Genomic DNA, 72,089 nt, shown 5'->3' with positions numbered 1-72,089 from the left:
GGTCATCATTACCATCTTTCTAAATTCCATATATATGTGTTAGGTGGCTCAGAGGTTAAAGCGTCTGCCTCCAATGTGGGAGACACGGGTTTGATCCCTGGCTCGGGAAGATCCCCTGGAAAAGGAAATGGCAATCAACTCCAGTATTCTTGCCTAGAGAATCCTATGGACAGAGAAGCCTAGTAGGTTACAGTCCATGGGGTCGCAAAGAGTCGGACATGACTGAGCGACTTCACCTTCACCTTTACCCATATGGTATTGGTGTTTTTCTTTCTGGCTTACTTCACTCTGTATAATCAGCTCCAGTTTCATCCATCTCATTAGAACTGATTCAAATGTATTATTATTTTTCTTTCAAATGTATTATTTTTAATAGCTAATACTCCATTGTGTATATGTACCACAGCTTTCTTATCCATTCATCTGCTGATGGACATCTAGGTTGTTTCCATGTCCTGGCTATTATAAACAGTGCTGCGATGAACATTGGGGTACATGTGTCTCTTTCTATTCTGGTTTCCTCAGTGTGTATGCACAGCAGTGGGATTGCTGGGTCATAAGGCAGATCTATCTGCAATTTTTTAAGGAATCTCCACACTGTTCTCCATAGTGGCTATACTAGTCTGCATTCCCACCAGCAGTGCAAGAGGACATGTATTTTGAATTAGACGTTTTACCTTCTGATCCATTTCATTCATAGTCCTTAAAAGTGCATACCTTTAGAGGAGGGAGGAGCAGAAAGGTGAGAGTCCTGTTCAGCAAAAGGATTGTGACCATAATCAGAACCATTGCTAACCTACCCCTTTCTGGTTACCATGAGCTAAGCACTGCTTTGAGCAATTGTGTTTATCTTCTCTTCTTAAATCCACAGGAGGTTCTAGAAAACAAAACAACTAAAGTCTTGAGAGTCACAAAGGCTTTATGGAAGATCAAATATAGTCAATTTCAATTGTGATTTAAGCAATTTTAAATGAGTCCCCTTCTCTCATAATTGGCATTGTTTGTTTACTCAGTGAATATGATTATCATCTGTCTCATAGTAACACTGAATTCACTGCCTGAGCCTCAGAGCCATAACCCGGCAAGTGTGTGGAAAAGTAATCTGAAGAATGAGTAAGATTATATGGCTCTAGCTTCAGGATCATGGTAGGTAAACAGAATTAGATGCTTTCATTTATCTAGCACCTACATTTTATACTAAAATATCTCTCTGAGTTTTGTAACAAAGTATAAACAAGTGAGCCACCCTTATGTCATTCCATGGCAAAACAGATATGCAAAGAAAGAAACAAAAACCAAAGTCACTCTGAAATATAAAAAAAGGATTTCTACACCATTTTTAGGACAAGATGGAGACTATTTTATGAGTTTAGGCTATGGAATGAGAGCTTCTTAGAAAATTATTCCTCCATTTCAATGGACCATTTCAATGGTTTCCAAATCAATGACTTCTTTTTTTTTTCCTGCATTTTGACAAAGGCAATTTCTGTAAAACAAACTCTTTTAAAAACAACATACAACAGCATTATAATTATAATTAGCTATTTCACTTTACTAAAAATTGTCAATTTAACTGTTTATCAAACAGTTTGTATGTTTAATTTCAGTGATTTAAATATAATTTAAAAAGGAGGTAAGCAAGAACATTGAATTGGAAGAAATGAATGGCAATTTTAACTCCAACAAGTCCCCAAGGAATCAGTTTTCACAGTGTTATTTTTTGACCTATATGGTGGTTTTAGATTTTTGTTTTTCTATTGTTATATGTACAGGTTTTCAAAGTAGTCTTCCACACTGAATAGTATAATTACCCCTATCTGGGTAAATGTGATTCATTATTTACCATGAATTTTTGCAGAGTAACAGATTTTATCCCTAAATATCCCTGAGGACTCTGCTGATAAGCACTGGGCTCATTTATTAAAAATATGGCAGGAAACTGGCAGGTAAGTTCTTAAAATTGTTATGACAATGCCTGTCCTCAGTCTCTCTGGGTTCATATTTTGCAAATAAAGCCAATACCAAGAGTGAGAGGAATGTGGCTTTCCAATCGCTGGACTTAGCATTTGTGAAGAAGAAGACTGATTTACATTATTTGGGCAGTTCTTTCTTATTTTCACCATAACAAGCTCTTGAAAAGTGGGATAGGTATTTTGCAACACCATCCAACCACGTCTGAATGACTGGCTTCCTTCCATGTATTTACTGCCGAAGCAGACACATTCACTATACAGGGTGCTTTCAGAATCCTCTCTGCTCCACTCTGTAGGAGAGTAAGAAGCCCAATTCTAGTCACTGCCCTGGGATCCATGTGCTTTAGTTTCTCATTAGTAAAAGCGGTAAGGAAGATATCTCTAAGTCATAACTCATTTTGAGATTTTTAACTAGAGAGGTTTGAAAATCAGAAACGTCTCTTTTATCTTGGGCTTTCCAGGTGGCTCAGTGGTAAAGAATCTGCTTGCCAATGCAGGATACCCAGGTTCAATCCCTGGGTCAGGAAGGTTCCCCTGGAGGAGGAAATGGCAACCCATGCCAGTATTCTTGCCTGGGAAATCCCATGGACAGAGGAGTCTGGGGGTCTATAGTCCATGGGGTTGCAAGAATCGGGTACAAGTTAGCAACTAAACAACAACAGCAACTATTTTATCTTATTCACAACTTTGTGTTGACTTGAATAGGATAAAGAAAACCATGAAAGACTGATGTTAAAGAGGGCTTCAGTGGCCATCTCCTTTGCTTTGATTTGTTGGTTGCTACTAAGGGAAGCAATAGCATTCAAGGTTTGCAGCCACCAATGGATTAAAATCAGTTCCTTGATTCCTCCTTCACTATCTCCAAGAGTCACTGTCCAGATTAGAGTACAGTTAGTCACTGTACAGCACTGAGAGGCTAATATAGATGTAAGAAGCCATAAATATACAAAGCACTGATAGAGAAATATATATATATATATACATACATACACACACAACATACTGTATTTCCTTTATACATTTAAGTTAATTGATTGAGAGCAGTTGAAAGACATGAAAAAAAGAAGGATATAGGCCTGGGGTAAAAATGTATATCATTTTACAATAACTCTCCAAATTCTAGATGAACCCCTTATATAATTATTCACGTATTTCAGCAATCAACTGAATAAAAGTCTTGGTAATTTCTAAAGTTCATTTTGCCAGTCTAAACTCGCCCTGTGAATAGTGTGTCTACATTTTAAAGGTGAAGTATAGGAACGGGGAAGAGGCAAGACACTACCTGTACTAGAAGACAGAGTGGAGGACAGAAAGATGGAGGTGACTCTATAGGCAAGAGTGAGAGCAACACGGATGTGTTTAGATACTTTCACTGTTAAGAGAGTGAAAGCAATGAGACAGAGAAAAAGGTGGCAGAGACAAGAGGGCGAGAAGTAATGAATCTTAGTAAATTATCAAAAGTGCTAAAGGCAAAGTAAATAAGCTTGAGCTCTGACTCACAAGAACCTGTTATTTAAGTATTTCCTTCTATTTGAAAGTGAATTTTCCCACAAGGTCAATTTATTAGATATTTTATCTTAGTTTTGAATCTAGTCATTTAGTTATTCTAATTATGCTAGTCCTCTAATTATGATGACTAATAATGATCATCTAATTATGATGCTCATAATTTAGTTATTCTAATCCAGGATGCTGCTTATGTCTTTCCTTATTCTCCAAAGAGAGTTGGACCATGAGGAAAGCTGACTGCCAAAGAATTGATGTTTTTGAATTGTCGTGTTGGAAAAGACTCTTGAGAGTCCCTTGGGCTGCAATGAGTTCCAACCAGTCCATCCTAAAGGAAATTAACCTTGAATATTCATTGGAAGGACTGATGCTAAAGCTGAAGTTCCAATACTTTGGCCACCTGATTCGAACAGCTGACTCACTGGAAAAGTCCCTGACAGTGGAAAAGGTTGAGGGAGGGAGAAGGGGGTGGCAAAGGATCAGATGTTTACATAGTGTCACTAACCCAGTGGCCATGAATTTGAGCAAACTCTGGGAGCTAGTGAAGGACAGGGAAGCCTGGCATGCTGCAGTCCATGGGACCACAAAGAATCAGGCACAACTGAACAACAACTTTTCCAATAAATATTCAGAGATAAAGGTATTACATTCTTAACCAAGTGTTGTTCAGTCATTTTCTTGATTAATCTAAGTACAAATTTAGAACATATATAATGGTTGTCAATTTTACATTATACAAAAACAAAGAGGTAGCAGACTCAGTAGGTACAAGAATAAATATTTGAACAAGTCATCTGGTAAATAAAGAACATCTACATGTTGTCAGTAAATACAGCAAAAACAAACAATAAGAATCTTTAGATTAACTGTTCACCCTTTACTGTGACTTTGCACAAACATTTTATTAAAGAATTATGGAATAAAATACCAGCATTTATCACCTGTCTGTGATTTGCTAGTCTCACTCAGAGTTTGGCAAACAGCCACTGGCTGAATCTATCCTACTGTCTGATTTTATAAATAAAGTTTTATTGGTATATAGCCAGGCTTATTTGCTTACTCATTGTTTGCAGATCCTTGTATGCTAATGTAGCAGAATTAAGTGGTTGAGACTACTTTCACAGCCTGCAGACCCTAAAGGATTTAGAGACAAGATTTTCTGGGTCTGGTTCCAGACCACTGCAATAAAGGCAGTTGTACAAACTTTTTGGTTTCCAAGAGCATGTAAAAGTTATGTTTATACTGTATTGCAGTCTATAAAGTACACAACAGCATTATGTCTAAAAAACCAATGCTCGTATCTTATGTCTGAAAAATACATTTTTTTGGTAAAAAATGTTAACATCATCGGAGCCTTCAGAGAGTCACGGTAGTAACATCAAAAGATCACGAATCACAGATCACCAGAACCAGTATAACAACAACAAAGAAAGTTTGACATATTGTGAAAATTACCAAAATGTGACACAGGAGTATGACGTGAGCAAATACAGTTGGAGAAATAAGAGCCAATAGACCTGCTTGATAATAGGGTTGCCACAAAGCTGCAAATTGAAAACACGAGCAGTCTGAGAAGTGTAGTGAAGACAATAAAACGAGGTATGCCTGCAGCCCCTGTCCCTTTGCAGAAAAGGTTTGTTGACTTCTGACAGCTTCTGAGCATGGGAGTGGCCTCTTCATCCTCGATGCTGCTCTGACTGATCTGGGCCAAAAAAATATCCCAAGGGGTTTGGTGGTGGCATTTTAACCATATAACAACAACATTTACTGAAAACTTTCCTGCATGCCTGCTAAGTCGCTTCGGTTGTGTCCAACTCTTTGGAGACACTGTGAACTGTAGCCTGCCAAGCTCCTCTGTCCATGGGATTTTTCAGGCAAGAATACTGGATCGAGTTGCCATGCCTTGCTCCAGGGGATCTTCCTGACCCAGGAATCAAACCCGCATCTCTTGTGGCTCCTGCACTGCAGGTGATTCTTTACCACTGAGACGCCAAGGAAGCCCTTGCTGACAGCTTAACTATGAGCCAAAGTGGTCTAACATAAATAATAACACCTAAATCTTGTAATAATGAGACTATTATTGCTACAATAACTATTGTAGAGATGAAGCAACTGGAGAGAATTTGTGGCTCAACTCTGATTTCATCAATGTGTTGAAGCCAGGAATGAACCCTAAGCAATTTAATGCTTACCTGCCTCCTGAGAAATCTGTATGCAGGTCAAGAATTAACAGTTAGAACTGGACATGGAACAACAGACTGGTTCCAAATCAGGAAAGGAGTACATCAAGGCTGTATATTGTCACCCTGCTTATTTAACATATGCAGAGTACATCATGAGAAATGCTGGGCTGGATGAGACACAACCTGGAATCAAGAATGCTGGGAGAAATATCAATAACTTCAGATATGCAAATGACACCACTCTTATGGCAGAAAGTGAAGAGAACTAAAGAGTCTCTTGACAAAAGTGAAAGAGCAGAATGAAAAAGTTGGCTTAAAACTCAGCATTCAGAAAACTTAAGATCCTGGTATCCCATCCCATTACTTCATGGCAAACACGGGAAACAATGAAAACAATGAGAGGCTTTATTTTGGGGGGCTCCAAAATCACTGCAGATGGTGACTGCAGCCATGAAATTAAAAGACACTTGCTCCTTGGAAGAAAAGCTGTGTCCAATCTAGACAACATATTAAAAAGCAGAGACATTACCTTGCCAACAAAGGTCCATCTATCTAGTCAGAGCTATGGTTTTTTCCAGTAGTCATGTATGGATATGAAAGCTGGACTATAAAGAAAGCTGAACGCTGAAGAATTGATGCTTTTGAAATGTGGTGTTGAAGAAGACTCTTGAGAGTCTCTTGGACAGCAGGGAGATCCAACCAGTCCATCCTAAAGGAAATCAGTCCTGAATATTTATTGAAAGGACTGATGCTGAAGCTGAAGCTCCAATACTTTGGCCACCTGATGCAAAGAACCAACTCACTGGAAAAGACCCTGATGCTGGGAAACATTGAAGGCGGGAGGAGAAGGGGATGACAGAGGATGAGATGGTTGGATGGCATCACAGACGCAACAGTCATGAGTTTGAGTAAGCTCCAGGAGTTGGTGGTGGACAGGAAGGCCTGCTGTGCTTCAGTCTATGGGGTGGCCAAGAGTCAGACATGACTAAGCAGCTGAACTGAACTGAACTGAATTTAATGCTGAACTTTTAAAAAGATAACAGAGAAGTTTGAGTAAAAACTCTATTTTGCATCCTCATGTTTTTCTTACTTTGCATCTTATGCCACTTGGAGCTGGGACTAGGCAACAGAAAGACAATGGCAAGAGTGTTTGTGTGAGAGGATTACACAGGGTGAACTTTGGACTGCTGTGACAGATGACTTAGAACAGTGTGAAGTTCATTCCATCACTTCTAACAGCCCAAGAGGAGTAGTACAGGCTGCGGGATGGCTCTTTTGCACACTGCCCTTCAGAGAATCAGAATTACTTTCATCTGTGGCTTTGCCGTGTCCTGGGGACCGATGTGTGTGCATGGTAGAAGCTGAGTGACAAGTAAGCCTCCAATTCAGTGCACAGGCTTTGAAGGGTTTGCGGGAGCATGCGGCTGCTGTCCCATAGCTCAAACCTACAAGTGGGGACTTCCACTTCCAGTCCCTCTGTGTCCACCTGCCTGCAAAGAAGATCGAAATACTTAAGTTCCAGGTGTGCGGTCAGGTGGCCAGCCACTATCCCATTTTGTGGGAGAGAGATGGATTTAGAGTTGACTAACGGCAATTTTCATAAGAGAAAAAGAGTAAAAATGTTATCCTTTTAAGGTGTTTCAGCAGCATAACTGGTCCATCTGACTGTTGGTTCAGTTGTTTCTGAGTGGGAAAACATTTATGATAGTTAATGAGGGGCAGAAAAAGCAAATATACTCGAGTTTTCACTGAAAGAGGATCAGAATGTGGAGATCTTTCCTGGAGTCATCTCCCTAAGAACATTCTTGAATTAGCCATTGGCTGTTTTATGATTTTCAAAGCTCCATTATTCTAATCTTTTTTTCCATCTCTCTATGATCTCAATTTTTTCAAAATACTTAACAGTATTAGACTATAGTAATGTGAAGTATACAATATGCATTTTTAGCAAGTTCTTATCAATATATTTATAGTCCTCATATCTGTTTACTAAAATTATATTAAGTGCTATTTATAGTTTATATTTCTTGAGTGTGTGTGTGCTCAATCGTATCCAACTCTCTGAGACCCCCTGGACTGTAACCCACCAAGTTCCTCTGTATACGGGATTTGCCAGACAAGAATACTGGAGTGGGTTGTCATTTCCTTCTCCAGGGGATCTTCCTGACCCAGGGATTGAACCCACATCTCTTGAGTTTCTTGCACTGGTAGGTGGATTCTTTACCACTACTAGCGTCACCTGATGTGTCAGGAATTTTTAAGATAGTGAATGGTGACTTTTCTTCATATATTTGATCTAATTTTTATTGTATTATATTTTAATTCTTACTGTGCATTTGTGAAATGGATTATTAGAACTCTTAAGTAGCTGGGAGCTGAAAAAGCATGAAAAAGTTTCTCTGAGATCAAAACAGAAATGAGGTGAGTCATGAAAGGAAAATAAAACTAGGAACTAAATATATTTGCCATATAAACAAACACACATACATATTCTAAGGGAAATTAAGAAGCGCTATAGTAATGAATATCACAGATTACAAGTGACTTTGTGTCTGAATTTCATTTTCCTCTGATTAAAGTGACATTTTCCTTTGCCTAAATAAGCTTAAGCTGAAACTGTCTATGTGAAGTCATCTAACTATAGATCTCTCCTCCAAAGCAGTTGAAGTTGCTTGATTATCTTGGTTTTCCAGTCATTGTGTGTGTGAACGTGCTCACTCACATATGATTTTTTATGACCCCAAGGACTGTAGCCTACCAGGCTCCTCTGTCCATGGGATTTTCCAGGCAAGAGTACTGGAGTGGGTTACCATTTCCTTCTCCAGGGGATCTTCCCAGTGTTACATGTCTCCAGCTTACCTCTGTAGACTCTTGGAGAAGTCAGTGAAAATTAACGTGTGTGAGCTGATACTCTTTCTTTTCCTCCTTTGATGTATTGATATATAGATACTCACAATGTAGCATCTCTTGGACACTTTATTTTTAATTGGGGTGACTCCAATGGTAAAAATCTGCCTGGAATGCAGGAGACCCAGGTTCAGTCCCTGGGTCAGGAAGATCCCCTGGAGAAGGAAATGGCAACTACTCCAGTATTCTTGCCTGGAAAAATCCCATGGACAGAGGAGCCGGGTGGGCTATAGTCCATAGGGTCCCAAGAGTCAGACACAATTTAGCAACTAAACCACCACTACTATAGAAGCTTTACAATGTTGTACAACAAAGTAAACCAGCCATATATGTGTATACACACACACACACACACACACACACACACACATTTCCCACCTTTTTAGCCCTCTTCCCATCCCATCTCATCCCTCTATGTCACCGCAGAGCACCCAGAGCACTGAGCAGAGCTCTCTGTGCTATACAGCAGGTTCCCACTAGCTATCTGTTTTACTCATGGTAGTACGTATACATCAATCCAATCTCCAAACTTATCCCGCCCCCTTGCATCTCATTGGCATGCCCACACCTCCGTTCTCAAAGTCTGATCCCTTTGACTTTGGAAAGCAAGACTTCTGTTGGGGAAGCCCTGAGGCATGCCTCCTTGCAAAGCAACCTCTGCTTTGGTTTGTTTCCTTGTTTTCTGACAGTGGGAACTATGTGCACTGTTTCAGGTTTCTGTGATGTCTGGAAACTTCCTAGGCCAGGATCAGAGTTGATCAAGTTTTGCAACAGAGAAAGAGGCTCACAGGTACTCATGAAAAGACTGGCTTGCCCAGGATGTAAGGAGCATTGGGGTGGAGACGTGAGAGAGATAAACTCCCCCGCCCAGGCTTCCTCACTGCTCAGGCAGGAAAGAGCAAGGTACAGAAGTCTTGCAACTGTCTTAAGGATTCAGTGAAATGATCCATGAAAAGGGCTTTGTCGTTTGGCTCAGAATAAGCAATGTATCCATTCATCATTGCTTTATAGAATTAGGTTGCTTCTTCCTGCTCCAGGTCTTAGCCCTTGAAGTCAGTCCTAACTTGTATTTGTGTAGAGCAGCAACAATCATGCTTGGTCTTCACTGGTGGCTCAAACAGTAAAAGAATCCTTCTGCAATGCAGGAGACCTGGGTTCGATTCCTGAGTCGGGAAGATCCCCTGGAGAAGGGAATGGCAGCCCACTCCAGTATTCTCGCCTGGAGAATCCCATGGACAGAGGAGCCTGGCAGGCTACAGAACATGGGGTCACAAAGAGTTACACACAACTGGGCTACTGATACACTTCTTTTCACAATCGTGCTTATTTCATAGGTTACTTCCAAAACTTAAATATTATTGCTATAACATATTCCACCCTTGATAGGTTACAGATATTTTTACTCCCACCAGTCTCCACTGTTTTAATATATTATTTCTAAATTTTTGGTTTTAGTGTGTTTGATTTCTGAAAAAAGAAAGCATACCTTTCTGGTTTTGCATTTCTGACTTCTGGTTATTATTATTGTTTGTGTGTGTTCTCATCACCTGCTAGAATTTCTTCAGCCCACCAGAATCTTCCCAAAGCATCTCCTAAAGGTCTCACTTCCTAAATACCATCATGTGGGGCATCAGGATTTCAAAATATGAATCTGGGACATGCAGGCATTCAGACCATAGCAAAATCCTTACTCTGCTGTTGGAAATATAAAGTCTTAGTTGCACTAATATACTAATAAAAAAAAAAACCACCTAAATCGATGCTTTTCTAAATGTTTACATGCTATAACTTTTGACATCTGCTTCCTTCACATTTGTAGTTTTGTCATTTTAAAGATAATTTTTTTCATTTATTTATTTTTGGCTGTGCTGGGTCTTGGCTAGTTTGCACAGGCTTTCTCTAGTGGCAGCGAGCAGGGACCACTTTCTAATAGCGGTGTGCAGGCGTCTCATTGTGGTGGCTTTTTGCTGGGCCATGGGCTCTAGGCATGGGCTTCAGTAAATGTGGCCAGGGGCTTGGTTGCTCCAAAGCATGTGGAATCTTCCTGGACGAGGGCCATGTCCCTTCCATTGGCAGGTGGATTCCTACCCACTGTGCCACCAAGGAAGTCTGTTTCACCACTTTTAAAGTGTACCCTTAGTATCTGAACCTCTTTTTATATTGTTTTGTATTTTTTAAGGAAAATAGCAAAGAACCATCTGAATAAACCTAATATTAAACTGTTCCTGAAAATCACATGGAGAAAAATGTGAGCCATGTAGGTCTCAAGAAGAGTTGGAACTTTTAAAAGTATCTATTTATTTGTTTCATTTTGGGCCACAGGAAGCAATGTTGCTAACAGAGAATCCATATGGTTGATGACAAAACACATAAACAGGAAGTGGAGCCATCCTGTTGGCTCAAACCCTTGCTGTATCCACCACTTATGCTTTTCTGGGGTTTTGTTTATTCAATCATTAAATGATGGTTGCATTACTATTTCCTCAAAGATCCTTGTGCAAATTAAATAAATTAATATAAACAAGGTACTTCGAGTTGTTATAGTAAGCACTCAGCAATGTTAACATATTACACATCATTAAAATAAAATATAAAATTAGATAATGATATTTGGACATTGAGAAAAATGAAAATTATGATCTGAAATGAATACTTGAAGTGACAGAAAAAAGCCAATGATATTGTTGGAATCACTTTGCTTTTTTAACACTTAACAGAGATTTTATGTCTTTCATTCCTTGCCCAGACAAGAAAATCAGTCTTCAGCTTAGTAGTTTCCTTCTCTCCTTAAATAAATATATTTGATGAAATTAAGTGATAAAAAACAAGTGAAATTCCACTTGAGTCTGTTGTTAAAATTATTTCTCTAAACAAAAAAATCCCAAAGAAATTCATAAGTGTAATAACTTTCTCTCTACGTAAATATTGAAACTTTCTGCTCGGTTTAAAATATAATTATTTTCAGGAAGTAAAAATTCTGCTTTGTTTTAACACACAGCATTTTGATAGTATTATTTTATCTCTGGAACACATAAGTGCACTGTCCAGAATGAAAAAGAGAAATACATATACTGTGAGTAGACATATTGGTATAAAAGGTCACACTGATGGACCATGTATTCAATATTGAAAACAAGTGAGTTGTAACAACCTCTAGTCTTGGAAGTGTGAGCACTAAGGGAAAACGCAATGGAATTGGAGAAAAGGAGGTCACGCCCAAGAGCAAAGGACAAAGGTCACCAGGGGACAACGGGAGGGATTTTCAAGACGCATACAATTCTGTCAATTTGATTTTCCTTCATTATGCATTCATTTTGGATAAACAAAATATTTATTCTGAGAGGACATGAGAAACAGAATATGAATGAATGTATTGTGTCCATTGGGCTTCCTGGTGGTTCAGCAGTAAAGAGTCCGCCTGCCAGTGCAGGAGACAAGGCTCAATCCCTGTGTCAAGAAGATGCTCCCTGGAGGAGGCAGTGGCAACCCACTCCAGTACTCTTTTTTTTTTTAATATAAATTTATTTATTTTAATTGGAGGCTAATTACTTTACAATATCGTATTTGTTTTGCTATACATCAACATGAATCCCCCACAGGTGTACACGTGTTCCCCATCCTGAACTCCTGAACCCCCCTCCCACCTTCTTCCCCATACCATCCCTCTGGGTCATCCCAGTGCACCAGCCCCAAGCATCCTGTATCATGCATAGAACCTGGACTGGCGATTTGCTTCACATATGATATTATACATGTTTCAATCCACTCCAGTATTCTTGCCTGGAGAATCCCATGGACAGAGGAGTCTGGCAGGCTGCAATCCATGGGGTCACAAGGAGTCGGACATGACTTAGCAACTAAAACAACAAATTGTATCCATTATACAAAACATTTGATAATTCGCCAGAGCAACAGTTATTCATTCTTTCTGAAAATATTGAAAATATATTAAGCTATTCATAAAAGTCATTTTTCTTGTTTAAGTTCTCAGTTTTTATCTAGAAAATACGGACTTGAGAGTGAAAGACTTAACACGATAAACGACATCATTTGAATGCAACTCCAGTTTATTACTATATAGTATGAAAAAAAAAACAAAGCTTAATGCTAAAATATAGATACTCCAGTGAAATAAAAGAAAAATGTATTTTATATGTATGAAAAACAATATTTACTTAATAAAACCCTGGAGTGGAGTAAGTGTGAAAATTGTAATACAGGCCATTGAAGAGAGTAAGTTTTGAATACAGAAAGCATACTGAGTATAGAAACATTCAGCATATAGATAGATTTTCTTGAAAGACTGACATGTAAAGCTATATGCATGTGTGTATATGAACTTTATCATTGATTTACTTATTTCTCCACATTTCTCAAGTTCTTCTCACATCCTTTCTATTCCATCATTTTCACGTTTTAGATTAGATAGCACTTTGCATTGCTTTAAATGAGAGAAATAAAAAGGAAATAATAAAAACATAATCTCAGTAAGTATCACTGAAACACATACTTTTCTTACAGTCCTAAAAGAATCTCTGTATCTTTCAAAGCGTCCACCACAATTACTCACTAATTTAATGCTAAATGAATTTAGTAGCTATGCTTTCAGACCAGAGCAACTTTGCACATATTATGTCCAGATTACATTTTCTTTCTAAACTGCACAAAAGAGTTCTTTAAAATAAATAATGAAATATTATTTTAAAGATAGATGGTACAAATAACAACTTTGTGTAAATTCAAATTGTAAAGAATATATTATCTCATTACTATTGCCCAAATTTTCATTTCTTTAAGCATTTAGCACTTTATTAGATTTTAAAGTTGTCAAGAATATATTTGCTGCATGATAAATTGCTTCACAACCTGGCAGTTTAAACATTCATTTTATTTTACTCATGCTTTTGTGTACTAGATATTTATGTAGAAGGTATTTGTGTACAAGGTATTTGTGTACTAGGTATCTGGGCTGACTCATACAGCTGTGGTCGGAGGTCATCCTGGATAGCAGCGATCTGAAGGTTTGGTTTGTCTAGATGTTCAGGAATGGCTCATTCCAGTGCAGGCGGTCGGTATTGGGTGGGCTATTATGGCTTGTCCAACATGGCAGTGTGGGAGATACTGTCCTTTGACCGTCTTTGAAAGGCTGATCTGCCAACTTAAGTTCCTATTGTGTGTGTATATATTTAGTCACCCAGAGGTGTCTGACTCTGCAACTCCATAGACTATAGCCCACTAGGCTCCTCTCTCCATGGGATTTTTCAGACAAGAACACTGAAGTGGGTTGCTGTTTCAGCCTCCAGAAGTTCCTATTGACATGTATTTAATATTATCACCTTAAACCATTTCTAATTTATTAACATTGAAAGATAAATGACATGATTCACACTTTCTTAGATCTGAGAACTCTGAATACCCTGCTTTGTTTCAATCTCTTGACTGCTACAGTGATTAGCCAGTTCACTTTTAACATGACCGTGATTTTTTCCCACATAGCTAATAACGTGGACTACTTTTGTATCTTTCTATCTCTGCTTGAAACTTGAACCTAACAGCAAATACATGTAATTGTCAACATAAATGCAGATGATTAGTTTTCCTGTAAAACAATGACTTAGTTATCAATATTGCAAAGGACAGAAAGGATTTATGTTTAATTTAGATAAGTGAGTTCTAGAGGAGTTTTGGGATAAGAGTGAATGGGGCAAATGTTATCTAGTCTCTCCTGTAATGTATATTGTTCTTATTTAAAAAGACTACAAAGTAAATATGACAAAATGTCAACCATTGGAAATTCCAGGCTATGAGAACACATTTTAGTTCAGTTACTCTCTCTGCTTGCATGTATTTTCAAAAATTCTCAATATAACACACAGTACTTGCATTATAATAGTAATAACTGTGTGTAATATTTTTTCTTTAACACATACAGTTTCACTTTTTAAATACAAGGCATAATTTAAAATCTATCTTATTTTCATTTTGTTTTTTTAAATAAATATGGTTTGTTTTAAATTAATATCTCCACATATTAGAAACATAATTGCCACAATTAAAATAATAGGTACTACATTTAAATTTTAATTCTTTAAAACTATGATACATATAGTTCATAGGCCATTTCTATCAAAATCACTGCAAGTAGAATAATATTTTTCCACTTTTATCATTTCAACCTTAGCAGTCATGGCTCCTTGAGTTTGAGTACATTCTTTCCCTCTAATCTGTGAGACTTCCAGAATCAGAAGAGAGTGAGACTAATGACAAAGATGAGACTCGTGCCTGGAAAGCACTGATAATGCTCTATGTGCATTAATGACATCCATGTAACTGAACACCGTGTGACTTAAATGGATCTTAGAACCATACAACTGTAGCAAGCAATTTCCCATTTTTCTGCCCTGTGGAATGGTACTTCTTAGTGTGTTTACCTCCTAGGAGCTTCTGAAATCAATATGCATGGAAAAGCAGATTATTTTTAATAAGGTCACTTTATTTAGTTTAAGAGCTAAAGTGTTATCCTAACTGAATACTGATTTATTCTCAAATATATAAATACAAATAACTTCCTCTAGAGGGGTCATTTTGATCGATTTGGAGTCTGCCATGGGCTCTTTTTGTAGAGGTAATAGAATAATGCTGAAAAGTGCTGTGAGCCAAGAATTTTAACTGAGTTAATGCTGGCTAGTTCTCCAGAACCTGGAGGAAAACAGAAAATGACCTAGAAAGACACAGTAAAGTGGAGTTTAATTCCACAAATGGTGTAGTTTATTAAAATGTTTGTAGCTCTACTTAGGATATGGCCAGAAATATTTTAGTTTTTAAACATGAATGTGCTCAATCATGTCTGGTTCTTTGTGACCCCCTGGACCATAACCCACCAGGGTCCTCTGTCCATGAAATTTTCCAGTCAAGAATATGGGAATGGGTTGTCATCTCAGGGGATCTTCCTAACCCAGCGATAAAAGCTGCATCTCCTGCATTGGCAGGCAGATTCTTTACCATTGAGTCACTAGTTCAGATCAGTTCAGTCACTCAATTGTGTCCAACTCTTTGCAACCCAATGGACTGCAGCATGCCAGGCTTCACTGTCCATCACCAACTCCCAGAGCTTGCTCAGATTCATGTCATCAAGTCGGTGATGACATCCAACCATCTCACCCTCTGTCGTGTCCTTCTCCTCCTGCCTTCAATCTTTCCCAGCATCAGGGTCTTTTCCAAGGAGTCAGTTCTTCACATCAGGTAGCCAAAGGATTGGAGTTTCAGCATAAGTCTTTCCAATGAACACCCAGGAACTGATCTCCTTTTAGGATGGACTAGTTGGATCTCCTTGAAGTCCAAGGGACTCTCAAGAGTTTTCTCTAACACCATAGTTCAAAAGCATCAATTCTTCAATGCTCAGCTTTCTTTGTATTCCAACTCTCACATCCATACATGGCTACTGGAAAAACCATAGCTTTGACTAGATGGACCTTTGTTAGCAAAGTAATGTCTCTGGTTTTTAATATGCTGTCTCAGTTGGTCATAGCTTTTCTTCCAAGGAGCAAGAGTCTTTTAATTTCATGGCTGCAGTCACCATCTGCAGTGATTTTGGAGCCACTAGGGAAGGCTTTACATTTGAATACTAAACCTTTTTTTTTTTTCTTTTTTTTGGTAATTGACATATTTTCTTTTTTAAAAAAAATTATTTTGCTTTATTTTACTTTACAATACTGTATTGGTTTTGCCATACATTAACATGAATCTTCCATGGGTGTACACATGTTCCCAATCCTGAACCCCCCTCCATACCATTTTTTGATGTGAAAGAAACATCTATCACTTCTTATAATCCATTGTCCCATACAAAGTTACCTGCTGCAAAGATGGCCCAGTTAAGTCTGAGATTTTATTCTTTAGGGAAGAGGAGAAAATGCTGGTAGGAAATTACCTAGGGTGAGCCAAGTAAAAGAAATGGCATGAAAAGAGGCACTAAGACAGAAAGAACTTCATTGGAACACATTCATGAGTGAAAAGAATAGTGATTAACAGCATCTGTAAATAAGCACACACATAATCCTCTACCGAAGTTTATGCATCCTATCGTATAGGGGTGCAATAATTTTCTTTAAGTGCCTTGTTTTGACCAGTCAATTTTGCTACCTGGCTAATAAAATGTGTGTACTAAACATATACATTGAGTTTACTGCTGCCATCAAATAAAACCCAGAGCAAATTTAATTGGATATATTTCTAATGACATGCATAATTGTCTTTCTGCAACACTCTAATTAACATCAGTATAAGTGAAATGCCATTTCCAAATAACACTAATTACAGTCATTTAGGTGAAAGACCCAATCACATATTTAATCCTATGATGTCTCTAATAGCCATTTTCACTGAGAACCTTTGCTTCTCCTCAGTATTCTTGTGAGGTAAAGCAGACATTGGCAGCCACAGCGGGGTTTTACTTTTGAGAGGCAGATTAATGTAATGTTTTACTCTGAATTTCTGTATGCTCATTTCATATGACTGTTGTCTCCAGAAGTTGTCATATCTCGAAAGGTTCATTATATCTTCCTGTCCACTTATCAGAGTGAAGCTGTAGTGGAGAAAGGGGGCAGATTTAGAAAGAGGGAATAAATGGGTTCTCAGGGGGGCACTAGTGGTGAAGAACCCACTTGCCAATGCAAGAGACACAAGAGACATGGGTTCAGTCTCTGGGTTGGGAAGAACTTCTGGAGGAGGGCATTGCAACCCACTCCAGTATTCTTGCCTGGAAAATCCCATGGACAGAGGAGCCTGGAGGGCTACAGTCCACAGGGTCACAGGAGTCAGACACGACTGAAGTGACTTAGCACAGCACACGTGCAATAAATGGATAGAACTCAGTCTTCACATCCTGCTCTCTTACTGTTCACCCTCCTTCATTCCTGGTCCTTATAAAATGTCTGCTTCAGGCACAGGATAATAACAGGACCCTTTCTTAAAGCTGTCTGCACTACTTGTACCTGGCTTGAAATGTCAACTGACTATGTGTGTGGGATCTTCCCAACCAGGGATTGAACCCAGGTCTCCCACATTGCAGGGAGATTCTTTACCAGCTGAGCCACAAGGGAAGTCCAAGAATACTAGAGTGGTTAGCCTATCCCTTCTCCAGAGGATCTTCCCAACCCAGGAATCAAACTGGGGTTCCCTGCATCATAGGTGGATTCCTTACCAACAGAGCTATCAGGGAATCCCATATCACTCCCTAATTAGAGATAAAATCCATAATCTGCAAATTTCTCAAAAAGTTAATAAATTATAAAATAAGCTTAATTTACTACTTACTTTGACAAAATCAGATGTCTTCTTGCCAGGCGGAGAGCATTAAGAAGCCATAAATCACTATGACTGAAGGGTGGGAGATTTTGCCTTTGAGGAATAAAGGGAGCAAAAAGAGACCTAAATAAAAATTACCTATCCTATTGTGGTTACTAAACTCATTAAGAAGTTTCTGTTTGTCATTATATGGATACAGGTACCTGGTTGTGTAGACAGAAAATCATCTTTTAAATTAATTTATTGTTTATTGAAGGATAATGGCTCTGCAGAATTTTGCTGTTTTCTGTCAAACCTCAACATGAATCAGCCATAGATATACATGTATCCCCTCCCTTTTGAAACTCCCTCCCAGCTCCCTCTCATCCCACCCCACTAGGTTGATACAGAGCCCCTGTTTAAATCAGTTTTAAATTATTTCTTGGCCATATAAAATTTTAAATATTGTTTGAAATATTCTGTATGGGCTCCAAATCTTTGACATTCTGATTGTATTGTATCAAGTTGATTTAATTAACAACCAATACACACCAGGCACTATGCGTTTATGTGTTTTGTTTTTTTTTCACGAATCTCTTTTACTCATGATTTTACTCATGACTACAATTGCTATATTTCAGTGTTTTAGGTAACCATAAGTGGTTGTTCCATGTTAGTATTGTGTTTGCATTTGCCATCTTGAACAACTTTCTATTGTCCCTGGAAACAATAACTACTTCGTTTTTGTGTGTTGTTTCCTGTGTTCTTTCAGCATTTCATTCATCCAAACGCCTGACAGTGTTGAAAGAATCTAACTTGAAAGAATCAAATTCTCCATCACTCCTCGTTCCGAAATTACGCTCTTCCTTGCGCTTTGCTGTAGACTTGGGCACTGTTGCCATCCTGGAGTCTCCTTTCTCTGTCAGCCAGAGAAGCCCTTACTAGGTGGTATCCCTTTTGTCCCAAATCTTACGTCTTTCTTACTCTTAGACAATGATCTAAGAATAAAAGCATCCTTCTCTGTTGGAATCAAAATGGCTACATGTGAAATAATTTTATTAGAAAAATTTCTATTTGAAATTACCATTATTCTATTCTTCCTCCAACACATGAAAATATACTTCATTTCATAAATGGGCTGGAGATTTTACAGTGCTAAGGATAATGTCCCGATATGCCCACCTGTTCCCCAAGCTTCCAGAAAACATGTCAGTATGTTCTAATGTGATGTAAAGTCCCTCAGTCATGTCCAACCCTTTGTGACACTATGGACTATAGCTCGCCAGGCTCTTCTGACTATGGGATTCTCCAGGCAAGAATACTGGAGTGGGCAGCCATTCCCTTCTTTCAGGGGATCTTCCTGACCCAGGGATCAAACCTGGGTCTCCTTCATTGCAGGTGAATTCTTTACCGTCTAATCCACCAGGATTCTATGTAATGGAAACACTTACATAAATTAAGACTAGAAGTTCCAAACACCTTATGTTTTATGTGTAGTTAGGTTATAATATGATGTAAGTTGATAAATCATAGTAGAAAATTCTTTGGAATCTCAATGATATGTCCCAACTCCTTATTTTCTAAAAAAAAGGAAGCATAAAAATGTAATATTTAGGGTAAAAATTACATATATCAATGTATAACATAGTTACAAAATCCAATATTTAATGTACAACTCAGGATAAGGAGTCCTTTATGAGTTTAACAGGTAAGACACACATTCTAAGCCAACTTGGACTGAATTGAGCTCAGCTTTTGAAGAATATTTACCATTGAAGTTAGAAATTATTTGAAAAATGAAAGTGCTAAATATATGTAGAATTCTAAACTAGCTAGAACTGACATCCCCAAAGTCTGCCAAGATCTTCAGATTTCTAAATCATAAGAAGCTAAATATGTGCAGTTGCATCTTATGGGTACAAATGTAAAATGCCTCTTGCTAATAAATAACTATTCATTAATGTGGTAGTTCAGTTCAGATCAGTTCAGCCACTCAGTTGTGTCTGACTCTTTGTGACACCATGAATCACAGCACGCCAGGCCTCCTTTGTCCATCACCATCTCCCGGAATTCACTCAAACTTACATCCATCGAGTTGGTGATGTCATCCAGCCATCTCATCCTCTGTCGTCCCCTTTTTCTCCTGCCCCCAATCCCTTCCAGCATCAGAGTCTTTTCCAGTGAGTCAACTCTTCTCATGAGGTGGCCAAAGTATTGGAGTTTCAGCTTTAGCATCATTCCTTCCAAAGAACACCCAGGACTGATCTCCTAAAGAATGGACTGGTTGGATCTCCTTGCAGTCCAAGAGACTCTCAAGAGTCTTCTGCAACACCACAGTTCAAAAGCATCAATTCTTCAGTGCTCAGCTTTCTTCACAGTCCAACTCTTGCATCCATACATGACCACAGGAAAAACCATAGCCTTGACTAGATGGATCTTTGTTGGCAAAGTAATGTCTCTGCTTTTGAATATGCTATCTAGGTTGGTCATAACTTTTCTTCCAAGGAGTAAGCATCTTTTAATTTCATGGCTGCAGTCACCATTTGCAGTGATTTTGGAGCCAAAATGAAGTCTGGCACAGTTCCACTGTTTCCCCATCTATTTCCCATGAAGAAGATATAGCACCTATTCATAACTCTGATGAGAGATCCAACCTCAGGCAGCTTTCTTTTTTCAGTATTTTTACTTTTTATTTCTACCCTCATTTTAGAATATCTCATACAATTGATTTACATATCTATTGTTGTTTAGTAGCTAAATCGTGTCCAATTTTTTAACGACTCCATGGACTGTAGCCTGTCAGGCTCTTCTGTCTATGGGATTTGCCAGGTGAGAATACTAGAGTGGGTTGCCATTTCCTTCTCCAGGGTATCTTCCTGACCCAAGGATCAAAGCTATGCTTCCTGCATTGGCAGGGGGATTCTTTACCACTCAGCCGCCAGGGAAGCCCTTATGTATCTATACATATCCTACATATTCATGTAACAAAGAAGAAAATCATTCTATTCCTGTATGAGGCACTGCTGTCTGGCATGATATCTAGGCCAGAGTAGTTACTTGGGAAAAGGTAGTTGAGAGACTCTGTCCATGAGATTTTATGCTTCAGGAAGACAAATAAGTAGAATCATCAGCTCTCTGAAATTTCTTAGTTATTTTGTAAGAGGAGCTGTGTGACGTCTCCTGCTAGGATGTGTACATCATCAATATTTCTTCATGTTTTCCAAGACACTGTCTGCTTCTCTAAGAGTGAGATTTATTAAATTTCTGATCACAGTGGGGAACTCAGGGAACACAGTCAGCTTCCATGTAAATCTTCAGCCTCTGAAGGGTATAAGAGGCTCTCAGATGGGACTGGAGTTTTCCTGAGACATATATTTCATTCATATACCAAAGGTTTACAAACAGAGGCAAATTGTGTTGTTTGTAAGTACAAGAGAAATTCAAAATTCGATTGAATTTTTCTGACTGTCTTCCTGTTGGCCAGTGCTTTCATTCTTCTGCTATGTTGAATCTTTAGCCTTTATTGGAGCCTGTGTGAGCGCACAGGAATAATTGTTGCAACTAGAGTAGTTGGCAGGATTATTGAAACAACTCCAGATTTAATTTAAATATGGCCAAGGCTTTGTTTGAGAGGAAGTGAAAAAAGAAAAAGGAGAATGAATCATCTTTAATGCCAGGTTGGCCCCTGAGTCATCCCTGATTTGAGGTTGCCCAAACATTATGGTCATTTATGGAAATGGAAAGTAGAAATAATAAATTCAATATTGGGAAAAATAGCAAAATGTATAAACAAGCTACAAACCAAGGACAAATCACCGATTTGATGGGCTCCTTGGCTGCTTTTAACTATATTAGTGAAAGTCAGAATGGAGCCAGTTATCCAAAGTACTAGGATATGTCTAGTTGAGGATAAATTATGATCCTTGTTCTGAATTAAAATATTGTGATGGGAGATTGCAAAAATATGAGGGTGTGATAAATGTGACTGATTCCACCCCTCATTATACAGAATCCTACAGAGATTAGAGATTCTGAACAGGTGACTCTTGAGAGGAGGGTTATTTTGTCAAGGAATTGACTCATTTTGTGGACAGATACAAACAGCTCCCAGAAGATTCCTGTTACGATGAATTGTTCACATTATTAAGTGAGGCAAATCTCACGAGCTCTGCTCATAACCTCAAGGAGGGGAAAGTTCCAGTTAACACAGGATTCTCAGTAGGAAACTACATTCATCACCATGTGTGTGATGGATGAATCCTTCAATCTTATCCCTAATTTTTCAATCTGTATTCAAGACGGAGTTAGAATAAAGCATAGGAAGAAAGAAAACTGCTTTATTCTTCCAAAATACGTAAATACGCTCAGAGCATAAGCAGTATTAGCCAGTTTGGATTGGTTGTATCAGTGATTCTCAAATGGGGCTGACTTTGCTCCCCAGAGATATATGGCAAGATCTGCAGAGTGATGGTAAACAGTTTTTAAGTTGTCAAGTGCCATTCCATGCAAAATTTCCATTCAAAACAGGTCTTAATGACCCCGATAAACATGACGGTATGGTCACTTACTTAAAGGCAGCCATCCTGCGGTGTGAAGTCAAGTAGGTCTGAGGAAGCATCACTGCGAACAAAGCCAGCGGAGGTGACCGAATTCCAGCTGAGCTATTGCAAATCCTAAAAGATGATGATGTTAAATGTTAAATATGGCAGCAAATTTGGAAAGCTCAGCAGTGGCCACAGAACTGGAAAAGGTCAAGTTTCATTCCAATTCCAAGGGAAGGTAATGCCAAGCAATGTTCAAACTATGGCACAATTGTGTTAATCTTGCATGCTAGTAAAGTAACGCTCAAAATCCTTTAATCAAGGTTTCAGTATGAACCAAGAATTTCCAAATGTACAAGCTGGATTTAGAAAAGTCAGAGGAACCAGAGATCAAATTGCCAAAATCCGTCAGATCATAGAAAAAGCAGAGGAATTGCAAAAAACTATTTATTTACTTCTGTTTCATTGACTATGCTAAAGTCTTTGACTTTGTGGATCACAACAAATCGAGAAAATTCTAAAGGAGATGGAAATAACAGACCACCTTACCTGTCCCCTGAGAAACCTGTATGCAAGACAAGAAGAAACAGTTAGAATCTGACAAGGAACAATGACTGGTTCCAAGTTGGGAAAGGAGTACATGAAAGCTGTATAGGATACTTAGGGCTGGTGCACTGGGATGAACCAGAGGGATGGTATGGGGAGGGAGATGGGAGGGGGGTTCAGGATGGGGAACACATGTACACCCATGGGGCAGATTCATGTTGATGTATGGCAAAACCAATACAATATTGCAAAGTAATTAGACTCCAATTAAAATAAATAAATTTAAATTTTAAAAAGCTGTATATTGTCACCCTGCTTATTTAATTGATATGCAAAGTGTGTTAGTCACTCAGTTGTTTCCAATTCTTAGAGGCCCCATGGATTGTAGCCCTGCAGGCTCCTCTATCCATGGAATTTTCCAAGCAAGACTACTGGAGTGGGTTGCCATACATGCAGAGTACATCATGCAAAATGCCGGCTGGAAGACCCACGAGCTTGAATTGTGATTGCCAGGAGAAATATCAATAATATCATCAGAAATGCAGATGATACCACTCTAATGGCAGAAAGTGAAGAAGAACTAAACAGCCTCTTGTGAGGATGAAAGAGGAGAGTGAAAAAACTGGTTTAAAACATTCAAAAAACTAAGATCATGGCATCCAGTCCTATCACTTTATGACAAGTAGATGGGGGAAAAGTGGAAAGACTGAAAGACTTTATTTTCTTGGGCTCCAAAATTACTGTATGTGGTGACTGTAACCATGACATTAAAAGATGCTTGCTCCTTGGAAGAAAAGCTATGACAAACCTAGACAGTGTATTAAAAAGCAAAGACATCACTTTGCTGACAAGGTGATAGTCAAAGCTATGGTTTTTCCAGTAGTCATGAATAGATGTGAGAGCTGGACCATAAAGAAGGCTGAGCATGGAAGAAGTGATGCTTTTGAACTGTGTTGTTGGAGAAGACTCTTGAGAGTCCCTTGGACTGCAAGGGGATCAAACCAGGCAATATTAAAGGAAAGCAACCCTGAATGTTCATTGGGAAGACTGATGTTGAAGCTGAAACTCCCATTCTTTGGCGACCTGATGTGAAGAGCCAACTCATAGGACAGACCTGATGCTGAGAAAGATTGAAGGCAGGAGGAGAAGGGGACGACAGAGGATGAGATAGTTAGACAGCATCACTGATTCAGTGGACATGCGTTAGAGCAAACTCTACCAGACAGCGAAGGACAGAGAAGCCTGAAGTGCTACAGTTCATGGAGTTGCAAAGAATCCGACCTGACTTAGTGACTGAACAACGACAACCATTTTGAGTAATGGGGTGGCTAAGATTTCTCTTAGTATGAGAAATACTACCAGCATTTCTACCAGTATTACTACCAATACTACCCAGTATGATACCGGGTAAGGACCCCAGGCCATTCACATTCGTGTGAAATGTGGCATAGGTGTGTAGAGAATCTTTATTGACCTTACTGGATATCAGAGCACAATCTCATTCCTTAAATCTATGATGGAGTTTGAAGAGAAATGGGATGAAATTTGAGGGTTATGATGATTTGACTTCAGAAGTCTTGAAAGAGAAAATATGCCCTAAAGTCAGACTTGTTAAAAGAAAATTATGCATGATTTTTTGAATACTTTGCCCTGAGCTTCTCATCGAAAGCATGTAATATCTGTTCGGGGATCTTTTCCCTCATACTGGGCTTCCCGTGAAGCTCAGTCGGTAAAGCATCCGCCTGCAATGCGGGAAACCTGGTTTCAGTTCTTGGGTCAGGATGATCCCCTGGAGAAGGAATACCCATTCCAGTATTCCTACCTGGAGAATCCCATGGACAGAGGAGCCTGGCGGGCTACCTTCCATGGGATCACAAGAGTCGGACGTGACTTAGCACTATCTTTCTTTCTTTCCCTCATGTTAGTCATTGGAAAAACAATTTTCCTCCCATTCTGCTGCTCATATTCCTTTTCAAATGGTCTTTGTTGAATTTGTTACAACATTGCTTCTGCTTCAGATCAGGAATTGAACCCCTACCTTTTGCATTTGAAGGTGAAGTCCTAACCACTAGACTAATGGGGAAGCCCCTGCTCACATGCCTTTAGTTGAATATTTCTGATGGAATCCTTTACAATGACCAAGAAGCATTTGGTTAGGCAATTTGAAGGAATAATGGTTACCTGGGATGGGATAGCAAGGTTAAGGGGTTTTCTGCTCTTATTCAAGATGCAGGTATGTGCATGCTAAATTGCTTCAGTTATGTCCGACTCTTTGTGACCCCATGGACTGTAGCCCACCAGGCTCCTCTGTCCATGGGATTCTCCAGTGAGAATACTGGAGTGAGTTGCCATTCCCTCCTCCAGGGGATCTTCCTGACCCAGGGATCGAACCCCAGTCTCCCACATTGCAGGCAAATTCTTTACCATTTTGAGCTTCCAGGGCACACATAATAATGGTATCTCAACATAAAATCAAGTTGAATTACAAATGTGGGAAAGCATATGACTATCTGGGGATGGTTGCTTCACTTTGCCAAAATACAAGGTGTGACACAGATGGTAAAATTCACAGGAAGAACCCAGACATGAACCACTATTGGGAATATTTCTCAAACAAAACAAATTGTTGTTTCTGCCGGCAAGAAAATGTTAAAAATGAGGTACAGACATGACTGGGTTCCTTTATTTTTTTTTAATTCTTTACTGAATTTGTTACAATATTGCTTCTGTTTATGTTTTCCATGTTTTGGCCATGGGGCATGTGGGGTCTTAGCTACCCAACTAGGAATAGAACTTGCACTCCCTGAATTGAAAGACGAAGTCCTAACCACTGGACTGAACCATGTTCCTTTATTTCTGAAGAACGTTATCCCAAATTATGGCTTCTACTACCTCCATTCAAGCAATCACATAAAGTATGCTGAATCTGAATGGAGTTAATAGGGCTCTCTTATAGGTTGAACTGTGCCCCTTCATTCCTCAAAAAAAAGGTCTATTGTACTGAAGCGCTAACCCCCGGCAACCTCACCTGGAAATGGAATCCTTGCAGATGTTATTAATTAAGATGCGGTCATATTGAAGTTAGCCAAGCCCCAATCCAATATGACTGGTGTCCTTATAAGATAGGTCATGGGAAAACAGAGACAAAGAAGAGAAAAAAATGGTGACGACAGAGGCGGGGAAAGGATTTTGCATCTGCAAGTCTAGGAGTGACAATCATTGCTGGGAAACCACCAGAAGCCAGGAAGGGGAGAGCAAGATTTTAGAGAGGGGGTGGATCTGAGGGGACCCTGGTTTCAGAATTCTAGCCTCCAAAACTATGTGACGATGCATTTATGTCATTTTAAGCCATCCACTCTGGCATTTTGTTGCAGAAACTCTGACAGTAGTACAAGCTCTGAACAGCAGCAGCTCATACTGGAGCTCCATGCTCAGTTGATCTCTTTGGTTTCTCACAATGACAATGTGTAGATGGTGTTATTAGAAATGTCAGTGATCCTCACCTCACCTTTTCAATTAGAAAAAGAAAAGATAAATTTCCTTGATGGGTAGAATTAATAATAGTGTTCTTGAAATATCTGAGGACATAAAATATGCAGTGGTAAACAATCCACCTGCCAGCGCAGCAGATGCAAGAGACAAAGTTTGGATCCTTGGGTCAGGAAGCACACACGGAGGAGGAAATGGCAACCCACAGGAGTATTTTTGCCTGGAGAATCCCATGGACAGAGGATCCTAGCGGGCCACAGTCCATGGGGTCGCAAAGAGACGTGACTGAGCCTGCATGCATAGGCACATGCGCACACAGAAATACTAAAGCATTGACCTGTAATGATTATTTTTCAGTAGGCATTGGATTGGTCATGTGGTCTGAAAAATGAACTCTGAATGGTTAAAGGCTAAAAGACATGTTTGTAGAAAATGCTATGGTGTGGAAGTTGTTATGAACATAGAGGAAAATTTAAGTTGGGCATATGGGGAGGAAATTCTCCTTCTGAATATGGAAAGGTCTGGTTGCAACAAGTAGTGTCCTCATCAGCTCTTTGAAATCAGCATTCTGAGGACGTAAAATGAGCACTAACAGAAAAAGGGAAGCAACATACACGGACAGAAAAAGATCATTTCCTACTGTGTCCCTCAAAAGCTAGAAAATTGACTAAAATTGGTATGCTTCTCGACAGGAATGTCAGACACTAAAATCCATCATGAGACATCCCATAAAAATCGGGACTCATCCATAGTGTGGACAAGTGGATTACATAGGTCTGTTACCCACAGCTCTGAGTGCATACCCATGAGTTTTCACTGGAATCAAGACTCATTCTGGACCTAATTTGCATCCCCAGAGACAGAAGCAGATGTCTTTAAACCTACTACATGATTAATTCAGAAAATACTTTATTTTGGAATTCCTGTTTAACTATCATCAGCTAAGAAATCTATTTTCCTGCAGGTGCAGGATAACGTTGGCTAAAAAACATCTTATATAAGGAATTGCATATCTTACTGTATACCAAGTAGTGGATTGTTTGAAAATTGGGAAGAGTTACTAAAATATGTACTTAGAAAATTGAGAGTAAGTGTCTAAAGAATGACTGATGACTGCAGGGATGCATGTCGAAACAGTAAGCATAGAGGCAAAGGAATGTTGTAGTTGCATCTACTACTGAAATATTGTGGGGGAAGTAGGGGAGAAAGGGTAGGGTTATTGTGGAACTTACATAAATTTCTCTACTTTTACAAATATTTCATTTTCTCTGACTGATTTTATAGTTGTTCAGGGACCTGGTTGCATTAATAAGTTCCAGAGAAGGGACTGGTGTTTAATATTATACAATTGCAATACCTTTAAAAATAACTGCCCAAATTCTTCTTACAATCTGAAGCAGTTGTTTTCATTCCTCAACTGTCTATGGATGATAACAGTTACAGCTTCTTTCCTACCCGGTGGAGGAGGTCATGATCTAAACATTTAATAATCTAATAATCTAAACCTACTCCTATGGCTAGGAAGGGACCAGGAAGGAAGCATTGGCAAGGACTGTACTGGTGACAGTTACACAAGTTTTACCCCTTGGTTGAAACAGAGGCTTTAGTTAAGTCTCTGTGACATGTGGAAAAATGGAAAGTGATCACAAAAACAAAGGAAAAGACATCGTTGATGTGAAAAAAAAAATTAGTTTTATATCCCCTGAAAAGTTGAGAGCTATATCATCAGGTGCCTAGGGCATAAACTTGTTTATCAACTGAAATCTATATTTGAAGCAGAAGGCTCAGGACATGGGTTCCAGTGAAATTAAGAGTCGGTAAATCTGAATTTATCTATGTGATGCACTTTGATGGAGTTAATGATGCCTGTGAGTGAAAGTGTAGATAAACACTTTACAGAAGAAACATAGAAACTGTTACCTCCAGAATGATTAAAAAACACTTTACTTAACAACAAAACCACTAACAAATGTGCACCAATCAATTCAATGGATAATTTGTAGGGAATATGTCAGGAGGATAACACAAAGTAGCTTCAGATATAAAATATTGACTCGAGTTACTGAATCGACAGGTAATGACCCAGAATGTGGGCCAGTTTTCCTTGAAAATGTTTACTGGGGAACAGTAACATTACCTAAGTGTGTTGTATGTATTCCTCCCAACAATCTGGAAAAATAGGGATATTTAATCCTATTTTAGAAAGAAGAGGATTGGTAAGTCCATAGATCTAGCAGTGTGCCAAAAATCACATAGCTAGCCAGTGAAAGAAGCATAATCAGAAGTCACATTTACCAAAATAAAATGTGTGTGTGAGCACATGTGTGTGTGAGCTCTGTGTTATTAAAATGTTTAAATAGGTAAGGAACTCTGAAACAAATGATATTTTCCCTTAATTTACTGACTCTATTTATTATTTACACCCATTTTAAACACTTATTTATCAGGATTAATATAGTTTCTTAACCTCTAGATAGGCTGGATATGAATAGTCACTTTGTAACAAAACAAAATTTAGCACTAAAGCTGCTTTTCTTATTTTTTCCTTCCCTGATGGTTGTCGTTTTACTATTCCTTCAGAATCTCCTAGAGACATAGAAGCATCTGCTGTGCATTTGGACTGACTTCAGTATCCTTGTAAAGAGCACTTAATTAATTAAAGTGTTTATAGGCAAATATTGACATGAACCTGGTAGAACAAGATATGGAATGAATGAATAGAAATTCTGTCACTCAAAACAGTGGTAGCATGGCTCGAAAAACCAAAGCTTTCATTTGAACTGGAAGACAATATTTATCATCTCCTAATAGGAGCTGGGAAATAGCAGCTGGGTTCTTAGGGTACAACAAAAGCAGACAACAGTAACAACAAACACAAACAACAACAGCAAAGCAGAAACAAAAGATCTCCAACCGCCACCAACCTTACATTCTGCTGAGCACAACAAGGAAGTGGCATTTTGTGGATCTGACTGAGGATTGTAAGAATCCCAGAGAAGAGGACTGAACCCTGTCCGTAAATGGATAAGTTGAATCGTTGTTAAAGTCTTCAAAGAGACAATAGACATATCTTGATCTTAAATTTGAAAGTAGTATGTGCAAAAGTGTGAAAGGAAAAGGACAGGGAAAGGAACTTCATATTTATCGTATACCCTTGGCCAAGCACACATGTTTTGAACAGTAGCCTCATCTGTTGCTTTATGAACCTTGGATATTTTCCCATTTCCTGTGAGATTAAATGCATTTCCTAATATCACACAACTTATAAACCAATGATTCAGTGTGGGGAGAATGTGGGCAGTGACTGCTTGGGTATTCTGAATGGAAAAATACATACATTCACACACACAGAGTTTTTACAGTTTCAGAGGACTCATGAATTGCCCAAATATCACTATAATCAGATTATGAATTTGTGTTTTGTGTAGAAGGGCTAATAGATCACACTTATAAAGCGTCTTACAAGGATGTGGAGAACAACGTTTCTCTGAAAATGTGTAATCTCTGATCAGTTCAGTTCAGTTGCTCAGTCGTGTCTGACTCTTTGCGATCCATGGACTGCAGCACGCCAGGCTTCACTGTCCATCACCAACTCCAGGAGCTTGCTCAGATTCACGTCCATCAAGTCGGTGATGCCATCCCACCATCTCATCCTCTGTTGTCCCAGCATCAGGGAATGAGTCAGCTTTTTGCATCAGGTGGCCAAAGCATTGGAGTTTCAGCTTCAACATCATTCCTTCCAATGAATATTCAGGTTTGATCACCTTTAGAATGGACTGGTTGGATCTCCTTGCAGTCCAAGGGACTCTCAAGAGTCTTCTCCAGCAACACTGTTCAAAAGCATCAATTCTTCAGTGCTCAGCTTTCTTTATAGTCCAGCTCTAACATTCATACATGACTACTGGAAAAATCATAGCTTTTACTGCTGCTATTGCTGCTAAGTTACTTCAGTTGTGTCCGACTCTGTGTGACTCCATAAACGGCAGCCCACCAGGCTCCACCGTCCCTGGGATTCTCCAGGCAAGAACACTGGAGTGGGTTGCCATTTCCTTCTCCAGTGCATGAAAGTGAAAAGTGAAAGGAAAGTCGCTCAGTCGTGTCTGACTCCTAGCGATCCCATGGACTGCAGCCATGGGATTTGCCATAGCTTTCACTAGGTGGACCTTTATTGCTTTTAACATGCTGTCTAGGTTGGTCATAGCTTTCCTTCCAGGGAGCAAGCGTCTTTGAATTTCATGACTGCACCATCTGTAGTGATTTTGGAGCCCAAATATCTGATACCACATGTTTAATTAATTAAGATGAATTTACTAATTGGCCATCTGGTAAGTAAAATTAGTTGCCTATCTGTGTCTACCTCACCCATTAAGAATAATGTGACCTGTTGTTTTTATATGTAACTGTTTACAACCTATATACTGTATATACCTTGAGACAATTTTATGAATGAGAATTTGTTTTAAAAATCTTGATCTTTTAAAAAATTAATAGCCCATATAGTTTTGAATGGTTTCCTGTTATTCATATTCAATTCATAAAAGGTCACTTATTTAGATCATGAATCAACTGAAATTCATCTTTTAGCCTATGGTAAATGCAGGATATTGGGAAATGCATCTGTTCCTTGCCATGTTTTTTTGTAACTAAACAGTCACAGCTGTGTAGTGGCTCATGCTTCAGCAATTTTTTAGAATGATACAGTTGTCTGGAACCAAATCACTGTGCTATAAATAACTAGGTCAGAAGGCAATATGCTATAGAGTTCGGAGTGCAAAAACTGTATACGATTTAGTCCATCAGTGAGAAAAAGAGCCTGATTCCACCTCTACTAGGAAACTGAGTAGAAATACTGGAGAAGTGTCCCAACAGGAAAAAGATGGGCACTTGTGTGTGGCAGACACTGCTGCTTGCCAGATAATATCTGGTCTCCTCTTTGTTGCTAGTAATAGGACTCCAGTTCTATTGGGGAATCAACGAACCAGATAAACACAGAATTACCATACGACTCAGCAATTACACTGCTGGGTATAAACCCAGAAGAACTGAAAACATGTTCAGATACTTGTACATGAAATGCTAACAGCTTGCAGTAGCCAAATGGTAGAAACAGTCCACATATACATCACCAGATGAGTGGATAAACTAAAGGCAGTACACACACACAATTTAGTATTATTTATCCATAAAAAGAGTGAAATCCTGATATATAGATGAACCTCCAAAACATTATGCTGAGTGAGAGAAGCCATAAAGAAAGCCCATTTACTGTATGATTCTACTTATATGAAATATCCAGGAGAGGTAAGTCTGTAGATACAGAAAGCAGATTAGTAGTTTGTGGGTGTTAGTTGGGGAAGGAGGGTCAGCAGGAAACTAGGTAATAGATAAGATGATGAAAATATTCTGAAACTACATGGAGATCCAGAGTTCTAGCACCTCATTGAGAATGCACTAAACGCCTTTGATTTGTACAATTTTAAATGTTTATTTTATGCGGTGTGAACTTAATCTCAATTTAAAACAAAAAACACTCTGGAAAACAAAGTTTGTCCCAAGGGTTAGGGTGGGAAAAAAAGAAGAATGATTCAAACAAACTACCACATTTTCAGTTTTCCTGTGACTATGTGTGGCCACATGATTAAGTTCTAGACATTAAAATGTCAGTAAAAATGTTATGAGGGATTTCTAAGAAACATTTGGTTACACAGGCATTTTTCAAGTATCATAGTTTATATAATTATATAACATTTTAGAAATATGTGGGTTTTTTCTCTCTTATATCTTACATTTAAACCTATCAAAGGCATCTTCAAGATCAGATCGAGTTGTCTTTGCCAGAGGCATTTTTTTATGCCAGCTATCTCAGATTCCTCAAAATACTATGCCCCTTCTTTCTAAATTGTTTAACATAATGAACACGTTAAATCTGTTTGTGATGTTGTCATCAGATAATTTGTCAAACTTCCAGCGCCACTCACAAAATAACACTTTTTGGTATATGTTTGGGATCTCTATACCACTGTCCTTTACTACATTGTGAGCAAGTGTGATCTACAAAGGACTGATACAGTGATTTACCTGGGAATAAATTCTAACTGTAAATTTGGTTCATGTCTTTTTATCTTTTCTACCATGTAACTTCCATAAACATCCTGTTTTTCTTTTAATTTCTTCTTTTGTCTGTACTTTTGTGTTCTGTTGTAAATCATAGCAATCTACACATAATATATTTAACATTTTAATGATTTGGAAATGTATAATTTTATGGCTTTAAACACTATTAAAGTCTTATGCAACTATTCCCACTATCCATCTCCAGAACCTTTTCATATTCCCCAGCTGAGACTCTACAGCCATTAAATACCAACTCCCTATTCCCTGCTCCTTCCAGGTCTGCAGTAATCACCTTTTTCTTTTCTTCTCTATGACTTTGGCTGATCTAAGAACCACAGAGAAGAATAGTACAGGATTTATCCCTTTGTCAATGGCTTATTTCAGTGACAGTATCAAGGTTCATCCATATTGTAGCATTTGTCACAATTTCCTTCTTTTTAAGGCTGAGTAATATCCTATTATGTATATATATCACATTTGGGGTATCTGTTCATCAACTGATATACAGTTGGGTTGCTCCCACCATTTGGCTGTTGTGAATAATGCAGCTGTGAATGTGGATTTGCAAATGTCTCTTTTAGTCTCTGCATGCGTGCTTAGTCACTCAGTTGTGTTTGACTCTGCAACCCCATGGACTATAGTCTGCCAGGCTCCTCTGTCCATGGGATTCTCCAGGGAAGAATACTGGAGTGGGTTGCCATGCCCTTCTCCACTCTTAGTCTACTTTCTGTTATTTTGGGTATAAACCAGGGAGTGAAATTGCTGGGTCCTATGGAAATTCTATGTTTTAGATTTTTGAGAAGTTGCATACCATTTCAAATTGGTTTCCATTGTGGTCTAATGAATGGCTTCATGTTACATATCAAATCTGCTTTATTATTAAAAATAATGCAAGTGAAAGAATGATATAAAACTTGTAATGATTGGTAAAATTAGACTTGCAGGTGGATATTTTTGAGGAAAAAGGAAAAATATATTTTACGTACAGTTCTGCACAGTATTAAACCTTATTTGAAGTGGGGACACAAGAACCTGCACTTACAATCGATTTGTGTTTGGTATTTTTTTAATGTGTATCATCCTATGTTACATCCTTTCTTCTCTTCTGTTGTTCTTTGTTATACACAGCTTTTATGAAAGCTGGTTTTAACAATGCTTTCAGGAACTGGCAGATGATAACTAGCCAGCAGAAACATAAACACTGTTTGTGCCCTTGAATATGCGGATCTCATTAAATAAGTATGAAATATATTTTATTTCAAGAACACTGAATTGCTTTGGTTATTGAGATATATCAACGCAAATTGGCTTTGCCATTTGATTGCTTTGAAAAAGTACCTATTTAGCATCATAGAACTTTGTAATAAACATTGCTTGAGGTAGTGTGCAGTCTTCTATTTCATAATAAAGGATAAAATTGCTTCTTTAAAGCAGCCTCAGATTAACTTTATTTTTCTATGCAAAGTTTTTTTCATTGAAAGTTAAATTAGTTTTATTCTGGAAAAGTCACAGGCTGAGCTGCACAAGGGGTGTAAGAGGGAAAACAATCACTCTTTGATGACTTTCAATTGCTGCTATGATTATTGAATTTGCATTTCAAATTCTTCATATTTTGAATTCTCCATAAATTTGTCAATTCTGCCTTTCAACAAATTTCAATTCTACTGAGATTTTCTAATTTATTGTTTAGAAAGTTTCATGCTATCATCTCTTTAAGTCTTTCCATTTGTTGGTGTATCTATTTAATACTTTTTTCTTTTAATTATTGGTGTATTTTTCTTCATTCTTAACTATATGTGTTGTAGATCTATTGAGTATTTTTCCTATAGTCTAACTTGATTTATTATAATTTTTATAATTTTTTTCTCATTTGAAATCATTTTTGATTTTATACTATGTCTTTCATGCTTTCCATAAGATTCCTTTTAGTATATTTTATAGAATTATGTACCTGTCTTCATCTTAAATTATAAAAATAAAACACCCATGTGTTAGTTTTTATTACTGTTCACAATACCCCATTTTTCTTCCTACTGATGATTGTATCACTCTGCCACATATAGTCAGGGCTGGTTATGTGGTTTCTGTTAACCAATAAAATTGAGAGGTGACACATGTCGCTTCTAGGGAGTAGATGTAAGAGACTTCCCCTGCACTCTTTTTCCTCTGCCTTGGGTACCAGAATGATGCCGCACGGTGTAACCCCAGGGTAGAGACCTAGGATAAGTGGGGAAAAGGCCTAGCCAAACAATGACATACATTGTACACTGAGAGGGGAATTGTTGCTGCTCAGCTTACTAAGGTGCACTGTTGTTTGATATGGCAAAATCAGCTAGTCTCTTGACTGAAGCATCTTACATCATTAAGGGGCTAAGGAAAAAGTCATTCATGTTATTTGAAAAATACATCAATAAAGATAATAATATTCAATTTTAAAACTCCAGGATCTCAGTCTGTAACCCCAAGCTATCCCCCCAGTTTCAGGAAAACATCAGACAAATTCAAATACATCGACATCTCACAGTGCAGCTAACTAATACTCCTCAAAACTGTCAGGCATCAAACACAAAAACAGTTTGAGGAAATGTCACAGGCAACAGGAGCCTCAGGTGACATAAAAACTAAATGTAGTCTGGTAACTTGGATGGGATCCTAGAAAGAAAAAAAAAGCAGAAATAAAAACTAAGGAGCTATGAATAAATTACTAACAATAACCAATAATATACTTTTTAAATAACAAAAGATGTTGGGAGTAAAATTTAAAAAAAAATGTTCAAATGCTGATCCAATAACTGCTTTATCTTTCTATCAACTGGGTACTTTTAATAGCATTTTCTAAGAAAGGAAATTTACCCCCATGTCTTCAATAGCACCTGGCATATAAGCCAAGCACTAAGTCATTTAAGTAGTGTCCAATTCTTTGCAACCCCATGGACTGCAGCCCACCAGGCTCCTCTGTCCTTGGGATTCTCCAGACAAAAATACTGGAATGGGTTTCCATACCCTCATCCAGGGGATCTTCCTGACCCAGGGATCAAACCCACATCTTTTGTGTCTCCGGCATTGGCAGGCAGGTTCTTTACCACTGAACCACCTGGCACATAGTGATCACTTGATAGATGCATGTGAAATTTTAAGGAATGAAATACACCAGACATTACAGAAGGCTGACACAAAGCCATCCTGAAATTGGACTTTCCCTTTAAAAACTAACAAGATTCAACAACGGAGTCAGCGTAAGAACGGGAAGGATTACTGCAAGTTATCTGTTCATGATCAATTCAATTTAAGGCTTATTTCATAGTGATACCTCAATAGATAAACTAGAGTTATTTCTTATATACTCCTGCTTACTGGATACAATGACCACATTGCTTGTCCTTGACAAGAATTTCTCTATTTTCTATTTTATTTTCACTCCATGTATTTTCAAAGGAACATCTATGCTTCATATCAATCTTAACAATCCACTCATTGAGAATAATGTTTATGACATTTATCTGGAATATAGTATATAATTCTAGAGTGAGCTATTTTTGAGATATTTGTAAACAATTGGACAATAGATATTTATTTGTATTTCTATGCCATGCTGTATAAAAAAATGAGTAAATGAAATATGCTATCTCTACTAAATGGAATTCTCAAAATAATTGATATTGAAAATATTGTGCTATTAATATGAGATAAACATGAGATAAAATGCAAATTAGCCCAATGTTTAATTCATTGTGACTCTAATTTTCTATAAACAGAAGATCAAGTATAGAATGACCTTTATCTGTTTTCTAGTCAGGAGATATAATACTAGAACATCCGGATTTCCATATTCATTTTAGCATGTTGAAGGGGTACCTTCAGTTCAGTTCAGTCGCTCAGTCATGTCCAACTCTTTGTGACCCCATGGACTGCAGCACGCCAGGCTTCCCTGTCCATCACCAGCTCCCAAAGCTTGCACAAATTCATGTTCATTGACTCAGTGATGCCATCCAACTGTGTCATTCTCTGTCGTCCCTTTCTTCTCTTGCCTTCAATCTTTCCCAGCATCAGGGTCTCTTCCAATAAGTCAGTTCTTCGCATCAGGTGGCCAAAGTGTTGGACTTTCAGATACAGCATCAGTCCTCAATGAATATTCAGGACTGATTTCCTTTAGGATGCACTGGTTTGATCTCCTTGCAGGCCAAGGGACTTTCAAGAGTCTCCCCCAACACCACAGTTCAAAAGCATCAATTCTTTGGCACTCAGTTTCTTTATAGTCCAACTCTCACATCCATACATGGCTACTGGAAAAACTATAGCTTTGACTAGATGGACCTTTGATGGCAAAGTAATGTCTCTGCTTTTTAATAAATGCTGTCTAGGTTGGTCATAGCCTTTCTTCCAAGGAGCAAGTACCTGTTAATTTCATGGTTGCAGTCATCAACTGCACTGATTTTGGAGCCTCCCCAAATAAAATCTGTCACTGCTTCCCCATCTTTTTGCCATGAAGTGATGGGCCCAGATAGTTTTAAGCCAGCTTTTTCACTCTCTTCTTTCACTTTCATCAAGAGGCTCTTTAGTTCTTATTCTCTTTAGGAATCCATCATTGAAACTTTCAGGAAGTGGGTTTCATATTCCAATATGTTCTCACTGCATATATTTAAGCTGTACCTGGGAGTAATAGAATTCATAATTGTCACATATAGAAATTTTATTCTCTCTTTATTCTTTTCCTTAATTTTGGATATCCAATGCTGGTAATCAGGTGATATGTATTATTTAAAATGACATTCAGTAAGGTGGAAACAGTGTCAGACTTTATTTTTTGGGGCTCCAAAATCACTGCAGATGGTGACTGCAGCCATGAAATTAAAAGACGCTTACTCCTTGGAAGAAAAGTTATGACCACCCTAGATAGCATATTAAAAAGCAGAGACATTACTTTGCCAACAAAGGTCCATTTAGTCAAGGCTATGATTTTTCCAGTAGTCATGTATGGATGTGAGAGTTGGACTGTGAAGAAGGCTGAGCGCCAAAGAATTGATGCTTTTGAACTGTGGTGTTGGAGAAGACTCTTGAGAGTCCCTTGGACTGCAAGGAGATCCAACCAGTCCATCCTAAAGGAGATCAGTCCTGGGTGTTCTTTGGAAGGAATGATGCTAAAGCTGAAACTCCAGTACTTTGGCCACCTCATGTGAAGAGTTGACTCATTGGAAAAGACTCTGATGCTGGGAGGGATTGGGGGTAGGAGGAGAAGGGAACGACAGAGGATGAGATGGCTGGATGGCATTGCCAACTAGATGGATGTGAGTCTGAGTGAATTCCGAGAGTTGGTGATGGACAGGAAGGCCTGGCATGCTGCAATACATGGGATCGCAAAGAGTTGGACACGACTGAGCAACTGAACTGAACTGAACTGAAGGACTTCCTTGGTGGTGCAGTGGATAAGAATCCGCCTGCCAATGTAGTAACATGGGTTGGACTCCTGGTCAGGATAGATTCCCCATACTGTGGAGTGACTAGTGAGCTCATGTACCACAACTACTGAGCCCAGGCTCACAACTACTCAGCCACGTGCCCTAGAGCCTGTGCTCCCACGCAAGACAATGAGAAACCTGTGCGCGGTAAAGAAGAGTAGCCCCCTGCTCACTGCAACTAGAGAAAGTATGTCTGCAGCAACAAAGATCCAGCACAGCCCAAAATAAATAAATATATACATAAAATTATTTATAAAACTATATTCAGTCATTTTTTAAAAGATTGTTTATTACTGTAAGCAATTGCCACTACATATTTGAAATATACATTGATGTGTAGATTTGCAGCTCAGTAGAGCTACAGTTGGAACTTCTGTTCATGCTTGCTTTCTACACAATTATTAGTATCACATAAAGAAATTACGTAAACATCCAGAGCAGCAGAGTTTGTTACCCTCAAGTAAGTCTACTAAACTTTCCTTCCAGGCGAGAATCACTTTTCTTAGGATGCCAGACAGCTAAAGAGTTTACATTTTGGAGTAAGACAGGTCTGGTTCCAAATTCTCTCCCTGGTATTGTACCTTACACTTGTTACTTAATCTACAAATACTGCCCATCCTGGGACCTCCAAATAATAATGGTTAGACTTTTACTCCAAAATGTCCTTTCCATGGAGTAGTGATATAGATAGTGACATAGGTGAAGCATTTAGCAGAGTCATTGCCTTTTCCAGATCCTCACAAGTCATAGCTGCATGATCGTTAGTATCAACGTCTTTGAATAAAGGGCTTCCCTGGTGGCTCAGACAGTAAAGAATCTGCCTACAACACAGGAGACTGGGGTTTGATCCATAGGTCAGGATGATCCCCTGAAGAAGAGATGGTAACCCACTCCAGTATTCTTGCCTGGAGAATCCCCATGGATAGAGGAGCCTGGCAGGCTACAGTCCATGGGGTCACAAAGAGTAGGACATGACTGATTGACTCACACATACATACACATCGATCGAATAAAAACACCCAAGTAATTCAAGAACTGGCATGTGAAAGTGCCCACGAGCACATGTTCTGCTGCAAAAGAGTCTTCTGAATTCATTTTGTAGACAGCTAGACTGGCTGTAGGTACATTCCAAGGAAGGAATATCCTAGAAAGCCTGATCCAAACACTAGGGGCTCATCATGGGCTTATACTTGTCCTGAGAAAGGGGGTCTGGAAGGCCCTGCCAGCTCAACCAAGTTCCACAACTGGCCGTGAGCAGCAGGCATTGTGCTCAAGATATAATCACCCTTTATGAGACTGAAGCCAGTAGAAGATGTGCTGAAGCCAGTACAAACATGCATGTTGTTTTTTTAAATTAAATTCTGCATTATGGATTAATAAAAACATCAAAAAGAAAATCTCACTTTTACTCACAAAATACAAAAGACTGACAAAATAGTGTGAATACACCAAAATACTAAAAATGATATTATCTTTGTTGTTTTTATGCAAAGGGTGGATAATGCTCCAACTTCAAATTATTCCCTTTGTCAACTTCAGATTAAACACTAGCAAAATGAAAAAAAATAAAGATAAATAAAAAATTGGGCTTTTCTAAAAACCAGTTGGAAAGTTGCTCTGTTTGCAGCTGGACCAAAGTGTCTAATTATACATTCATTGAGCATGTTTTTCTTAAGCTCTCAAGCTACATTGATTCTGTGGTTGTTGTTGTTGTTTTTTTTTTCAGATTCAAAGGGAATATTTTTTTCATTTTTTGAAAAAGACTTTATTCTCAGAGCAGTTTTAGATTGACAGAAAAATTAAGTCCACAGTGCAAAGTTGCTAACAACATCCCCTCTTCCTTCACAGTTATTATTCACTGCAACTTGCAGTGGTGTGGGGCATGCGTAACAGTCAATGAACAAACCCTCATACAATAATTTTAATTAAAGTCCATTACATTAGGATTCACTCTCCATGTTGTATACTCTATGGGTTTTTCACAACTTTGTGTCTTATAGCATCATACAGAATAGTTTCACTGCTTTAAAATCTCCTGCACTTATCTCTGCCCCCACCAGATACCTGATGATCACTGATCTTTTTACTGTCTTGATAATTCTGCCTTTTCCAAAATGCCTTATAATTGGAATTACACAGTAATTTTTACACAGCTTTTTTACATTGGCTTCTCTCATAAGAATATACATTTAAGGTTCCTCCTTGTCTTTCTGTGGTTTAATGTGTCATTTCCAAATACTGTTATTACGTATCCAATTGACAACTTTTTAGTAAGGCTAACACAAAAAAGATGCAAATAACTACAATCAGAAATAAAAGTGGAAACATTACTTCCAACTTTTAAAAATTAAAAAAAAAGTATTATAAGAGGTTATTATGAACAACTGTACTCTAACAAATGAGACAGAGTAAATGACATGGACAAATTCTTGAAAATAGCCTAATCTGACTCAAGAAGATAAGAAAAAAAAATCTAAATAGATTTGTACAAGTTAAAGACATTGACTCAATAATACAAAAACTTCCAAGGAAGAAAAGTTCCTAACCAAATGGCTTCAGTGGTGGCTTCTATCAAATATTTAAAGAATTAACATCCTTCACAAACGTATCCAAAAATACTTCCTAACTCTTTCTGTGAGTCCAGCACTATCCTGAAACCAAAACCCAATAGAGTTATCACAAGGAAAGAGAATTAAAGACCAATATCCTTTATGAACATTAATGCAAAAATCTTCAATAACATACAGCAAAACTGAATCCAACAAAATTACAAACCATACTCGAAAGAGATTTATCTCAGGAATGCAAGAGTGATTAAATATAAAAAAATCAATCAATGTAATATACCATATTAACAGAGCAAAGGGAAAAAACAATTATTATCTCAATTGACACAGAAAAAGCATTTGACAAAATCCAACACCATTTCATGATACCAAAAAAATCAGAAAACTAGTAATAAAAGAATTTCTTCAACATGATAAGGCCATTGATGAAAAGTCTCAGCTAACATCACACTGGTTGGTGAAAGATTGAAGGCTTTCCCTCTAAGATCAATAAAAAGACAAGGGTGTTTGCTTTCATCTCTGCTATTCAGCATTGTACTGTAATTTCTAGTCAGCATTTAAATGAGAAAAACAAACCAAGAAGCAAAGGACATTTAGGTTTGAAAGGAAGAAATAAAACTACTTATTAGTAAATAACATAATTCTACACTTTAGAATTCCACAAAATCCACAAGAAAGTCACTCCAAAGTTCCTCAGAAAGCTAAACATAGAATTACCATATGGTCCAGAAATTCTATTCCTAGGTGTATATATCCAAAAGAATCAGAAATAGAAACTCCAGCAATATTTGTCATGATATTTTTCACAATAGCCAAAAAGTGGAAACATCCCAATTGTCTATCAGATGAGTGGATAAAATAAAATGTGGTTGTTTTGGGGTTTAATTTTTTTTCCCTCCATAGCTCCAGTGTGAATTGCTAACCCCCAGTATCACAAAATGTGTTCTTATTTAAAAACAGGATTGTTGCAGAAGTAATTAGTTAAGATGAGATCCTATTGGAGTAGGTCAGGCCCTTAATTCTGTATAAATGGTGTCCTTATACAAGTGGGAAATTTGGAGATAGACATGCAGAGAGGAAACGACCCTGATGCTGGGAAAGATCGAAGGCAAAAGGAGAAGAGGGCAGCAGAGGATGAGATGGTTGGATGGCATCATTGACTCAATAGACACGAATTTGAGCAAACTCTGGGAGATAGTGAAGGACAGGGAAGCCTGGTGTGCTGCAGTCCATGCGGTCACAAAGAGTCAGACACAACTTAGTGACTGAACAACAACAATGCAGAGGAGGGGGACACTAAAAACAGGCAAAAGGAGACAATGACCACAGAGGCAACAGGAGACGATGACCCTCTGGGAGCCAAGGAGAGAAGGCTGGAGTGGATCTTTCCTCGTAGTCTTTAGAAGGAACCAACCTGCTGACTGTTTATTATGGACTTTCAAACCCCAGAAACTTTATACAACAATTTCTGTTGTTTAAGCCACCCAGTTTGTTGCCTTTTGTTATAGCAGCCTGGAAAACTAACACAATGGTATATACATGCAATGAAATATTATCCAGCCATAAAAAAGTTATGAAGTTCTCATACAGGCTACAAAATGCATGGACCATAAAAGCATCATGCTAGGTGAAATAAGATAGACACAAAAGGACAAACATTGTATGATTCCACTTACATTAAAATATTAATATTGAGAATACAGAGACCCATACAGAGAGAACATAGAATAAATATTACCAGGGGCTAGGGTAAGGGGAAATGAACAAAATGGCCTTAGAGTCTCTGGGGAGAAGAAACAGTTTGGAAATAATTTTGGTGCTTGCAACCAATGTCACTGAATTATATACTTAATAATGGCTCAAATTTAAGTTTTATATTATATGTATTTTACTGCAAATATTTGAATATATGAAAAAAGACGTATAATAGATTAGAACGCTTCAGAATACATATTCCAAATGGGAGGGTTTAAGAAATTTTTGGAATATTTGAATTTATGTACAAAAGGAACCTTTCTTGTAGCATAGAAATGCAACTTTGGATTGTTATGACTGAAGTGTTGGGCACAGACTGATGAAAGCAGAGGGTGGGGGTGATGAGTTAGTCAAGGGAACCAGGTCAGCAAAGACCAATATTCAATTTCACGTAGCCATAAAACTTTGCTAATCCTTAATGTAACTGTGTGAATGGAATAGTCACTCAATATCTACATGTAATCTCTTGAGTTTCCTTTTTCAGTTTCCTTCATTATCCCCATATCGTGTGTCCCTACATGAAAAAAATAAAAAGCTAAATTTTTAAAAATATGTAGTTGGGAAAGATTGACATAATCATAATACATTGTAACCAAATGATAGATGTCAAGCACTGTTCTTTTTTGATGCAATGCCAACTCATTTAAAGTTCATACTAGCAATTTAATTTTTCTGTCAATCTTGAGAAGAGACATTGTTCTGTTCACTATGAGAGGGAAATCTGAGGCTGTGAATAGGCAAAGTATGCAGACCAAGAAGAAGTGGAAGTGAGATTAAGACCAAGTTGATCAGACTGACATTCATGGTTATTTCATGGTATTCTGCTGTGGCTTCCTGTTCAAATAATGGGGGGAGGGATAGATTTATGTTCAGAGTGTGTGATAGGATGGAAGAACAGGTATCCTTAATCTTCGGGGAATCACTCAACTACTAACATTTACTATTGCCACTTCAGGAAAAAAAAAATCAATCACCTTATGTGTGCTAAGTTGCTTCTGTAGTGTCTGACTCTGATTCTATGGACAGTAGCCCACCAGGCTTCTCTGTCCATGGGATTCTCCAGGCAAGAATACTGGAGTGGGGTTCCATGCCCTCCTCCAGGGGATCTTCCCAATCCAAGGATCCAACCTGCATCGCTTATGTCTCCTGCACTGGTGGATGGGTTCTTTATCACTGGCACCACTTAGGAAGCCCCAATCACCTTATAATGATTATCAAGAATATCCTAAGGCCCAAGGGATGTAAACAATTTCCTTCTGAGTAAAGCAAAACAATACCAGTTTTTTTTTTTTTTATAACTAAAGCCAAGTTATTTAATTAATGCTCAATTTAAGTAAAATAAGGAAAGATAAACTTAAATCTAGCAACTTAATTTCAATCGATAATGTCATGGAAAGACCAGAAAATCAGAGAATTCCATCTTGAAAAGTCAGGTGGAGCCAGGCAGTAAGAGGAAAGGTGAAATGAAGAGGCAGGAACATCTGTGTTCATGTAGCAGTTTTGAGGGGAAGAAGGTAAAAGTGTCTGATATATGATTGACTCTTGACATCTGAGTGACTTCCTACTCTTACCTCTTTCCTTCTTTTCCTCTCTAATGCGACGAAAATACAAAACTAAGTCAATCTTTCATAAATCACAAAATAAAACAAGGAACATTCTGTAAGGAGCATGTGGTATTCTGGTGTAGAGCTGTCAAGTGCCTTTTGAATATTCACCCAGCAGCATATCTGCAATTTAAATACCTTGTTACAGTTAATAAGAGTTGTCAAAGAAGCACATTAACACTCCTCAGGGATTAATTTTGGGCTTTATAGACTTCATGTGTGTGAATAAGACAAACCTGTAACATGAGTCACACAATCTCAAAAGGCTATCCTTATCACTTTCTTGCAGTTAGAGACTGAACAATCAAATATTATGTCTCAGGCTGTAGTTTAATAAAATTGTTTGTGTGCAATATTAATATACAACTTTTGGTCTAAAGTTTTTTTCTTAAAAAATCAGTGGCTTGCATTTTTTAAAATAGAGAAGTCACCAGCATGAAACTCCCCCAAAAAATTATTCAAATACACACTATTGAAGATGTTATGAAAAGGGTAGTTCTATATTTACATATTTGAATAGGAATGTGTTCATATGTCCATAATAGACTTTTCTCTTTATAGGGAAAAGCTAGTATATGGATAACAATGAGTTAGAATGTCACTAATACGTTAATATAGGAAAAAAAAAAGTAAGAATTGCATAATTTAAGCAAGTTTTGCTTCCCATTTCTACTTTAGAGAAAATATTTAACTTTTACATCTTCTAAAATTCTACCCATACTAGTCGAAAAAAAATGATGATTTCTTAATATGAACATCTGAAATCCACCCCCGCACAAATCGAAAAGAGTAGGTGGAAGGGAGGTAACATATACAGAGAGTATGGCGACTATATTTTTCCTCACCATTTTCAGTAAGCCTCAAAATAAGACTCAAACTGCCTTCTACATTACTGCTTTTGCTATTTCTTTCCCTACATTGTTGTTACAGAACATGGGATTGTTTCTTTGACAGTCTGAATTTTGACTGCATGTATGCCTGTCCAAATTCTCTGACTTGAGGAAAAATTGACATGTCTTAAAAGCAAAAAACTAATGATATTATCAACTCTTACTTTATTGTTGCATTTTCTGTTTTGTGTTCCATAGTTGCACTATTATTGCATATAAGATATGTTCCATGTGGGCAAATAATTTTGATAATTAAGCATAATTTTCACAGAATACATCATTGTAATTGCTTGAAAGCTTATTAGCACTCCAATTTGAGTTTTTACACCTTTATATAGTTTGTCATTGATTTTATATTATCTAAATTTTACAAATTTAAAAAATATTGTCTTGCTCTACATTTAATAATTTCCCCTGTGAATTCTTTATAATTGAGAAGGAATTAATATAAATGATTAGGTGCTCTATTAGAGGTAGTTTTTAAACTGTTTGCTTAAAATAAATCTTAATTTAATTGAATTAATGTATCTCATCAAAATGCAAGTCTATGTTCTTTGAAAATGACAAAAGGATACACAGAATTATATGCAGCATTCTCAGCACACAATTTATCAATAAGTGTTAGTTTAGTGATCTGGTTTTAAGTCTCTAATATATTTTATCCAAGTGCATTCCTACTACAATATTTTTGCAAATGAGATAAGAAAGCATATCCATTTAATTTTGGGATTCACCTGTATCTGCCTATGATGGCTGAGGGCTGCTCACCGACACTCTAGCTTACGAACTTTGACTTAGAGGCAGTCATGCGTAGACTGTTGTTGACAGAGGTCAGGGGTTACTCTATGACCACTGGTCAGTTGTCCCACTGAGCACAGACAGCAGTTTCTGAGCACTGCAATTATAAAGCACAAAAGGGATACAATTTTTAAAATCACTACTGTAGTTCGTTGAGTATTGACAAAGAGTTGTTTAAACACATGTAACCGTTTTATGGTGTTCTAATGGTTTTGAAGGTAAAATGTTCTCTTTTACCTAAAGGATAAAAGTGCTAAATATTATATACCTTTATGTCCTCTGCCTATGTGTAAATATGTGTATATACATATAATTGTTTTTGAATGTCACTTTATGTAATAATTGAAGGGTATATACATAAGACTGAAGTACATCTGTTGCTTTGCATTCTTGAACCTCTTTTTTCTGATAACAAAAGTACTTTTTTTCATTTGGTAATGAACCCTTCCCCCTTCTCAGTCTATGTAATTTGATTTCCAATCCTATTAATTCATGAGTTTATGAATAGTAATAATTGTGTATATATACATATTATATATATATATTATAATATATATACTATATGGGCTTCCCAAGTGGCTCAGTGGTAAAGAATCTGCCTGCCAATGCAGAAAACGCAGGAGATTTGGGTTCAATCCCTGGGTCTGAAGATCCTCTGGAGAAGGAAATGGCAACCCACTTCAGTATTCTTGCCTGGAGAATCTCATGGACAGAGGAGCCTGGAGGGCTACAGTCCATGGGGTCAGAAAGAGTCAGACACTACTTAGCAACTAAACAACAGCAACATATACTATACACATATGTGTGTGTGTGTGTGTATTTAAATGTATGCATGTGAAAAGATTCCTCCACATTGAGTTAACACATTCATCCCCTCTTTTTTTTTTTTTTTGGTGAGAACCTTTAAGTTCTGTTGTCTTGGAAAATTTCAAATGCAGTACCCAATACAGTGTTATCAACTACAATCACTGTTTTGTACATTAGATTCACAGACCCTATTCATCTTACAGGGAAGTTCATACCCTTTAATCAGCTATGTCCTATTTCCCAATTCCCAGCCAGCCCTTGGCAACCACTTTCTGTTTGGTTTCCATGATTCTATGATGTTGATTCTTTTCTTTGCTTTTGTTTAGACTCCACGTATAAGTGACAACACGCAGTATTCGTCCTCCATTGTATTTGTCTCACTTGGCATAACACCCTCAAGTTCCATCCATGTTGTCACAATTGACAGGATTCCCTTCTTTCTCAAGGCTGAATATATGTACAGTTGACCCTTGAACAACATGGGTTTGAACAGCATAAGTCCACTTATTTACAGATTTTTCAATACATATTCAATTGGCTCCCCTTCCCTGCAAGTTGCATATCTGAATGTTGATATTCAGTTAGTTGGCACCACAAACGAGGAATCTGTGGATCCAGAGGGCCAACAATAGGATTTGAGAATGTGTGGATTTTTGTATCGAAGATGGGGCCTGGACCAATCCTTCTCGGATTCTGAGGGATGACTGCATGGATATATATCACATCTTTTTTACTAATATGTCACTTGATAGACACAAGTTCACGTATTTTCTGACTGTAGAAAGTGCTTTAATGAACATGGGTATGCACATATCTCTTTGATAGCATATCTCTTCCTTTGGCTGTATACTAAAGAGTTAGATCGCCAGGTCAAATGGTAGTTCTAGTTTTATTTTCTTTTTGAGGAAAATATTCTACTTTTACTATCATTTTGGCAGGAACCTCCATATGGTTGGGCTTCCCTGGTGGTTCAGCTGGTAAAGAATCTCCCTGCAATGTGGGAGACCTGGGTTCAGTCCTTGCATTGGGAAGATCCCCTGGAGAAGGCAACAGCTACCACTCCAGTATTCTGGCCTGGGAAATTCCAGGGACTGCATAATCCATGAGGTTGCAAAGAGTCGGGCACGACTGAAAGACTTTCACTTTCACTTTCTATACTACTGCCCATAGCACTGCACCAACTTACCAACAATGTTTAAGACTAAAACGCCATGTGCTAGGCACATGCTAAGCCATTTATTCCATTCTATTTCAATGGTCATATGATCTATGCCAGTCCATTTAGAACCAACTCCAGAAAGGTGTCTATAGTTATACAGAAAGAAGCTTGCTTTGTATTCTAGGATTCTTAACCATAAAATTATGTAAAACTGCAGTTGCTGGTAACAAATGTCAAGGGAGAATTGTCAAAGAGCAAAGCTGATCCAGGAAAATCAGACACAAATAATGGAAGAGAATGTCTTCATGTTAAGCCTTAATTCTCTGACCTGATATCAACCAGTTACATGAACCAAAATTATATTTTTTTAATTAATTTGAATTAATTTTGTATCACTTAATACCTGAGAAGACTCTTGACTGAGTTTGTTTTGTATTTTTTCAGTTAATCTGATTTAAAAATTCAAAAGAAAGTTTTGCATAATAGCCAAAACATTCACAGATTGACTGATGTTTAGTTTATACCAGTTGTCTTAGTTCTGTAAGAAAACTGTGGAGAAAACACAATATGTATTTGGAATTAACTGCCATGAAGAAATAATAATTCAAATCTTCCTCTTCTTGCTTTTTTACTATTTTTTTTCAGAATCAAATAGTCACTATTTATCTACATAGTCATTTTAGGTAGTCGATCTAGATAGGCATCAAGAAGCTGTTAAAGTAAAATTTTATCCTAAAATAGAAAAAGAAAGCATATTTTTAATAATTACTATAAATTAAATTGCAACTGTTAATCACTTGAAAACATCATGGAATTAGCACATCATGAAATTAGCAATGACTATTGAAATGCAAGTATTTTGTTTTGTTAAAATTTTCCCAGAATCAGATTCAAAAAATAAATTAAACCAGAGAGTTTCATAAAATCAAACAATCTCCTTTGGAATAAAGATTTGAAACAATGGGGGGAAATGCCAACCAATATATCCTGGAATAATATGATATAGGATTCATGTAAAATAATCATTGGTTAAATAACCCTTCATTTCTATGAGCAGGCAGCAGAGGAAAACCAAAAAGAAACTTGATAAATATAAAAAACTTAGGAAATGATGTGTTAGAATTTCTCATGTGAGATCATAAACTGCAATGCAATTTTCATTGTTCAGATTAATGTATTTAATTTACAGGAGAATTAGGAAGAACCCATTTCCTTTCAGATGAAATAAGATTGTAGAACCACAGTGTTCTACAATCAGTGTTAGAATCAAACATTATGTATTTTAACTGTGCAATTTCACATACTTTTTCCTTACAGTGTTTGAGGAAACTTTACAAAAATAATATGCTTAAAATAGGAAATATCTGTCAGAGTGAGATTAAAACACGCTCTGCCTAAAAACCTTGGTTTTCAGCTCCACTTGACTACAACAGTACCCAGAGTGCACACGGCATCAGCTGTATCTCTGAACTGTGGTTACTCGGCCATGTGTGTACATGTTTTTCTTTCTGATACAGTTAATTCACGTATATGGGGACCTATGAGATGGAAGCTGCTCCAATGGTCCAGTCCATGTCACAAGCCTGTCATCCTCTCGTCACAACTCAGCAGCCGTACTTAGTTCGCTCACTTTACCCTAGAAATAGGACCTGCCACCTTACCAGAGGGGCTTCCAGTTGGCTCAGTGGTAAAGAATTCTGCCAATATAGGAGCCACAGGTTCAGTTCCAGGGTGGGGAAGATCCTCTGGAGGAGGGCATGGCAACCAACTCCAGTATTCTTGCCTGGAGAATCCCACGGACAGAGAAGCCTGGTGGGCTACAGTCCATGGGGTCTCAAACAGTTTGAAATGACTTAGGCACTGAGCATGGGTGCAGCCTATGAAAAAATCCCGTGCTATCTAGCCAATCACACCCAATTTCCCTTGAATCTTCTTGTTCTTTAGTCACCTAGTCATGTCCAACTCTTGCAACCCCAGGAACTGGAGCCCGCCAGGCTCCTCCGTCCATGGGATTTCCCAGACAAGAACACTGGAGCAGATTGCCATTCTTCCCTTCTGAATTCACTTCAGAATTAATGCAGTTATAAATATTCTTAAGAAGTCTTCAGGTGAGCATCTCCTAAAGGAAATCAGTCCCGAATATTCACTGGAAGGACTGATGCTGAAGCTGAAACTCCAATACTTTGGCCATCTGATGCGAAGAACTGACTCATTGGAAAAGACCTTGATGCTGGGAAAGACTGAAGGCAGGAGAAGGGGATGACAGAGGGTGAGATGGTTGGATGGCATCACCGACTCAATGGACATGAGTTTGAATTAACTCCGGGAGTTGGTGATGGACAGGGAGGCCTGGCGTACTGCAGTCCATGGGGATGCAAAGAGTTGGACACCACCAAGTGACTGAACTGAACTGATTCATTCATTTATTTGGGGTATTTACAATAGTAGTGAAATTGCACAGTCATAGGGCTAAATTCCTTTTTACTTTTTTTTAAAAAACATTTTTACAAGCTTTCCTTGAGATTAGAGGACACTTTGTGCACAGCTAAGATCCTCCCCCATCTGTCTTGAGAATTTATGTAATTTTAATATTTGTCGTTGTTTAGTCACTAAGCTGTCTTACTCCTTTGCGACCCCATAGACTGTAACCTGCCAAGCTTTTCTGTCCCTAGGATTTCCCAAAGAAGAATACTGGAGTGGGTTGCCATTTCCTTCTCCAGGGGATCTTCCTGACCCAGAGATCAAACCCAAGTCTCTTGTATGGCAGGCAGATTCTTTACCACTAAGCCACCAGAGAAGCCAAAATTTAACATTTACCTTAGTACTATATGATGCTCTGGCCAATGATGGGTTTGATGAATCCCATGAGATTTTTCAGGCAAGAATACTGGAGTGAGTTTCTATTTCCTCCTCCAGGGTTTGATGTGTGTTGAAATAGAGGTGCATCCTTGGAGTCAACTGTCTGGCATAGAGTTTCATCTGACACCTTTTCATGCCAAGTAGGAGGTATTTCTTGATCATAAAATGGCAACAGCCCGGAAGAGAATAAAATCACTAGATTTTATCTCTCTTGCCCTAACTAAAAATAAACCACAATCTCTCCATGCCTGCTACTTTTAAAAAAATAAATTTTAAATTTACAACAGTTTTATAAAAGATACCACAAATATTTCCCATATGTTTCACACTCATTTCTCTCTGTTATTAACATCTTTACATTATATGGTAATTTTTTACAATTAAAGAACTGACTTAGACACATTATCATCTGCAAAAATATAGTATTGAATTGAATTGTGTGTGTGTGTGTGATGTTATCTCCATATAGTTGTGGGCAGTGTAGAAATGTAGACTGTCATCAATAAGTAATTAGAGGGTTTGAATCTAATTAGAGAAGAAAAACTAAACATAAATATAAAAGAATGAAGATAGTGAATGAATACATAGACCATAGAAAAAACTAAAGAATCACAAAAATGTAGAAATGGTACTACAGTATTTACAAGAATGTCCAAGATGTTTTACTGATGGAATGTTTAATTTGTTTCACAGGTTTTGAAGTTTCAGGTGAGTGTTTGAATAGACTGTCTAGATCACAGCCAGCCACACAATAAAACATTCTGAGATGCCTGTCTGAACACTTGACATGTGTCTAACACAGTTGAGGAACTGAATTTCTAACTAATTTTAATTGCTCAAATTTTAAATTTAAATAACTGCATGTAGTTAATCACTGCCATATTGAATAGCACAAGAAGAAATATCCTGTGATATTTTTTATTGTTTTTTTCTGTATGACATAAGAATATTGCTATTTATATGTATGAGAGATAGACCTATCACTGTTTTCTTAAAGAATATTTTTATATTATATTTTATTTTTTTGGCTGCACTGTGCAGCATGCTGGATCTTAATTCCCTAATTAGGGATCGAACCCATATCCCTTCTAGCGGAAGTGTGGAGTCTTAACCACTGGACTGCAGGGAAATCCCTGTAACACTGCATTGAGCACAATTTTTAGCATCACTTCTGCCTCCTTATAAATGTTAGTCATGTTTGGAATAATAATATTGATATATTTTTGCTTTTCAGAAATTTCCAAATTGATTATTCAGCTACTTCTTGGTGTATATGAAACACGTATTGTCTAGTAAATGTGTAGAATTCATATTATTCATTTAAAGATTTTATGTTTACTCAAACTCATCTAAGTTACCTGATTTTACCTTTTCTTATCTTTCATAGGGTGCTTTATTTTGTTTTGCTCTATTGTTTATGTAACTCACTGTCATCAAGGGCATATGTGTTTTGTTTCCATTCTATTCTTAGCATAGGCATGGTGCCTACACATGCAATTTAATGGCAAATATTTATTGGCTGAAAGAATTAATTATTAAATAATTAAGCTGCTCTAAAATTTTCTTTAGAGTAGAATATAATTAAACCAATAAATTTTTGAATAAGATTCTGAGGAATATGTAAACACTTTGCAAATATTGAAATGCAACAATGGGTAATATTTTAGTGGAGATTTGTTTTTCTCTTAATAAATCTTCCAAATGCTATGGCTTATCTTTTAGTAGATTGTTTAAAATATAAGTATGATTACCTAAAGACTTAAAAGGCAATCAAATTCATGTATTATGTTTGCTCATTTTCTAAGGAGTAGTTTCTGCATATGCTAATTGAATGGATACAATTTGAACCACCTGCTGTAAAATGAATCCATTTAGCGACATTCTCCAAGTAATAGGACTAATCTCACTCGCAATTTCTCTTCTATTAGAGCAGTAATGAATGCACGTGGTGTTCTAAACAGTTTGTTTTCATATGGTTGGTGAAGCTTAGCTGGCTGCAGAGTACGTGGGGAGGGAATGGTTAGGGCGTCATTATTGCCATGCTGTTGCTTCCTACCTAAACAGAGATCAGGATCATAACAAAGTCGATTTTTTGGAGGTGGCCTAAAAAATACTCTTGTAATGCCCTGCATGATTTTGTGGACTGTATCATGGAAAACTACACAAAACCCTGCTTGAGTTAAAAGGTAAACTAAGCTAATAATAAACAGCACATTGGATTTTGTTTGAGCTTCCAATGTGATAACTGCAAGTTTGTAAAGTAACTTTATATCTTATTGCCTTAAAATATGCAGAAACTCAAAATGACAACACATCAAATAATTGAAAAAAGATCTAATTTGACTTTCAGATTATGGGAGGATTAACACTTCATGCTTCAAATAAATGATTAGTCGCTTCAGTCATGTCCAACTCTTTGGGACCCCATGGATGGTAGCTCACCAGGCTTCTCTGTCCGTGGGATTCTCCAGGCAGGAAAACTGGAGTGGGTTGCCGTGCCTTTCTCCAGGGGATCTTCCCAACCTAGGGATCCAACCCACGTCTCCTGCGTTGCAGGCAGGTTTTTTACCACTGAGCCACCAGGGAGGCCCATATACCATTTATCACTAGATAATTTACTGAATTGAACATAATGCATAATTTTCTAAATTTTCTGTAAATAGTTCTGTTCTTGAATCAGTCTCTCTCCCTCATCATATTTGTACACATATCAAATATTACATACTATTTGTATGCAATATACACATATGTATGTATCAAATATTGCATAATATTTAATATATTTGATATATCTTTCCTTTTAATACCATAAAAACAATTCTGTAGTTAAATCTCTTTGTCTGCTTTGTACTGCATCTATTCTTGCACAGCTGAACGTGGTAAAAAAAACAAAAAACATGCAGCCATGCTGACCTATCCGAGTTTGGAGAGGAAGTTAATAAGGAGAGTATAGTCTCTCTGAGTGAGGAGCAGAGCTTCTATATACATAATTCATGAAAACTTGTCCTAGTAAATTGGGTTTCCCTATCACCAGATAGATAAATTGGAATGCCCTAGTTAGGGAAACTAAAAAAATAGCAGCTTTCAGACTCTGTGAATGTCATGACATTCTGATTACTGAATGCTTCAAACTGAGCAAAAATAAACATACTGTTGCTAGTACATAATCAAAACCCACAATGGGAAGTAATTGCTAAAAATCCATTTAGAGGTGCTCCGTGGTTCCCAGTTCCTCACCTTTAGAAGGTAGTCAGAATTATATTGCTTAAAAAGAAGGTATGTGAAGGCAACATCCATTACTAGATCAGAAAAGCTTTTCTACCAGTGTTTCCTCAGTATCACAGCTAACATGGCCCAATGTAGTGTCGCATGCAGGATTTTTTAAATCACCCATCTAAAGTTATCTGGTGCTACAAAGGAGACTGTATAGCTTTCCTAGGTTTTATAAACTTCAAGATTCTTAAGCTGTTTAGAAAAAATGACATAGCACTGTCTTATGATGACAAGGTATGTACATCTATTACATACATAGATTATCATATAAATAATGTGGGATGGATAATCCCCCATGATTTTTAATGTTTATCTATTTCCCATTAAGCAATGCAACTCTGACTCTAAGTAGATTGTATCAAGTCAAGAATGTAAGCTTTTATCTGTAGAGAAACCACCATGATATCATGCAGAGATGGAGTCAAAATTCTCAACAGACGAATGAAATAGAAGAAGACACAAAAAGAGAAACAGAAAACTGACGAAACAAAAGGAAAAGAAATTGCAAAATTGTGACTCTAGCTACATCGACAATTACCTTGAATATCAAATTAAACACTCCAACTAAGTCATGTCATAATGAACTTAAAAAGTAAGATCAAATATATGCTGGCATAAGAGACACGCTTTAAATATAAAGACACAACAAAAAAGTAAATAGCCAGCATGAAAGAGCAGAATTTTCAAGATAATGAAAGGGAATATTATGAACAAATTTATGCCAAGTTGTCAGATAAAATGGATGCCTTAGATTGAATGGACACATTTTTTGAAAGATATCTTTTTTCTTACTCTTTTGTGTATACACCCTGACTGGAATTGCTGGGTAATATGGTAATACTATGTCTAACTTACTGAATAACTGTCAAACTGTTTTCTACACAGACTGCATCATTTTACATTTCTACCACCAATATACGACAATCACAATTGCTCTACAACTTCACCAATATTTTTTTCCATTGAAAAATAATTTGGCCAATAATAGATTTGTAGTGACTTCTCTGTATGTTTGCTTTTTATTTCTCTAACCAACTATTGAGAAACTGGACTCAGTGTCCTAAGAAGCAGTGCCTAGAACAAAACTAATAACATCCAAAGAGATGACTTAGCCATCCAGAGCTCCTGCCAATTCTAGTGTTATCTGCATTTTTGCATTCCTTGAATATCCATGTTTAATCATACATTTTTTTCCAAAACTATAAATCCTTAAATTTGCAATTATAAATCCAATACATCAGCATAGAAAGGCTTCCCTGGTGGCTCAGACAGGAAAACATCTGCTTGCAATGCAGGAGATTTTGTTCCATCCTTGGGTCAAGAAGATCCCCTGGAGAAGGGAATGGCAACCCACTCTAGCATTCTTGCCTGGATAATTCCATGGACAGAGGAGCCTGGGTACAGTCCATGGTGTCACACATGACTGTGTGACTAACACTTTCAAGCATAAGAAAAGGAATTACCTTATGGCACAAAGAGGAGAACTGCAGTAATCACACTATAATCAGTTGACAAACGTTGCCCAAAATTCCTACCCACCAGGACCCCCTGAATGTGACCTTATTAAGAAATAGGGTCTTTGCCAATACAATTAAGATAAGGCTTTCTAGTTTAAATCAGCCGGGATTTAAGTGTTAGTCACTCAGTTGTGTCTGACTCTTTTGTGACCCCATGGACTATAGCTCACTGGACTCCTCTATCCACGGATTTCTCCAGGCAAGAATACTGGAGCGGGGTGCCATTCCCTTCTCAAGATAAGGCTCTCTAGTTTAAATCAGCCTGGATTAGGATGGGTCTTAAATCTCATGACTGGTGTCCTTGTAAGAGAAGACACAGAGGTGTAGAGAGAATGCTGTGTGAAGAAGGAGGCAGAGCCTGGAGCTATGCTGCTCTAAGCCTAGAAATGCCAGGAGCTGCCATAAACTGAAAGAGGCAAGAAAAACCTCTCCCCGAGAGATCCGGAAAGAATGTCTCCCTGCTTGACACTTTTGAACATCCAGCCTCCAGAACTGTGAGAGAATACATTTCTGTTGTTTTAGGCCACTCAGTGTGTGGTAATTTGTTGCAACTGATACAAATACACCCACTATCCCAAGATAGCTAGGCCAACTCTCTGAAGTACTTTCCCACATTTTTTTTTCATATAAATACATTTATGCATTCATATATGTATTATGATAAATATATCTACTTTTATATTTATATAGCTATATATATGACACAGAGAAAAAGAAAGGGTAACAGATAAAAAGAGACAGGGTCAGTAAAGGCACATCTAACTTTTAAAAATAACTTCGCTCTGATATGGCTTACTGATACAGTGAAATATTGTGCTCAGTCGCTTCAGTCATGTCCAACTCTTTGTAATGCCATGTACTATAGACCATCTGTCTCCTCTGTCCATGGGAGTTTTCAAGCAAGAATACTGGAGTGGGTTGCATTTCCTTCTCCATACAGTGAAACATTACTCAGCCATAAGAATGAAATCTTGTCATTTGTAACAACCTGGATGAATCTAGAAGGTATTTGCTAATTGCTGTTTAGTCACTCTGTCATGTCTGACTCTTTACAGCCCCATGGACTATATAGCCTACCAGGCCCCTCTTTCCATGAGATTCTCCAGGCAAGAGCACTGGAGTGAGCTGCCATGTCCTTCTCTAGGGAATCTTCCTGCCCCAAGGATCAAACCCACATCTCCTATATTGCAGGCAGATTCTTTGTCACTGAGCTCCTGGGCAATGCTCCCTCTAGGGTATTATGTTAAGTGAAATAAGTCAGATCAAGAAAGACAAATTTCTTCAGGATCTCACTTATATGCAGAATCTAAAAACCAAAAAAAAAAAAAAGGAAAAAAACACAAAGCAAAGCATAACAAAAGAAGACTCAGATTTGGGAACAAATGGGCAGTTGCCAGAAAGGAGGAAGATGCAAAGCACGCAAAATAAGTGAAGAGGATTAAAGGCTCAACCCTCCAGTTATAAAATAAATAAGCCACAGAGATGTAAAATACAATATAAGGAATTTGGTCAATAATATTTTAATAACTTTGTATGGGGACACATGGTTACCAGACTTACCTGTGTGATCATTTTATAATGTATACACATGTCAAATCACTAGGCAATCTACCTGAAACTAAAATAATATTGTGTATCAACTATATTTCAATTTTCAAACAAATTCATAGTATTTCTAATAACTTAATAAAGCTGACAGAACAGATATGTGAAGTTAAGATGCAACTTTGATGCAAACACGAGCTACACAGAATGGGTATCACAGAATAGAAAGAAATGGACAGAGAAAACATAATAGCACAAAGGAGGGCCGGCAAGAAATAAAACAAAACAATGGGCTTAAATCCTTTCCAAGGAGGAAAATGGAAAGATTAAGTGGATATTTAGTATACTCAGTATAATGTTTACATGCTTGCAAATTGACCCCTGCTACTTCCAAAATGTTTAGACATTTAAAAAGCCAAGGTGGATGGTGGAAAAGTTCCACTTTTTATTTCTATGTAAACTGTTGTCTTGCTTTTGAATTGTTTGGATTTAACTGATATTTCCTTTCAAAAGCATTCAGAGTGGAACTGTTGTTACCTTTGAAAATAAGCAAAACACTTTTGCATAAGTGTGGAGTGGTGAGTCTGTGAATTGCTACAAAATGCTTTCTTGAGAATTGAAATTGACACTCTGCAAATCCCCTGGGCACAGAATCACACCTATTGCTCAGGTATATGGGGGAGGGTGGGGAGCTGGAGTGGGTAGAGAGTCTGCACTTGTTAATATGATAGAGAAATAAGAACGGGGAAGGAACAACTAGTATTCACTCAATTTTACTACAATTTCGAGAGCATTTACTCTGAATTAAATTGTACTTCTATAGAATTCATCTTACACATTCCAACCTGGTTAAGAGTGAATATACTAGAAATAAATCTCTCTAAAATACATACTGTGAGACTCTGCCGCTGATTTATTCTAGAATGTGAAATATCTCCCCTCTGCATCCCTCTCTCTAAATATGTATATATGTTAGTTTATATATATATATATATGTTAGTTTATATATACATATATTAGTTTATATATAAATATATGTATATATAGCTTATATATATGTTAGTTTCTGAAATAGATATATGGGTATCTAAATAGCCCTATAATATTAGCTGTCACCTTGTAAATATACCTCTTTTTGATTCCTATAGAAAGTCAGTATGAATTTTTCAATCTGATAAAAAATAAAGCATATTTCTTTAAATGAAATGATTTTAGCAACTTCTAACATTATTTAGGAACATATTTTCAACTTTATTCACTTGAAATGATTTTTGATAAAGACTTTACAAAACACCGTGGTTAATATTTTGTAAGTAGATGTGTTTAGCTTTATTGGTAAGATTAAAAAAAATAGAAGAAGGAAAAAATCCAATGGAGCCTCTGAGAGATGATAAAATAACGCCAGAGAACTACCAGTCGCCTAAAATCCCACCAGCCCGTGACTGGAAAATGCATGTATTACGAGGCTGAAAGAAAAGGATTTAAACTGTCACGTGGCATCAATCAGGGGCAGCAACCATTGCTCAGTTTAATAACCTCTCCTATCTGTGTTGATGAGAACACAAAGAAATTCATGAGCTGCGCAGTTTCAAGAGTCATTTTTCTGGTCTGATAGCAATTGCATGGACTTGAGTTCTTTGACTCTAGGAGGTTACAAAGAAGTTCAATATTTGTGAACAAAAAGTGGTCTCTTCCCAATCTATACAAGAAAAGGAAATATCAACTGTCACATACAATTCTGGAAAGTCACAAGTTTGGTTGAGTCCTTTAAAAATATAAACAGAGAAAAAATGTATTCATGTAGCTTGTGTGTGTGTGTGTGTGTATATGTGTGTGTGTCCATTGGTGTCTGACTCTTTGCAACCCCATGGGCGGTAGCCCACCAGGCTCCTCTGTCCATTGAATTTTCCAGGCAAGAATACTGGACTGGATTTGCCATTTCCTGCTCCAGGGGATCTTTCCGACCCAGGGATTGAACTCACGTCTCTTGCATTTCCAGGTAGATTCTTTACCACTAGTGCCATCTGGGAAGCCTGCATGTAGCTAGATTGTGTCATGTATTCTTATATATAATTAGATTCATTAATATCTGAACAGGACATTTTTGTTTGACTATATTCATGGTTTAGTGTCTTATTATTGTAACATCACAGTGACATAAATCTGAATACCTTATTATAAAGTTAGTAAAACATTTTGAAGTGTAGTAAAAGTTTTTTTGACACTCAAACACATCTTTTTGTTACATACTAAACTTGAAAATGCAAATCTTTTTAAACATGCTCATGAAACATTGCAAGCATAAGTATTGTCATATACTATCTGATTATGACATTATCTACATTTGCTAAAGTTAATCAGAACAACATATATAACTTCGAGAATAATGAATTTCAGAAGTCAAATATTTTAACATTTGGCAACTGTGAAGTAGTGATCTGCACAGGAAGATGTTTGCAGAGGTAAATAGTGAGAAAACAAATGGAAAAAAGCACATATTCCTGCCCTAAGTGTTGACAAGTAGATCTCTTCATCATCCTCTTAAATGTCAACATAATAGAAATTAAAGTGCACAAGACCACGAGGGCTACCTGATTTGATTTTACCCTGATACATACATATTAATTCTACAACCAATCGAGCTGCCATATTGAGTTTGTTTGTTTGTTTCACTTTTTAAAATGTTCCATGGTTTTCCATTGGTGTTAAATTATGGTTAAAATTCTTGGTGGGCAATTTTGACCTCTTAATGAGATCTGACAAGCATCACTGAAGATGGTGTCTTAGTCCCCATGGGCTACCATAAAAGTAAGAGACCATGGGGCTTGTAAACAGCGGAAATATATTGCTCCCAGATCTGGAAGCTGGGAAGTCCCAGATCAAGATGTCAGCATGGCTAGGTTCTGATGAAGCCCCTTTTCTAGTTGCAGACTTTGGACTTCAACTCCTTGCAGTGTCCTCAAAAGGTGGAAAGAGTAAGGAAAGGTCTTTTACAAAAGCAGTAATCCCACTATAAGGGCTTCTTAGGTGTCCAGTTCAGTTCAGTTCAGTTCAGTTCAGTCGATCAGTCATGTCCGACTCTTTGCGACCCCATGAATCGCAGCATGCCAGGCCTCCCTGTCCATCACCATCTCCCAGAAGAGGAGAGTGAAAAAGTTGGCTTAAAGCTCAACATTCAGAAAACAAAGATCATGGCATCTGGTCCCATCACTTCATGGAAAATAGATGGGAAAACAGTAGAAACAGTGTCAGACTTTTTTTGGGCTCCAAAATCACTGCAGATGGTGACTGCAGCCATGAAATTAAAAGATGCTTACTCCTTGGGAGGAAAGTTATTACCAATCTAGATAGTATATTCAAAAGCAGAGACATTACTTTGCCGACTAAGGTCCGTCTAGTCAAGGCTATGGTTTTTGCAGTAGTCATGTATGGATGTGAGAGTTGGACTGTGAAGAAGGCTGAGCGCCAAAGAATTGATGCTTTTGAACTGTGGTGTTGGAGAAGACTCTTGAGAGTTCCTTGGACTGCAAGGAGATCCAACCAGTCCATTCTGAAGGAGATCAACCCTGGGATTTCTTTGGAAGGAATGATGCTAAAGCTGAAACTCCAATACTTTGGCCACCTCATGCGAAGAGTTGACTCATTGGAAAAGACTCTGATGCTGAGAGGGATTGGGGGCAGGAGGAGAAGGGGACGCCCGAGGATGAGATGGCTGGATGACATCACCGACTCGATGGACGTGAGTCAGTGTTCAGTGGTAAAGAATCCACCTGCCAATGCAGGAGACATGGGTTCAATCACTGGATGGGAAAGATACCATGGAGAAGGAAATGGCAATCCATTCCAGTATTCATGCCTGCAAAATCCATGGACAGAGGAGCCTGGAGGGCTACAGTCCATGGGGTTACAAAGTGTCAGAAATGACTTAGCAACTAAACAACAAATCCCACCATGAGGGCTGTGCCCTCAATACCTAGGCTGCTACTGCTAAGTCGCTTCAGTCATGTCCAACTGTGCGACCCCATAGACGGCAGCCCACCAGGCTTCCCCTGTCCCTGGGATTCTCCAGGCAAGAACACTGGAGTGGGGTGCCATTTCCTTCTCCAATGTATGAAAATGAAAGGTGAAAGTGAAGTCACTCAGTTGTGTTCAACTCTCATCAACCCCATGGACTGCAGCCCACCAGGCTCTTCCATCTTGCCTGGGATTTTCCAGGCAAGAGTACTGGAGTGGGGTACCATTGCCTCCTTCATACCTAATCTCCTCCCAAAGGCTCTGCCCACTAATGCCACCACCTTGCACATTAGGTTTTCAACACATGAAGGGAACAAACATTCAGACCATAACATACTTTATTTGATCTAAGAGGAAATCACCATCAGTGATTTTGTGTTTTTCAGTTAGATTAAACCTGTGGCTTATGTGAACTTTGATAATCAGTTATTAAATCATTAAGTTCATGGTTCAATTAAATAATGAAGAACCTCATCCCATACTCATCCTCACCCAGTTGTGTTCTCTCTCCTTTAAAAATAGTTTAGTATCTTCTGAATTTTTTCATATTTATAACAACCTTACAACAGTGACATATAATGTCTTTTCCTGTTAAGAAAGGGCTTCCCTGGTGGCACAGTGGCAAAGAATCTGTCTGCAAGGCAGGAGGTGCTGGAGATACAAATTCAATCCGCATGTCAGCAAGATCCCCTGAAAGAGGAAATGGCAACCCACTCCAGAGTTTTTGACTGAGAAATTCCATAGACAGAGGAGTCTGGTGGGCTACAATCTGGGGTCACAAAGACCCCAGACCACAACTGAGCAGGCACACTATAGTACTCTGTAATAAAAGCAAATGTTTATTCAGCTTGGTCTCATTTGTCAACATTCCACATTATATCACAGATGTCTTAAAAGCCATCTAAAGAAGGAATAGTTGCTTTATATTCCATTTATAAACCTTCAAATAATTGCTTATGCAGATATATGAAGAACATAAATGTTGAGAAATGCAGGTTTATAGCTCAACATTGAGAAAACTAAGATCATGGCATCTGGTCTCATTACTTCATGGGAAATAGATGGGGAAACAGTGGAAACAGTGTCAGACTTTATTTTTGAGGGCTCCAAAATCACTGCAAATGGTGGTTGCATCCATGAAATTAAAAGACGCTTACTCCTTGGAAGGAAAGTTATGACCAACCTAAATAACATATTGAAAAGCAGAGACATTACTTTGCCAACAAAGGTCTGTCTAGTCAAGGCTCTGGTTTTTCCAGTAGTTATGTATGGATGTGAGAGTTGGACTGTGAAGAAGGCTGAGCGCCGAAGAATTGATGCTTTTGAACTGTGGTGTTGGAGAAGACTCTTGAGAGTCCCTTGGACTGCAAGGAGATCCAACCAGTCCATTCTTTAGGAGATCAGTCCTGGGTGTTCTTTGGAAGGAATGATGCTAAAGCTGAAACTCCAATACTTTGGCCACCTCATGCGAAGAGTTGAGTCATTGGAAAAGACTCTGATGCTGGGAGTGACTGGGGGCAGGAGGAGAAGGGGATGACAGAGGATGAGATGGCTGGATGCCATCACCAACTCAATGGACATGAGTCTGAGTGAACCCCGGGAGTTGGTGATGGACAGGGAGGCCTGGCGTGCTGCGATTCACGGGGTCTCAAAGAGTCGGACACACTGAGTGACTGAACTGAACTGAACTGAAGATGTCTCGATTTTAAAAGGAAAGTTTTAAAAATTATTTTCATCCAATTAACAAAAGCAACTTAAATTTTCTTTGTGGGAGAAAACATTAGTTTTATACTTAATACTGACATATTTTTTCCTGGAACCCAAGAGAAAATCATGAATTATAAATAAGCAACAAGACTATTAGCTGTGAAAATAAGTTTAGAGTGCATTGATTAAATATATTATTTTCAGTGAACATTGGTGCATATATTACAAGGAAAAAACAAACAACCAAACTTTAATGAAGTTCCATAACATACGTGTAGTATGTGTAGAAGTTAAAAAATACATTGGCATACCATGCTTGGTCTTACTAGTAAATGAAAAGGAAGCTATAATATGAAATATATTTGAGTCAGTAGCATGGAGATAATATATATATGTTGGTAAAATATGTGTAAAGAAGTGAACATTGATGGATTCCATCACTATAATTTTGAAATTAATATTATTAGTGGGATACTTTGTGTTGCTGCATTCAAATGTTAGGTAGAAATATAGCACTGGCTTCCCAAGTGGTTCAAGCAGTAAAAAATCTGCCTGCCAATATAGGAGATGCAGGAGACATGGGTCCGATCCCAGTATTCTTGCCTGGGAAATCCCATGGACGGAGGAGCCTGGTGAGTCCATGGGGTTGCAGAGTCAGATATGACTTAGCAACTGAACACATACACATATCATGGCACTAGTTCACCAGCAGTAAATGCATATTTATTCTATTAAAATTTTTGCTATACTCATTAAAATTAGGTATGATTCTCTAAGAAAATTTTTTTTCTTAAATAATACCCTAATTTTTCTTTGTGTTGGCATAATCTAAGAAATAAATTGAGGCTTGTATGTTTATGATGTAGATGTAGATACGGACACTTTTCCTTCTGGTCTTAAGCAACTTCTATTTAACATTTTAAATCATTTTCATTAAGATTATGAGGTAGTGATTTTTTCAGTCTTCCTTTATTTTCCATAACACTAAAAATAATTTTTTTTTTCAGTTTAAGAAACACTAGACTCACCACAGAACTATTGACAAATTAATTTGATTTTCCCATCTTGCTACAAAAGGAAAGAATGCAGCCCCAGGAAGGAAAAGGTGGGAATATATTTAGTTTTGTATAAACAAATAATCTTATCTAGAGAAAACATGGGAACTGTGGCCACAGGTGGAAAACTAGAATGGTCAAGAATGCAGTGGCTATTTCAATACTAACAGAGTGTTCAGTTCAGTTCAATTGCTCAGTCATGTCTGACTGTGACTCCATGGACTGCAGCACGCCAGACTTCACTGTCCATCACCAAATCCTGGAGCTTACACAAACTCACGTCCATTGAGTCAGTGATGGGATCCAACCATCTCATCCTCTGTGGTCCCCTTCTCCTTCCACCATCAATCTTTCCCAGCATCAGGGTCTTTTCCAATGAGTCAGTTCTTCACATCAGGTGGCCAAAGTATTGGAGTTTTAGCTTCAGCATCAGTCTTTCCAATGAATATTCAGGACTGATTTCCTTTAGGATTGACTGGTTTTATCTCCTTGCAGTCCAAGGGACTCTCAACAGTCTTCTCTAACACCACAGTTCAAAAGCATCAATTCTTCGGCATTCAGCTTTCTTTATAGTACCATTCTCACATCTATACATGACTACTGGAAAAACCATAGATTGGACTAGATGGACCTTTGTTGGCAAAGTAATGTCTCTGCTTTTTAATATGCTGTCTAGGTTGGTCATAACTTTTCTTCCAAGGAGCAAGTGTTTTTTGATATCATGGCTGCAGTCACCTTCTGCAGTAATTTTTGAGGTCCCCCAAATAAAGTCTCTCACTGTTTTCACTGTTTCCCCATCTATCTGCCATGAAGTGATGGGACCAGATGCCATGATTTTAGTTTTCTGAACGTTGAGCTTTAAGCCAACTTTTTCACTCTCCTCTTTCACTTTCATCAAGAGGCTCTTTAGTTCTTCTTTGCTTTATGCCAAAAGGGTGGTGTCATCTGCATATCTGAGGTTATTGATATCCCTCCCAGCAATCTTGATTCCAGCTTGTGCTTCATCCAGCCCAGCATTTCGCACGATGTACTCTGCATATAAGTTAAATAAGCAGGGTGACAATATACAGCCTTGATGTTCTCCTTTCCTAATTTGGAACCAGTCTGTTATTCATGTCCAGTTCTGTTGCTTCTTGACCTGCATACAGATTTCTGGATAGAGATTTTTAACAGAGTGTAGACAAGTACAAATTTGCATTTCAATTCCAATAAATTGTTGCCTCAAATGTTTCCAGAAAATGAATATGGAAGTTTTTCCCTCAACCTAATTCCCTTCCTTATTTGTACACCCAGAAACTAATTGATTATTTTCAGTAAATATGGTTAGACTTTAAATCCAAGTATCTCTGCCTTAGTGAAACTTGTTTCACAAATATTTCTCCTATGTGGACTCATTTATTATAATTTGTTCTGCTTCTTATAATGTTGGCATAATTATAAGGGCAATTTACTCTTTACTCTTATTAAAATTTTTATTTTTGCAACAGCTGAGAATAATCAAAGAATTAGTTATTGAGCAAGCTAGAATGTCCAAGTATGAAAAAACAAAGTGTCAAAATATTGATGATTCATTAGAAACCAGTTCATTTGCATTAAAATAAAGCATCAGCTTTATCAAGACCATATACTTTTCCTAAATAACAAAGTAGTTTAAAATTTTATTCACATATTCCAGAAAATTCTCTCTTGCACATCGTGCGAAGCATTATGAAGAGAAAATGTTTTCAGATAGATCTATAGGTAATATCATGAAAGAGTTCACAAATAGCTAATATACCATCAAAGTAAATGAACATCATAAACAAATCTAATGTTCCCTTAGTTGCATAACAATACACTGGATTGTTTGTTTCTAACTTCCTCCTACTCTCTTAAAAAAAAAAATCTCATCATATTCCACTTCCGCACCTCTCCTGCACCTGTACCTATAGTCGGCTGGAGAAAACTAAAATCCAGAAACATGAATATCAAGTTGGTCCTATTTGCCAAACTGGCAGGGAGACCATATTATAATTCCCAATTACATTTACTTTCCAGTTTTCCTAAATGGCTGTTTCCCATAGTCTCCTTTCTCCTCGGTTTTCCCACATTTTTCTCACACTCAGGTGGTAGCTTTGTTTCTCATTTGACTAAGGAAATTACAGTTATCATATGAAAACTCCCATAACCTTCCAAATCCACAGTTCCTCTGCATCACTGTTCATATAATGTCTTCCTTTTTGTTAGAGTGAGAAGGTACATTCTTTTTTTAAAAAAAAAAAATATATATATATACAAGAATGAACTACAACAAATTATCAATATTATTTCACGTAAAAGACTTCAGCTATTGAGAACACCAAAACACGTTTCTAAAGTCCACACAGCTAAGCAGTTCTTTTCAACCCATTTGTGTATTCAGGACCTTCCTCTACAAGAAACGTGTGCCACTTAAGCATTAAATATTGTCCCATATTGTCCTCTTAAAGGCATTACTCCATCTATTTTCCCCCTGTCACTTGCATCCTCATTTATCTCCCTTATGGGTCATCCTCATTATCATTTAAATACAGTCTTGTTTCTTTCATGTAAAAAGGAACTTTCTCTTAACAGCAACATTCACTCCAGATCCTTTTTTTTTTTTTAGACTTCCCTTGACTCTACGCAATATGCCTCCCAGTCTCTATTAAGCCACACATGCAGCCTACAAACTGAAAGGTCCCTGATGACTGACCAATGGTGAACTCTGAAAACAAGCTCATTGTTCCTCTTTCATAACCCTCAGTATTACTGCACAGTTAATGCCTTTCCTTGACCATGTTTTCTAGGCTTCCCTCTTATTTCACCACTGCCCGTCCTCATTCTCCTTTGCTGTTTCCTCTACTTTCTCTTCATTTACTGATTTTAGAGATTTCCAGGCTTAGCCTGTGGTCCCTTCTTTTCTCTATCACCATGTACGCCCTTGAGGATCTTGTCTAGAAATTAAGCTTCAAAGATTTTCTGAAGCTTGTAGGTCGATGCTGTTAACTCCAGTCTCCTAGTCAGCTGATATATGACCTCTCCACCAGTCCATCTAATGAGCACCCTAGTCTTGTGAGTGCATGCATCCTCAGTTGTTTCAGACTTTTTGTGACCTCAAGGACTGTAGCCTGCCAGGCTCCTCTGTCCATGGAATTTCTCAGGCAAAAATATTGGAGCAGGTTGCCATTTCCTCTTCCAGGGGATCTTTCTGAGTCAGGGCATTGAACTCGCTTCTCCTGTATTTGCAGGTAGATTCTTTACCACTGTGCCACCTGAGAAACGAGGCAAATTTCTGGTTTTTCTCCTCTGACCGTATATAGTTGTATACTTTTCATTACTTCTAAAGCAAAGTAAAATGAAGTCATTTTTAGCTTTTCTAACTTGCAGCCAAAAGCAGAATGAAGTCGTGCTTAGTTTTTCTCTTTTGATCAATAAATCCTTTTGGCTCAACTTTCAGCATATTTAGAATCTGACCACTTTGAAAGCACCGGACCAGCAGGTCCAAGCCTGCAGCATCTTCTAAGCCCAGCTGCCAGCACAATCTTATTAAAATGAAAGACAGATGATGTCAGTCCTTGCCTCTAAGCCATCAGTGGCTTCCTATCCCACTCAGGGGCTTCAGTAGTGTCCGACCCTCTGCGGCCCCATGGACCGTGGCCCACCAGGCTCCTCTGTCCATGGGATTCTCCAGGCAAGAACACTGGAGTGGGTTACCACATCCTTCTATGGGGGAACTTCCTGACTCCAGGGATTGAACCCATGTCTCTGGTGTCTCCTGGATTTCAGGCAGATTCCCCTGAGCCTCCAGGGAAGACCTATACCTTTCAGAGTAAAAGGGAAATCACCTCCCCGGCTTGCTCTCCTATTGCTCCCTAGTCCACTGTCTAGGGTATAACAGGCACGCTCTTTCCTCCAAGCTTTTGCACATGTCAGGCTGTCTGTCTGGAAGTCAATCGCCAGATTTCCAAATGGTTTGCTCGCTCATCTCACTCCAGTCCTTTTTCAAATGCTACTCACCCACTAAAATCAACACCAATCACTCTTGAAAATATGAACACCACCATCCCAAGAGACCCTATACTGTTTTCGCTCCTTAGATCTAGAATACCACAGCGCTTCCCAGGTGACGCTAGTGGTAAACAACCTGCCTACCAATGCAGGAGATGTAAGATGCTCCAGTTCAGTCCCTGGGTCAGGAGGATCCCCTGTAGGAGGGCATGGCAACCCACTCCAGTGTTCTTGCCTGAGAATTCCATGGACAGAGGAGCCTGCCCGTAGGGTTGCAAAGAGTCAGACGTGACTGAAGAGACAGATTACATGCACAGAGTACCACAAGATTGCCTTGTTATGTTACTTTCTTTCTGCCATAGAATGCAAACTTCATGAGAGGAAGATTTTTGACTGTTCTGGTCCCTGTTATAGTCCCAGAATTTATCAAAAGAATGTTTGTTGGTACAGGATAGGTGATTAACAAATTCTTCTTGATATAAATGATCTATAAGCAAATGACAGTTAGCCAAATATGATATTTTCCCCACTATAGGAAGAAATGATATTAAATTCTTTGGTGGGCAGTAAAAATAGTCACCATAAGAATTTGGTGAGTAAATTAGAATTTTATAACTTCAACAAGGAAAAATAAATTTTCAATTTTGGCAAAATATAACAAAAGTATGTATATGCTTAAAGATGTTTAATCATGTTTACATAAATATGCAATTCTACTAGCTATAACTCTGAAGCATATAAATTCATGAAACAAATTTATAACACTATGTGCAGAAATGATTAATCCCCTTTTCATTGATTTCTATGCATTTTCAAATTTTTGCATTGCATCATTTGTATTTAGAGAAATATTAAAAAGTATTATATTTGGAATGAAGTGCTTATAACAGCTTTTTTATCAGTGCAAATGGTGCTTCCCTGGGGACTTAGTAGTAAAGAATTCCTTTTAAGAACCAATGCAGGAGATATGGGTTCGAACCCTAGGTTGGGAAGATCCCCTGGAGAAGGAAATGGCAACCCACTCCAGTATTCTTGCCTGGAAAATCCCATGGACAGAGGAGCCTAGAAACCACAGTCCATGGAGTCGCAAAAAGTTGGATATGACTTAGAGACTTAACAACAAACAACAAATTTTAAAAACAAGTACAGAAGCTATCTGAATAAGTGTGTTTATTTTTTCAAAAGAAGTATGTGAGTCCATTATTTTCTATTCTGTTTGCTTGAGGAAAAAAAGAGAGGAAAAAGAGGAGAAGAAGAGGAGAGGGAGTAGGGAGGAGAGGGGGAGATGACAAGCAGAAACTCAGTGGATACATCTGTAAATAACACATCCTCCTATCTCATTTTTTTTTCTTGGTTTATGGTTTGGCCTTAAAACATTCCATAATTTTAATTCTAATTTTAGGTAGGATGAAATATTTATATTTATAGCTAAATTAATGTAATGTGGAAATATGGGTACTGAGAGCTCCCAAAGGAATAATAATTAATTTTGCTATAAAGTAGTGTTTTAGATTTATCTTTCTATTTGCATGGAATTTAAATCACACTCTCCCTTGTGAGTACAAAATAGCTTACGTGCAATTCTAGCTCAGTTGAATCAATGATTACAACTGATAACACTATATTTCATGTTTCAGAGCAAATCTTCTGATAAGTTTATAAAATTAAAGCCAATGGCACATCTGACTCCACAAGAGATATTATGTCCCTGTTAGACGTCTTTTATAATCAATGGATTTAAAATTTTAGTTTATCTTAAGTTGAGCTACTAGTAAAGAAACTGATTACAATTATGCTGGTATACTAAGAGATCACCAGATTGCATATGAGATAAAATGTATTCTCTTCTACAGAAACTACATATAAGAAGACACATTTTATTCTCAAAAAAAAGTGCTTTTCTTAACGTCCACAGAAGACTGATCTGCAAAAAATAAAATACAGGTATAAGAGAAAAATCATTGAATGTGTATTTCTTATATTTTGGATGTAAAAATGTTTGAAAAGTATTAACATCATTTTATTGTTGATGTTTAAAAAAATGATCATACCCAGAATATAAAGCAGTAACAAAGCAGAAAGTGCAGGGTCATATAGAAAAATAAATGTTATTATGAAAACATAATTTTCTTTTTAAGTTTTAATAGAAAATATTATGTTAAACTCTGTGATGTGCATACTATCTAATTTGTTTCAGAAGGCAAATTTTCCATGATTAACATGGCGGTGAATTCTGTATCTTCAATGAACTTTGCTAAAATATTTTCTGGACTTTTGGGATGGATAGCTGAGAGAAATTACAATGTCTGTTACCATATTTGCTAGAACTGTGTATCTATTACCAAAGCAAGTTGCCAACATGTGTTCCATATTCTTATGGAAATCAACAGTTTAAAGTAATTGTTTATGTCTTTATGTGTGCAAGTGTGCTACTGTTTTCAAATATATTCTTGCTCACATTCTCTATTTTCTAAAAAAAAAAAAAGGAAGCAACATAAGAACAGCTAGTTAACACTGTGATATCTTTTTTTTTTTAATTTTAGTTTTTTATTTTTTAAATTTTAAAATCTTTAATTCTTACATGCATTCCCAAACATGAACCCCCCACCCACCTCCCTCCCCATAACATCTTTCTGGGTCATCCCCATGCACCAGCCCCAAGCATGCTGCATCCTGCGTCAGACATAGACTGGCGATTCAATTCACATGATAGTATACATGTTAGAATGTCATTCTCCCAAATCATCCCACCCTCTCCCTCTCCCTCTGAGTCCAAAAGTCCGTTATACACATCTGTGTCTCTTTCCCTGTCTTGCATACAGGGTCGTCATTGCCATCTTCCTAAATTCCATATATATGTGTTAGTATACTGTATTGGTGTTTTTCTTTCTGGCTTACTTCACTCTGTATAATCGGCTCCAGTTTCATCCATCTCATCAGAACTGATTCAAATGAATTCTTTTTAATGGCTGAGTAATACTCCATTGTGTATATGTACCACAGCTTTCTTATCCATTCATCTGCTGATGGACATCTAGGTTGTTTCCATGTCCTGGCTATTATAAACAGTGCTGCGATGAACATTGGGGTACATGTGTCTCTTTCAATTCTGGTTTCCTCGGTGTGTATGCCCAGCAGTGGGATTGCTGGGTCATAAGGTAGTTCTATTTGCAATTTTTTAAGGAATCTCCACACTGTTCTCCATAGTGGCTGTACTAGTTTGCATTCCCACCAACAGTGTAGGAGGGTTCCCTTTTCTCCACACCCTCTCCAGCATTTATTGCTTGCAGATTTTTGGATCGCAGCCATTCTGACTGGTGTGAAGTGGTACCTCATTGTGGTTTTGATTTGCATTTCTCTAATAATGAGTGATGTTGAGCATCTTTTCATGTGTTTGTTAGCCATCCGTATGTGATATCTTTTAAAAATAGTTGTGCTAGGACAAAAAGCTTAATTTATGTGTAATGTTAGATATCTCACATCTTTATTGTTAAAATAAAGAAATTACTAATTTAATATTGATAACACTGGAAGTTGCCTAGACTGAGACATATTGTGTGTTACAAAATATTCTGACAATCAGGAGATATAATACAAACAACTATACTGTGTCTACACCTGTAGATAATTCTCTCTCTCTTCTCCCCCTCTCCCCACCTCCTCTTTTTTCCTCATTTTCTCTTTCTCATGCATCTATCATGCATTCCTACATCTGTCTATCTATCAGTTTATATCCATTCATCTATGCATCCTTTGATAAGTCAAAGTAACTTCTTCCCATGTTGGCAGTTGTTGTTAAGGAATATGTCATTAAACATGTTAACAGGTTATCAAACATATTAACATGTTAAAATGTTATTAAACAAACAAGAAAGCCTCCAGTACCATGACAGGTACTTATTGAAGAGAGAAAAACATTACTAAGCTTCCAACCCAAGGACACAGAAGAAATTTTGTCATTTCATACAATAAGGGACATTTTTTTCACTTTTAAGAAGTGAAGAAGTGTTGACACATGACAGACAGTGCAGTATATATTTGACCAACTGCCAACACACGAAATAGATGAAATCAGTCTCTGAATGATACCTTTGATGTTTTCCTTCCTTTTGCAATCTGTCAGAAAGGAGCTGTGGACAACTTTCTTACTGGGAATCTTCAGGACCATTGTCTGGAAAATACAGCTTTCAATAAGTTAAGATGATTTTTGCTTCACCTTTGACTTTGTTAGAGAATATACTTTTATTTAGAAAATTGTGGTAGAAACTTTTTCCAGCAATAACATGAATGGTTTTCAAAGTGATCACTAAATCTGGACAAACACAGTTATTTTTTTAAAAAATGTTATTTTATTTCTAATCACTATGAAAGGTTAAAAGAGTAAATGTTCTTTTGTAATCCACTTTTAGATGGTTTACACAGAAATAAATGCTTATTTGTTTGCTTAAAATTACATCAAGCAATTATTGAAATGAATTATGTCATGAGATACAAGGACTATAATTTGCAATCAGTTATTGATCTTATTCCT

Source organism: Ovis canadensis, chromosome 23 (genome assembly GCF_042477335.2).
Source record: "Ovis canadensis isolate MfBH-ARS-UI-01 breed Bighorn chromosome 23, ARS-UI_OviCan_v2, whole genome shotgun sequence".
NCBI lineage: Eukaryota > Metazoa > Chordata > Mammalia > Artiodactyla > Bovidae > Ovis > Ovis canadensis.
The sequence above is the reverse complement of the archived record's forward strand: the minus strand, read 5'-3'. Positions refer to the sequence as shown.